This window comes from Gossypium hirsutum, chromosome D06 (assembly GCF_007990345.1).
Source record: "Gossypium hirsutum isolate 1008001.06 chromosome D06, Gossypium_hirsutum_v2.1, whole genome shotgun sequence".
NCBI classification, from domain to species: Eukaryota; Viridiplantae; Streptophyta; class Magnoliopsida; order Malvales; family Malvaceae; genus Gossypium; species Gossypium hirsutum.
In genome coordinates, this window is record NC_053442.1 from 18,793,179 (window position 1) to 18,865,267 (window position 72,089).

A 72,089-nucleotide genomic window follows, 5' to 3' on the forward strand; every position below is an offset into this window, starting at 1 on the left:
TTAAGTAGCGCGTAGAACTTCGCCGCTTCTTCATTCGGCTCTTCATGAGGTACACTACTTCCCGGTTTGGTAAAAGCATTTCTCCCAATAATACAATCATCCGAAGCCACAAAGTCCGCTGGAAACGACTGGATACCATGATTGTGCATATTAAATGCATCCCGCAACATACCTTCCATGTCATCCCCTCTATCAAACTTATGGTAAGCAGTACCAGAATAAGATACATCCATCCTTGAAGAGGAAGTACTAGGCGGGCATTCTCCATGAAATAACCATTATTTATAACCCCGAACAAACCCATCAACAATTAGATGCTCGTATACAACCTCACGATAATGCCAGTTTATGTTCACACAATTCTTACAGGGGCAAAGAATCATGTTCTCTTGGCTTGCATATTGAAATGCAAAATTTAGAAACGTTTGTACTCCATTTCAATAACCGTTGCTTGCCCTTGACAAATTCATCCAAGACCGGTCCATTTCTTAATTCTTGAAGTCTGATCTTGACAATAAATTGCACGGGTTTAGGATTTAAGAATAAGTATAATTAAGCTATGTAAGTTATGTAAGTTATGTATTAAGTTATTTATTATGAAAATTATGTAAGTTATGTATTATGAATATTATGTAAGTTGTGAATTATGTAAGTGCTGTATTATGATCAATTATGTAAGTTATGTATTCTGAAAATTATGTAAGCTGTGTACTATATAAGTTATGTAAGTTATGAAAATTATGTAAGTTATGTAAGTTTTTTATTATGAAAATGAACTAACTTATGTATTATGAAAATTATGTAAGTTCAATATTATGTAAGTTATGTATTACGAAAATTATGTAAGTTCAATATTATGTAAGTTATGTATTATGAAAATTATGTAAGTTGTGTATAGTATAAGTTATGTAAGTTATGTATTATGAAAATTATGTAAGTTGTGTATAGTATAAGTTATGTAGGTTATGAAAATTATGTAAGTTATTTTTTTATGAAAATTAAGTAAGTTATGTATTATGAAAATTATGTAAGTTCAATATTATGTAAGTTATGTACTATGAAAATTATGTAAGTTATGTATGTTGTGTATTATATGTAAGTTATGTATGTGTATAATGAAAGTTATGTAAGTTGTGTATAATGTAAGTTATGTAAGTTAAGTATAATTAAGCTATGTAAGTTATGTAAGATGTGATAGTCATGTAATTAAGTTATGTTTTTAAAATATAAACCAATATGGCATTTTTCTTAACAAAAAAACTGAACCTTGTTTAAATAATTTACATTGTTATCTTATATGATAGAAAATTTAATTCGAAAGTGTCAAAAATTAACTTTAGTTTTTATTCAAAAATAATAATATGTACATAGTAAAATTAAAAAATATAAAATTAATAAATTAATATTTTAGTTGAGTGGTAAATTAAAAATTTTACTAATGTAATTAGTTCAAGTTCAAATCCTACAATATTTTTATTTTTATTAATTTTTAAATTTAGAAAAACTAATATATATTTAAAATGGTATATATACAGAGGCGAAGTCAGAAATTTTTTTAGAAGATCACGAAATTAAATTGTGATTTTTTATAATAGTAAAAGTGCAATTTCACAATTTTAATAGTCAATATATTCATAATTTTAAAAGGATCAAATCAATTTTTTATCATTTTTAAGAGAAGTCAACGTGCAATTTTATATTTACTAATTTAAAAATTTTAAAATCTTAAAGAGCTTAAATAAAAAAAATCATTTTAGAGAGTTGAAACTCATCAGTCTCTTCAATGAATATAATTTATTTTAATTATAGAAAACGGTAACCTTCTTCTTTGTTAAATAAAGAGAGAAATTGATGCGGATTATAACAACTCAGATGTTTATATAAATACGCTGAAAATATAAATAAATAATATAATATCAATAATATTAAATACGCTGAAAATATAAATAAATAGTCCCAAAACCATAGAATTTATTATTGCAAAGCTGATGAGAAGTTTATGTTTTGTCTTGTTTAAGAACAAAACGAACAAGGATTAGGACAAATCAGAATTGTCCAACCCTCTTACATGCAGACCAACGCAGTATACAAAAAAACCAATTCAAAAAACTTGAAATAAAATAAAGCACGTTAAACTGAATACATATTTCTGCCACAATCCTTCTGAATAAATTTGTTAATCAGTAACAAATAGGAAACATTTGCTGGATTTTTGTTCAGTTTTTAACAAAACTGTTTTTGTTTAGTTTATGTTTAACTGTGCATCATTTTTTTGTTCAGTTTTCAAAGATTATAATTTAAATCTTAACAACATAGCTTAACATTCAAGTGCAGAATCACATATGCTTAACATTCAAAATGTTTAACATTCAAAACATAGCTTAACATTCAAAACTATGCTTAACATTCAAAATGTTTAACATAGCTTACCATAGTTTTCAAAGATTATAATTTTGTTCAGTTTATGTTTATGTTTAACCCAAGTGAAGACACTCATATGCTTAACATTCAAAATGTGCAATACGAGAAGACTGAAGAAACTGTGCCAATCAACACCATGCTTAAATCTGCAATACGACATAAATCTCTCAACTCCACAAACTCATATGCTTAACTGTTGTGCCAAAACAGAATACCAAGTAATGTGTTTTTAAAAATCAACAATCCTACCAACCCTAAACACAGAGAAGACCCTAAACTTCCCAAAACCCTAAAAATCATTGAACACCGTCAAGAAAGCAATGTGCGCATTCCCAATATAACAGAAATTAAAGCATTACAGTACCTTGATTGTGATGAACTGAAATGAAAGCCCCGAACAAACCCTAAACACAGTGAACACTCGCATTTCAATTCGTTCAACAGGTCATCAACAAATTACAAACAAGAAATTTAACAAAAACAAGAAAATGCAACCTTTAAATACAAAATATAATCAAAATGGTACCTTAAATAATGAATACCCAAAAAACAGAATCCGACTGCAAAATCACCTTCTTTTCTGTGTAGGTTATGCAACTTTGCAAGAAACCCAAAAAATAAACATTTTCCTTGCTGCTAAAACAACCAATCGACGAATCGGGGGCAAAACTTCTCGACGAACTGCTCTCTTGGAGTATTTCCCTCTGGCTGTTTAGGGATGATGAGAAATGGGGGACTTCGGGCTGGGGACGACGACTTAGAGACAGAAGCTGATTTTGGACAAAAATGGCGTCGTTATCATTTTAAATTTTGCGGCGTTTTTATAAAAAATGCCACTAAATTTTAACTCGGCACCGAAGCGGTGTCGTTTTCTTAAATTTTTAATATGCTCTTTGCGGCGTTTTACGAACAAGTGCTGCTACTGTTTAGATTTTCTGGCGTTTACTTCAAAACGCCGCTACCGATTAAATTTATATTAATATTATTTATGTTAAAAACGACAACGTATTACATTTTAACATTTGTGGAGCTAGAATAAAAACGCCACTAGATTTACAACGTTTGCGGCGTTTCGATAAAAACGGCAGTAAAATTTAACTCGTCAACAAAGCGGTGCCGTTTCGTTTAATTTTTAATACATTTTTTTGCGACGTTTATCAGAAAACGCCGCTAATTTTAGATTTTGTGGCGTTTTAAATCAAAACGCCGATAAGTATTAACTTTTTATTACTATTAAAACAGCCTCGTTTTATATTATAATATTTGTGGCGCTTACGCGAAAACGCCACTAGTTTCACAACTTCTGCGGCATTTTGACAAAAAACGCCACTAACCTTTAACTCGTCAACGAAACGGTGCCGTATTGCTTCATGTTTTATATATTTTTTGCTGCGTTTTCTGAACAAACGCCGCTAATATTTAGATTTTTTATATATTTTATACATTGTTCTAGACATTATTTTTAATTGATACATTAAAATTATGACATTATTAATAATATTATTTAAATATTTTATACAGATTTATTATTTTCAATTGTTAAAATTTTATAAATTTTATAAATCTTAGAGAGTGTATAATTTAAATATTATCAATATTCAAAATTATTAATTATTTATAGTATTCAAATAATGTATTATAATTTTAAAATTATATATACTCTATTTTTAAGTGAATATATAAATGATTAATATATATATATATATGTAAATAACACAATTAAGTAATTTGTTTCATCATATATAACATATAAATATGTCATTCGTCAATTAGTAAACTAATCATTTATGTCACTTAGAACCCTAGTATCATAATAATAATAATTAAAAAACAATACGTATTTTTCATTTTTTTGAATTTGGTACCAAAAAAGTCCTTAAACCCTAAAACTCATAACTATAAACCCGAAATCACCCAAACCTCAAAACCATGCATTGTAAACCTTAAATTATAAACTGCAAACCGTTAACCACAAGCATCAAGCCCTAAAACACTAATTAACCTCTTAACATGACTAAAGCGGCTTAAACCCCAAACCCTAAACCTTAAACCCTAAACTCCCAAACCTTAAACCCCAAACATTAAACCTATATCATAAACCCTAAACTCAAAACTCTAATATTCACAAAATAATAAACATTATATAATGATTAATCCTAAACTATATACGATAAACTTTTGAACTTATAATAATCACTGAACCTTAATCACCAAACTCTCAAACCCTAAACTAAAAACACTAAACCTACATCGTAAACCTTAAACCCTAAACTCTAATCCAAAAATAATAAACATTATATAATGAACCCTAATACCTTAAACCTAAACCATATATGATAAACTAAATATATAATAACCTACATTATATAATGCATCTATAGGTCAAGCCGAAACGATGCGTTTTGGTCAAAATTTCACTAAAAGTTGATATATAGTGGCGTTTTCTGGTAAGTGCCGCTAATCGAGCTATAGCTCAAAACGAAACACTGTGTTTCAGTTTAAAATTTTTAGGAATTTTTTAGTTAAGCGCCGCTAATTGTGGGAAATAGCGGCGTTTTCTACAACCGCTGCTATTGGCTCTATAACTCAAGACCAAACGCTGCGTTTTGGTTAAGATATTTTACGGCGCTTTTCACAAAGCACTGTTAATACTGTGATTTAGCGGCGTGTTTTCATAAGCGCCACTAATTCTAATATACCTCAAGACCAAACGCTGCGTTTTGGTTAAGATATTTTGCGGTGTTTTGTATAATGCGCCGCTAATACTGGCTTTAGCGGCGTTTTTCCATAAGCGCCACTAATTCTAATATACCTCAAGACCAAACGCTGCGTTTTGGTTAAGATATTTTGCAGCGCTTTTTATAATGCGCCGCTAATACTGTGCTTTAGCGGCGTTTTTGCATAAGCGCCACTAATTCTAATATACCTCAAGACCAAACGCTGCGTTTTGGTTAAGATATTTTGCAGCGCTTTTTATAATGCGCCGCTAATACTGTGCTTTAGCGACGTTTTTGCATAAGCGCCACTAATTCTAATATACCTCAAGACCAAACGCTGCGTTTTGATTAAGATATTTTACGGCGTTTTTTACAATGCACCGCTAATATTGTGCTTTAGCGGCGTTGTTGCATAAGCGCCACTAATTCTAATATACCTCAAGACCTAACGCTGCGTTTTGGTTAAGATATTTTGCGGCGCTTGCAAATAAACGCCGCTAATTGTGCTATATAATGGCGTTTTTATAGTGTGCCGCTACTGCCGCTATTTCTGAAGATTAAACGATGCGTTTTGTTAGCATTTTTACGGCGTTTTTGTTTAAAAACGCCACTAATGATGTTCTTTTACGGCGTTTGTTCAGAAAATGCCACTGAAGGTCTGACTTTTTGCGGCGTTTTATAGAGGGCGCCGCTAATGCTAGATATTTAGTGGCGTTTTATGCTTTGTGCCGTTAATACTCGATTTTTAGCGGTGTTTGTCATCCAAACACCACAAAAGATGCCGCTAAAAGCCTGTTTTGGTGTAGTGTATTGGAAATCCCACAACCAGATGCAAATATTGTAATAAACTGCATTTTGGAGAGTGCCGCATGAGAAGCGAAGCATGTTTTAAATGTGGTTCCTTTGACCACTATCTCAGAGATTGTCTGGAGAAAGTTGAAAGAGATATTGCTCAAAATTTAAAGCCGAACAATACAGCTATCAGAGGTAGACCACCTTGTAATCCCGACAATGTGAGTAGTAGTCGAGGTACAGTAAAAAATTCCACTGTAAAGTCTGAAGCACGAGCACCAGCAAGGACATATGCTATTTGTGCATGTGAAGATGCCTCTACACCATACGTTATTACTGGTACATTCTCTCTTATTGATACTGATATAACTGCTTTAATTGATACTGGTTTGACACATTCATACATTTGCATGAATTTAGTGTTTAATAAAAATTTATCTATCGAGTCCACTGAATTCGTGGCTAAAGTATCGAACCCCCTGGGCCAGTATGTGATAATAGATAAAATTTGTAAGAATTGTCCGTTAATGGTATGGGGTTACTGTTTCTCAGCTGATTTGATGTTATTACCATTTGTTGAATTTAATGTGATTTTGGGTATGGACTAGTTAATGCAGCATGACACTGTGGTAAATTGCAAACAAAAGTATATTGTGTTGAAATGTCAGAATGGTGAAATGCTTTGTATTGAATCTGAAAATTTGGATGGATGTGTAATGTGATATTAGCTATATCAATAGAGAAATATGTCAAAAAGGGTATGATGCTTATCTTGCCTATGTGATGGACACTAAAGTATTTGAATCCAAGATTAAATAAGCGCCAATGGTATGCGAATATCCTGATGTGTTTCCAGAAGAATTACCTGGATTATTGTTGTCAGAGATGTTAAATTTTTCGTAAATTTTGTTCCAAGGACAACACCGAAATCTATAGCACCATATCAACTGACCCCTACAGAATTAAAAAAATTAAAAGTACAGTTGCAAAAATTAACTGACAAGGGTTTTGCTCGACCTAGTTCATCACCTTGGGGTGCACCGGTTCTATTTGTTAAGAAAAAGGATGGATCCATAAGATTGTGTATTGATTACCTACAGCTCAACAAAGTCACAATCAAGGATAAGTATCCACTTCCTCGCATTGATGATTTATTTGATCAATTGAAAGGTGTCACAGTGTTTTCAAAGATTGACTCCGTTCTGGTTATTATCAGTTACGAGTAAAAGACTCAGATGTGCCAAAAATAGCCTTCAGAACTAGGTACAGGCATTATGAATTCCTTGTGATGTCGTTTGGCTTGACTAATGCACCTGCGGTATTTATGGATTTAACGAATAGAATTTTCAGACCATATCTGGATAGATTTGTGGTGGTATTTATTGACGAAATCCTAGTATATTCTCAAGATGAAACTGAGCATGCTGATCATTTAAGAATTATTCTGCAAACTCTGTGTGAGAAATAGTTGTATGCTAAATTCAGTAAATGTGAATTCTGGCTTCAGGAAGTTGGTTTTCTAGGACATATAGTGTCTGCTGAAGGCATTAAAGTGGATCCAAATAAAATATCAGCAATTGTTAATTGGAAACCACCAAGAAATGTATCTAAAGTCAAAAGTTTTCTGAGATTAGCCAGTTACTATCGAAGATTTGTAAAAGGATTTTCGATGATAGCTTCTCCGATGACACGGTTATTACAGAAAGATGTGAAATTTGAATGGTCTGATAAATGTCAACAAAGTTTTGAGCAGTTGAAAGCCTTGTTGATTGAAGCACTAGTTCTAGTTCAGCTTGAATTGGGTAAGGAATTTGTAATTTACAGTGATGCGTCATTGAATGGTTTAGGCTGTGTTTTGATGCAAAAAGGTAAAGTAATAGCCTGTTTCTACTTATAGTTCTAGTTTTAGTGCCGCATGAGAAGTGAAGCATGTTTTAGATGTGGTTCATTTGCTGGATAAGATAAAAGTAGCACTTTACCATCTAATTTTTGTTGTTTATTTTTTTATATGGTTAGAATGTGGCAGAAATGAAGGGATGGGAAAGAACGTTAATGGCTTCCATGAAAGCCAATTTCTTATTTTATGGAAAATCAAAGTTATAATATATAAAAGTTAATCAAACTATAACTCTTAAAATATGGTACCTGCAAAGCGAATGAGAATAATAATTAGATATGAACAATGGTTTAAGCTATGATTATGAAATGGATTAAAACTAAATTGTGGTTTTGTATGGTTTAGCTTTTAGGTTTACTTTTGGACACTAATTAGTTTTATTTCCCCCTGAAAATAAAGAAAACTTAAATTTTATATATGGAAAGTGGATGTGGAATTGAAATGTCTGTGTTTGTTTGATGAAGTTGCCAGTTTATGATGTTTATGATGTTTTGATGAAGTTGCAGATTGATTAGAACCAGATTAGATTTTTTTTAAAGCTTTAATTGGATCAGATTTTGAGGGAGCTTGCTCCTTTCCACTCGTGCGCACGACCATTTGCACTTCCTGCTACTCATTTTTAATTTTGTTGAGATAGCTTTTTAGTTTTTGTTGTTTATTTCTTCTATTTTTGGCTCTAAAATAGGCATACTGTTAGTTCATGCCATTGTTTTAGATGTTAATTTTCTGTACATTACAGATACTGTGGCCAGGGAAACATTAGATCAAGTTATGGCTAATGCAATTTCAAAATCTGGCTCTAATCGATCTGCAGTATACATTTCATGTCTTATTTTTGCAATCGATTTGCAGCATACTATTAATTCATGCCGTTGTTTTAGATGTCAATTTTCTATACATTACAGATACTGTGGCCAGGGAAACATTAGATCAAGTTATGGCTGATGCACTTTCAAAATCTGGTTGTAATCGAACTGCAACATACATTTCATGTCTTCTTTTTGCAATCGATCTACAGCATACTATTAGTTCATGCCATTGTTTTAGATGTCAATTTTCTATACATTACAGATGTTGTGGCCAGGGAAACATTAGATCAAGTTATGGCAGATGCACTTTCAAAATATGGTTCTAATCGATCTGCAGCATACATTTCATGTCTTCTTTTTGCAATGGCATTTTAAGGATGCCTTTTTTTCTTATTCCTAGAATGCTTATAAGTTATGACTCTTTTCGTGTACTAGAATACTGTGAGAAATATGTCAAGCCTGAAGATGTTGTAGGAGTAGAAGAAGTGAAGTCAAGTGACGAAAAACTGAGTGAAGATGAATATGCTGCCTCGGATGATGAGGAAATCACCGAAAAAATATATCTTTAGGCACATATTATGCCCTGCATACTCGCTACGAAAATTGTCTTATGTTGTACATGATGTTCAGAAGAAAACAGATTCGGGGAACATGGGGAAAAATTCCTACTTACCCATTTTTTCCATTACTTTCCATGGATGCTTGTGCAAATTAATCTACTATTTTTCAATAATTCAAATATTTATCCATTGCTGAAACTTTAAAAAGCAATTCTCCCATATCCTCTCACTCCTTATGTGCCTATTTCAATTATACTACCGTTTATTATGCTTTGTTAGTTTTCATTTACACATTGGTTGATCTAACTTTGGTGATGACTTGGTTGGCTGCCAATTGAATTTATATCTCCCATGTCTCCAACACTTTATGGTGAAATCCATTTTGCATGGCTTTTGATTTGGTCTACAAATTTTTGTTTGGTTAGGGTAGTCTCATAGAGAAGTTAAAACATGGGTTTGTTTGGTGTATAAATGTTTGATATTTTTCATATATGTAAAAATGAGAATAATTATTGCTTTTGGATCAATATTTGTAATTTTGGCAACTATAATCCATGAGATTATGTTATGATTTTTATTAATTCATATTTTAATAAAATTATATAAAAATGTTATTAAATTATATATTTTTATTTTTATTTAATTATATTTAGTAATAATTATATTAAAATATGATTAAATTATTTATCATTTTAATAATAATCTTAGTAAAATTTAATAACAATAATTATGTACTTAAAATAAATTTATTAAAGGTACTCTAGTCATTTCAGCTTTTTTTTCTTATACTATTACAGTATCATTCCATTCAACCAAACACAAAAATACCATTACAGTTCTATTCCATTCCATTCAACCAAACAATTGAATTACTGATTATAGTTCTATTCCATTACAACTCTATTCTATTACAGCGAACCAAACATGCCCTAAGATGTGTCCCTTTTCTAGACCCTTTTGTTTGGATTTTTTTTCTCTTATTAACACTATCGAGCTATATGGTTATTAGATAAACAATAAAAGAGTGAAAATGCTTTGACATGTCCCTTTATTATAGGGATCAGCTTAAATTAGTTGTTTTATTATTAAATAGATTAATTTAGTCTTTATACTATTAAAAACAACCAAATATGTCTAAATTTAATTAGAGTTAACTTTTTTTAAAAAAATATTATCATTTATTTTTTAATAGAATTAATTTTTTTCAAAGTTTTTATGGTTGAACTACAAATGAATTTTTTTTGTTTGGAGTTGAACTATAAATAACATATTTAAAAATAAATATTAAATCTGTTAAAATTTAGTTTTCTCCTATCTTTTTTACTACTAGTACAAGGATTAAATTGGTCCATTTAATAATGAAAAATCTTATAATAGAAGGACCTGACATATATTTTTACCCAAAAAAGATGTCAAGCTATTCCCACCGTCAATGCTTGGATAGTGCTTTAATAATTCTTGAAACAGCTGTAAATAAAAGTAGACCAAATATATGGTCTCACATGAAAATTTGGAGATGTTTAGGTATTTACTTCCTTCTTTACTTGGAAATATATGGTCTCACATGAAAATTAGACCAAATGGTCCAATGTCTGGGTTTAGTTAAATATAGGTGTGGTCCATCTTGGGATAAAAAGCAAAAACTCCATTTTCAGCTAAGATAATCTATATTCTATATATAACAAGATTGATTTTAGTATCTCAATACTATCTAAACTGACCAAATAACAACAAAATTAATAAAATCTTGAAATTAAAAAATTATTTGATGCAATATTAATTGGATTAATGAAAATTTACAACCACAGATGAGATACTATCGTGCGTCTTAAGAAACTAAAACAGAATATAATAAATATTGAACGCCGCTTGTAGAGTGACAAAACTTCACTTGCAACGGAGAGATTGATAACCCTTAAAAAATAATATACTTTTAAAAGTTACCAATTGCTTTAAAATAGTTACCAATTCTTCATTTAATTACAACTACTATTTATTAATTATTGAGTAGAGCGATAAGATATATTATATTCTTATAAATAAAACATAAATTTAAATCTCAGACACATTACAACTATGAAACCGGAACATTAATCATAAAATAAAAAAACATAACGCCACCACATGGGGCGAAAAGAAGTTGCTTAATATCAACACCTCAAAATAATCGAAGTAGACTAGCATGCCTACATGACCAATCGGCTAACCACGTAAAAGATTCAAATTGGTGAAGAATTGAAGCAGTGGACCAGTAGTTTTGGTCCACATCACATTGCGAATGGACCCAAAAGCCAGCCCATAAGGCATGCCAGAAGGCGACAACACCATGTGAAACTGTACCTCCTTTTTATTTATTTTCATCCATTTTCGCTGCTTCTCAAGTTGTTCTCCAGTCTGCAATACTAGTATTTAAGGCAAAATTCATAAAATCAAATCCTAATCATTTTTCTTTATGTTGACGCTTGGGGAATTTGTTCCTTCAAACAATTATAATAAATAGTTTGATTTTAATTTAAAAAAAAATTAATATGTCAGTATCTGTGGGGATACCAAAAGGGAGGGTGGAAGGGGAAGAAGGGACACTATCCATTGCCTCCTACCACCTTACCATTGGGTTTTTTTTTTCAAATTCTTACAATATTTTTTTCGTATATAAAATTTAAATTAGAAATATTGATTAGAAGTATCAAAATTCCTTATTACTTGATTCAATAAACTTTGAATAAGTTAAAAAAAGCACTAACATTATATTCAATAAAATGCTTGTAAATTTACATAGAGAAAATCAAATATCATCACAATCTTTCACCCTAAACAAGAATCCCTTATCAATACTTACATTACCTAACGGAGCCCAAGATTTCTTTCCGAATGAGAAGGTGAAGAATCAGATGAAAAGTCATTCAAAATAGAAACCATCCGATTCCCACCATTTCTCCTACCTTGACCTCTAATATCTTCAATCATCCCATGCACCACGCTCATCTTGGGCCTATCTTTAGGCAACGTGGCCACACAGAGCAACGCCACTTGCATTAAACCCGCCATCTCTCCTTCCATCACCTTATCCCCCAACATCTCAAAATCAAACACTTCCCACCCCCACTCTTCTTTCCCCACGCTTTGCACCCACCTCACCAAGCTCATCCCACTCTCCCCGCTCGCTGTTTTCCCCGACAATATCTCCAACAATATCACTCCAAAACTATACACGTCGCATTTTTGAGTATATTTTTTAAGGCCGGTGTCGTCACCGTTGTTGAGCATCAGCTCCGGGGCTTTGTAGTCGTCGTTGGGGGAAGATGGGGAATGTAGAACTTGGTGAAGACCGGGCTCGGAAATGCGGGCATTGCCTTGTTGGTCGACTAGGATGTTTGATGATGAAAGGTATCCATGGAAGATCTTGTCCTTTTTGTGGATAAATGCTAGTCCTTGTGCTGCCTCCGAAGCTATCTTTAACCTACTACTCCAACTCAATGGCGTCCTTCCCGGTCCTCTGTTTCCTGCCAATCACAAATTCAGACAAAAGGAGTAGACTAACATACTAAAACAATCCCTTATACATATACATTTTATTCTAATGACTATTTATTTATTATTTTTATTTCATGAAATTTCCTTTTAGAAAATTTTGAACACGCAAGTTAGAAACCATTCTCAAAATTTAATTTTAGTATTTCTTTTATTTTGATAAATTAAAATAGTTTTAATCACATATTAAATCTTTTAGGCATAATGGCTTATTTGCCCTTCAACATTACAAAAAAAAAACATTTTAGCTCTCTATTTAATTTTTCGCATGTTTTAGTCTTTAAACATGTTTTTTTTGTTAAATTACCCCAAAATAACCAAAAAAGACATAAATGTGAATTGCCGCATGGGCAACATGTCCACGTGTATGTCACATTAGCAAAGATATCATTAATTTTTTTATTCATTTTAAGTGATTTGACAAAAAACGTAAGTTCAACAACTAAATGAGACAAAAAAATAAATTGAGAGTTAAAATGACTTTTTTGTAAAGTTAGAGGGTCAAATAGGTCATTATACTAATATTTTATTACAAATAATTTTATGGTATATCAAATTAAAACAAAAAGATTAATATTATAGTAATATTTTAATAACTGAATTGATAATCGAATAAACTAGATAATTGATTCTTGATTCAACTAAATAAATTATCAATTTAACAATAATTAAAAAATTAGAAAAACCGATTACACCACCAATTTTTGATTTAATTGATTAATTTAATTAGATTCTAATTAGCTTATAATGGCAGCTAAATTTTTAATAAAGAAAAAATTAATAAATTTCACATTATTTTGTTCATTAGAAATAAAAATAAATTTAATATTTTAATAATATATCATCATTTAATTCACCTAACCTAAGGTGATATATTAACCAAAAACATAAAAAAGCAATAAATGCAATACTAACCATGCAAGAGAGAATGTAAGCTTCCATTTGATAAAAACTCGTAAACCAAAAGCAGCTCGTCCTTAGAATTATAATATGCTATGAGGCCCACAATATTAGCATGCCTCAGCCCACCCATTATTCTCAGCCACCCATCAACATCCCTCCTCCGTCTCCTCTGCCGTACCCTTTTCACAACCACCATATCGCCGCCGTCCGTCACCACCTTGTAAGTGGTCCCTACATTCCCTTTGCCCAACAACTCAGCCGAAGACTTCAACAAATCACCCACTTTTCTAAAGCCCTTGCAACCTTCGAACATCACCAGTTCCTCCGCCTCTATCTCCACCTCTCTGGAGCCGCTCCGCCGTTGCAATTTGGTGGTGGACCCACTTTTTGTTTCCATTGCTTCCGTTTGGGTTCCATCGGAGAAACACTTGTACTTGTAGCAGCACCACGTGATGGTCACCAGAGCAGCCATAACCGCCACCACGTCGACGGCGACGATCATCAGCACCACCCCATTGCTTAGCCTCTTGCTTTGGGGATGACGAATCCTTTTTTTTATGGTCGCGGGAAGGGCCGTCCGATTGAAACAATCGGACTGCAGAGGTTGGCCGCAGAGGTCCCTGTTCCCTTCGAAGGAAGAGACCGGGAAACGAGACATCCATGCCGGAATCTCGCCGGAGAGTTTGTTTTCCGAGACGTTGAAATCGGACATGGAAGAAAACGAGGCAATCGAGTTGAGGGGGCCAGTGAAGGAATTGGACTCGAGGCGAAGAGTCAACAAGAAAGGCAACTGAGTCAACTCGGTCATCGGGATTTCGCCATGGAAATTGTTGTGCGAAAGGTCAAGACGGTGGAGCCGCCGGAGAGTGGATATTCCGACAGGGAATGTTCCGGAGAAGAGGTTTTGACGGAGGTAAAGATGCCTTAAGTAACGCCACGAAGACAAGTTAACGGCAGAGGAAGAGAAAAAGCGGTTATTCTTAAGGCTGAGGAGTCTTAGGTAAGAAAGGTGATGCAGTGAATGAGTTGAACCAGAAAGGTTTAGGTTCTCAAGAACGAGTCGTGTAACTCGGTGAGTGGAAGGGTTACATGTGACGCCATACCAAGAATCAATGCAAGGATTAGATGAGTTAACCCATGAGGAAAGCGAGTTCGAAGGGTCGAAAACAGAGTCTTTGAAGGACAATAGAGCGTTAAAATCAACACTGCATTGACCCAAAGAGAAAAACAAGAAGTAAATCATGAGCAACATTTGTAAAGCTTTAGCCGTATCTGTTGCTCTGAATTTTTTCCCGAGAAAATGAGGAGGGAAAAAATCAAGGAGAGAATAAATAGGCGTTACAGAATGGGGAATTTGAGAGGCAAGTAGCCGTTGATATATGATGAGGAGAAGAAGAAGGTGACACGTGAGGAAGGAGCGTAGAACACGCGCGCGCTTGCAATAAAAACCAAACACGAGATTAGGTCAGGTTCGTGGTGATGAAATGAAGGGGCAGAGCATAGATGAAAAGGATTGCCCGGGTTCTACACGCGTAATCTATACTTATAGACCATATTTGTTTTTACATAAAAATATTAAGAATCCAACACTGTTGAAATATAATGGGAAGAAATCAAGGACCCAAAACATGAATTTAACCTAGTAAAATTCAAGCGCTCCAAAAACCAATTCCATAGTGGGGGATTAAGACTTGTTTGTAAATAATAGGAACTGCCAGAGGATTCCTGCAATTGCTGAAATAGACAACCTTATCCCCACTTTCTCTAAGCATCACCAGAGCCTCGGATAATATTTTCTTTTTAATCTAAGTTCTACTATGGAAGGTCCCTTTTTTTTCATTTTCTGGATTTCAGTTCAAGCGTGTATGCATAATTATATCAGACGTCAAAATATTTGTTGACTAAGGGCGAATTCTTTATTGTTTTTGAAAAATATTTTTGAAAAACTTTTGAAAAGTGTTGTAAAAAAGTACTTTAGAATATATAAACTATATTTTAAAAAAATATTTGAAATATAAATTTTAAATATTTTTAAATAATAAATATTAATTATTTATAAAATTTAATTAGAATATATAAACTATATTTTAAATATAACCATTAAATATTTCTAATTAGTATTTTAATTTTTTTATCTTTAATTAATGATTTTAACACTTTTGTAATTAAGCACCAAGAAAGAAAAAGAAAAGTACTATGTTATTGGAGGGATGAACAAGTAATTAAGCACCAAAAGTGCTTTTGAAAGAGAAAAAGCTAAAATTTTTAGCTTCTCATCTTCAGTAGTACTTTTGAAAAGCACTTCTGAAAAGCTAAAAATTTCAGCCAAAAGTAGCTTGTTCTGCAGAACTTTTCTTCCAAAAGTGCTTTTAGGGTCAGAAGTATTTTTTTTAAGCAATGAAGAACTAGCCCTTAGTCAACAAATAATAGGATGGGTTTGGACTTTGGATATCAATCAAAATATAATTATTAAAATAGTAATTATAGTTTTTTTGTAATTATAAATTTTTGGAATAATAATTTATTTGGTTTTTTTATATTATAAAAAAAGTCATTTTAGCTCTTTCTTTAATTTTTTTTAATCTTTATTATTTATTAAATTACCCCAAAATAGATGAAAATGTTAAGGTTTTGTGGCAATCCACATGGATTACATGTTAACAATCAATTAATTTATTAAAATTTTAAAAATTCAAATAATATAAAAATATTATTTTTTAAAAATTAAAATTATTAAAAAAATTAATTAATTGTTACATGGCATACGTGTGAACTGCCACGTGGATGTCACATCAGTAAAGTTATCATTTATTTTTTGGTGATTTGACAAATAATGCAAATTCAAGAACTAAAACAATCAAAAATTAAATAGAAGGCTAAAATGATTTTTGTGTAAAGTTGTAGAACCAAATAAGTTATTATGCCTAAATTTTTTTAAATCTTTAAATATGTTTGACTCGCATAATCTAATTACATTGTAACTCTTTTATCTCATGTTGGTATTATAAATTATAATTACACAACTACATATTGTTAAAATTATTAAAAAACAACATTATTTATTATAAAAATATATATAAATAAGCTTGAGAAGAAATTAGTTAAACAAGTAGAAAAACTTCAAAACAAATTATTGTATAAGATTATATGAGAATTAACAAGAAAAATAAGTATCACGTATATATTTATCTAAATACTCTAACATTTCATATTTGTTGAGTTATGCCTTCTCTAACATTAAACATATACTCATTGTCATCATAAGTTGGTTCTTGACCACATATAAATAATTAATAATAAATATTGTGTAATTTAATTAAAATTAATATAAATAATTTATAATAAATACTATATAATTTAATTAAACATTTAGTAGGCTAAAATGTACAAGAAGGTATCTTTTGTTAATAAAAAATTATAATTTTTGAATGAGATTTATAAAATAACATATAATTTATATTTGATAAAAAATAAAGTTAAAAAATTAGAATATTATTGTTGTTGTTTAAAAATAACTTCTTAAACTTAAATCATATAGAGTATGATTGGAAAGATATAACTAGATTTAAGTGTAATTATTTATAACTACACCTCAATTTAATATGACCCCCAATTATTATGATTACCCAAAACATACCACACATATGCAATTATAAATAATTACATTTAAATCTAGCTATTAAATATATTTTCATAAGCAAAACTTAGATGATTCTTCATTCAAAACAATAACCATGATACTGATAGAAAGGAATTATATCCAATGTTTGTGCATAGGGGTGAAACCAAAAAAAAGGTTTTTGGGCTATAAATTTTCTGACAATCAAAATATACTATTATTATATTACTTTATTATTTTATATTTTATATTTTTCTTAAAACTAGAAAACGTTGAAAATTTTTAACTCTAGAAATGAGGTTGAGATTTTGTCATATGTCATTAAGTTGTATCAAAAAAATTAAAAAACTAATAAAAATATGTGACAAAATCTCAACCCCACTTGTGGAGTTAAAATTTACACTACCAATATACCAAATAATTATCCAATTAGAAAGGAAAAATATTTCATATATTGGCGATGAAAATGTTTTAACTCCATAAACGGGTTGCGATTTTGCCACAATGTTCTATTTATTTATTTTAAATTTTTTTAAATACAACTTAAGGATACATGTCAAAATCTTAACCCCACTTGCGAAGTTTAAAATTTCCTCCACTAGTGTACCAAATAATTGTCTTTTCTAATTTTAGGGGGTTGGACACCTATCAACCCTATTGTCACTGTCTAGTGGTGTATAAGATTGTACATTTTTTTTTGGTAAATAAGATTGTACATTTTTTAATAAATTATGTGATGTTATGTGTTAATAAATTTAATTATTTTAAATTTTATAAATGAAGTATAAGTGTATGAACAATTTATTAATTTATAGATTTATACATTGATAAGGTATCAAATATCTTAATAAAAACCAATGCTAAAACTTTCATAAATGGTTGAACATCTCGAGTGTTTTGCGTTTGATTCGTAGAATCACATTTTAAAATATGAATGAAGAATATTGTCTTAAGAAGTTAATATGGTATTATCAACAATATGAGTTAGAAACATAAAGAAGAATCTCAATATCACTTATTTCTTAGTTAATTTTACATTATATTGGTAATTGTTATAAATTCATTGATAAATAAATGCCCTTATAATTTCTATTGTAACACCCTAAGCAAATCCCACATCGGCAAAGCATGGGAGAGACCTGGACTATATAAAGGGGTAGCAACACTTAAAGTGGTAAGAGGCCTTATAGGGGTGTATGAGCGCTCCCAATAACAAAGCCGTGAGGGCCATGTGTGCCCAAAGCGGACAATATCATATCGAGCTGGGTGTTGCTTGTAACAACCCGATAGTCAGGAGTGTCGAAAAGTGTATTTTCAAGACTCCGTTACCATAAATTGGTCTCATAAATATTTATTAAAAATATTTACGAAGCTTTATGTCTGTTTGATCGATAAGCTTTGGTAATGCTCTGAAACCTTATTCTGGCGACAGATATGGGTTAGGGGTGTTACATTGCTACCCCTTTATATAGCCCAGGTCTCTCCCATGCTTTGTTGATGTGGGATTTGCCTAGTGTGTTACCTCTATAACCTTCAAGAATTCATTTTCTTGTAACTCTTAAAAATTTATAGGTATCTTAATTATTTTTATTATATTTTTGTAATCTATGGTAATTGAGACCCTATAAATAGAGAGCGTGTATAAGCTTTTTATATCCAAGTAAAAGTATGTGGAAGCCTGCCTCGCATTTCGACCAAAACAGTGTGTGACATCGCAACGAATAAAAGCTCTTCGTCCCGAAGAACAGTTAACGCCACGACAAGAAGAAAGCTCTCATCCCAAAAATGTGATCCTCCTTTGTCTCGACAACCAAACACCACGTCACGATGTGGCGATGTGCTCCTCAAGTTTCTCGAGTTTTATTCTCTCAGTTAAACTCTGTTTTAGTTTTTCGCTTAAACTTGGATTAACCTAGCGATATTCTAGTCATATATGCTATGAATTTTAACCTATAAATAGGCCTTAGTTACTCTAGGTTTTAGATAATAGAAATATTTATATTGGGAGAATTTTGTTCTTTGTTTTAAAGGGTTTTTTTTTCTTTCGGGTTTTTGTTTTGATTCTCTCATTCTCTTGTACTCTTTTATTATTTTAGTGAAATCTCCTTTTACCTGTGGTTTTTTATCCTTTTTTGAGGAGTTTTCCATGTTAAGTTTGTGCGTTGATCTTTTCAATCTCTTAGTTATTTTTTTTGTTCGTTGCATACACGGTTAATTCCTTACAAACTAATATCAGAGCTAGTTCGATTTTTGCATTTAACCTATTCAAATATGGCAACATCAATGTTTGATATTGATAATTTTGACGGTATTGAAATTTTTCAGTCTGTGGTAAGTTTGTATGTCTTGTTATAGAGAAGAAACCTGCAGACATGGATCAGTCAGAATGGGATAGGATAGATAAAAAAGCTTTATCCACAATTTAATTATGTCTAGCAAATAATGTGTTACAAGAATTTTTGAAGGAAAAAACAACATATACATTATGGAAGAAACTTAAAGCCTTGTATATGAAAAAATTCTTAGCCAACAGGTAAATGTTAAAACAACGTTTCTACACATTCAGAATGGCCGAAAGTGAGTCTATTAGAGCTCATATTAGTGAGATTGTTACCCTTCTAAATGACCTAAAGAATCTCGAAGTAGAGATTAGAGATGAGGATCAAAATATGTTATAGTTGTCATTTACCCTCTTCTTATAAAACTTTCAGGTAAACTCTAATTTATGGGAGAGGTCATCTCTCATTTGAGGACATGAAGGGGAATCTTGTAACACCTTATACCCGACCCAATCGCCAAGTTCAGATACCAAATGTCACATTAACCTGACTAACTTAATGACATTTCTATTCTAATTTAAAATTCATACCTCGATAACTTAAACTTCAAATCCCTCACTACTGTTAATACTCACGTCACGCTAGTTTTTAATTTCGTACAATAAGACACTTCTAAAAATCTAGGAGTTATTTACAATATTACATTTTGACCCTCTACAGATTCAATCAACTTCATCCTTGAGGCTTGGCCTCTAAGGGTTCCCCTCTATATACATGAGTCAGCTTCCATGCCCAACTCCTAACTCTGACGAAGATTGGCTCAGTCTCTCTACTTTAATTCCAAGTCTTTATACACCCTGCATTCGAGTAGTAATTTCTGTAAGTTCAAAGGAACTTAGTCTGATTTATTCATTCAACTTTATAAAAGATTACTTTAAATTCTAAGCAAAGATATTTTGTGCATAGAGTTAAACTTGGGTTTTGTGAGGAAAACCTGTGAACTTAATTGGCGTAGCCAATGCCTCCATTACTCTGAGCCGAGTGTTAACAGTATAATTCTCAACCTGATTACAACCATGTTCTCATCAAAGTCTTACCCTGCTATTCATTAATTCCACTTTCATTGTACCCTTCCTGATATGCTTTAACACTGTCCCCTGTTCTCCAATGCAATCAGGCGATGACTATTTATGGTTATACAAATAATCACCTTGATTATGGTTCTTTAATCTAAAATTTTATCCTGAATAAGGGTTCTTCCTGATACCATCTTTTCTTTAGTGGGCTCATGGCCTCAATGAAATCCCCATAGTACTTGTTCTTTCAGTCAATTCATTTTTGATACTTCTATAGACTAGTAGTTCCTAACGAACTATCTCTTACTTAGGTATCTCTCAACAACTTCCACCTTTGGTAGACCTACAAGATTTTACCAGTGCCTCATGGCCTTGATAGACATCTGCCTCTTACTATTTTCTAGCATACTTCATTTATCATTTAGCCTTGAGTTAACATTTCCTCCCATGAATACCCTTGTTGTCTACTAATTCTTCCATCAACCTCTTTGCCGATTTCCAAATTAAGACTGTATTTTATTATAGCCTATTTTGTACCTAGTTAAACAATGCAGAATCTGCGACCTTTTTTGTGGACTCTTCTTGATCACGTTTTCCATATTATATAAGAAATTTTTCCTTCTTTTTTCATATCCTTGGGTTAATACGCTTCCTAAGCTCCAATCACCATTATCTTTGGCGAATCCCTTAGTTGTCCCATTAGCCTATGTCTCTAGACACGCTAAGTCCATTATGTCTTTTGACTTGTCGCACAAGACACAATGTGATCTCTCATTTATACCTTGGCAGATCTCTTGGCCTACCGATCTACGAACTCCATATGTTGCCATAGTCGGGCTATGGTCTTACACATGTAACCCTGTGTTAACTGTCCCGACGAACTATCCCGTGTTTACTGCTACAGTGGACTCCATTGACTGTCATAGTCGAGCCATGGTCTTACACCTTAATCCTTATTTTTAAAGTCCTGTAAAACTCTGTTGGATGCCATAGCCGAGCTATGGTCTTACACCTGAATCCACTTGTTTAATGTCTTGGTGGACTCTATTGGATGCCATAGTCGAGTTATGGTCTTAAACCTTAATCCCTATGTTTAATATCTTGATGGACTCAATTGGTTGCCATAACCGAACTATGGTCTTGCAAACCTCTTTTGATGTGTCACCCCGAAGGATCTTACTATCGTCGCGGTGTCGTTCCATAATGTGGGTAGATTGTCGTCACAGTATTGCTTTAGCAAGCCAATCGATAACATTCCACTTTGCATCCCAACTCTCTTGAGTCTCTATTTGGTTCGTCCATTCCTCCAATATGCCAATTAAACTTATTTTCATCTACCCCGTCAAATTAAATAACTCCATACTCTACATACAAGATACTCATTCATTTCATGCAATCAAGGTACTTAATACATAACATAAAGCACACCACATATTCAACACCACGTACTACCCATTTAACATTCAATTATTATACATACAAACACTTACATACTTGTAGAGGATTATCCATTAACAACATGCTCATTTACCCATTTGCACACAACGATAGACTTAAATAACCCAGAATAGTTACAACATAAATCATTTAACCGCTCAATCTCATCAACTATCCAAGACAAAGTACAAAAACTCACATTTCCTTAATCCTTGTCAGCTTAGCTTGTCCAAATGCTAGAGCCTCTTTAATCCTAACAACTAAGCATGGAAACCATTTATTGATTAAATCGCAATTATTCAACTTTAAAACCCAGAAGTCAATTTATAGAAACTTCTTAGGAGCCATTTTTCTTATTTTTTCTCAAATTTTCGAGTATAGAGAGTTAATAAGCTTACCAATTTAAGATCTCTCTTTACTTTTAGACTCCAATTCTCATAAATTTTGCTCCATGTAGAGCTCTCCTAAGTTTTCTTCTTCCCTAGAGCAACCGTAGAAAACAAAACAAGTAGAAAAGAATTTTACAAATTAGATTAAACATGATTTTTCTTCTTTGCCCGAATGTCCTCTTTCACCTATATATATATCTCCTCTACACGATCTCTCAAAACCTTTTAGCCAATCATCAAAAATCATTATATTTATCACTATGGAATCAATCGATTCCATCCTAACCAAACCATACTTGGGACTCAACTATTTACTCGACAGTTCATAATTTTCCCAAATTTCTTGGTAGAGTTTTCCAACTTAGAATATGTTCAATTAAGTCCCAAATTTCCTCTATATTTAGGTCTTTAAAGATATTCTGATGTGACAACTCTCCCAACCTTAAAGAAAATTGTATCCTCAAAATTTCCTCTCGCACCTACCCTTAGAAGTGAACTCCAAACATTTCACTTAATCCTCTTCATAACCTAGAGAAGGACACCTTAATTCTTCTCGAATGATTTAGTGCTGATCTTTCATTTACAACTTATTTCTGAAACTGTTCTGCTCAAACGGCGGGTCTGATCACGTTCATATAAGGCAGTTGCCTACACCAAGATAACCTCGCGTCTATCTTGACGGATCCTTGTCATATACCTTGAACCAGTCTTTCACTTACCACAAAGCTAGCGAACGATTTTTGAATTAACATAAGTAACATGATAGGTACTCGATAAACGACCAGCTCTAGCGGAAATTCCTATTTGTTGGTTATCGAGGGGTTTAGGAAAACCCTCACCGCCTTCAATAGGTGGCAATACGAATTCGAGAATTTGAATCGTTTGCTTCAAATCAACCAAACTTTCCTAGGTATATTCTAGTGTATCTACCAATTAAAAGTAATTGCTCGAAGGACTTCTGCTAGGTTAGTACATTTTAGCACTCGCCAGGGATGCGAGCTAATAATTAAGAGTTGGGCTTCAAATCTCCATCTTAACAAAAATAAGGTCATTCAGATGAGGAGCAATCTGAGAGGTGGATTTGGGTTCCCAACACAATGGTCTATTCATTCCGAATCTATTCTTACCCATAGACAACCATTAGATAATGAGGCCACGAAAGAGCAATTTGATTGCTTAAAGTTAAGCCACTCCCTCATGTTGGAGAGTCTTATCACTGTCAGAAACATGTTTGTTTCTGCTTGGAGAATCATAACCTAAATGGTTATAGGCCCACGGACAATACTACTAGGGCTAATCCTTAAGTCATACACCCTTCTGACACGATGTGACCTTACAACGCCTCTGATGACTTGACCATTGTTTTAATGGAGAGGAAGGAAGAACCCCTACACTTCTTCTACACCTATAGTAGACAACGTGTACACTAATGGTCTACTTCACCAGTAGCAACCACTGGTGAGTTCTTTAATAATTGTTTGGCTCCTCGTATGACTAACTTTAACTCTTCTTTTGTCGGTTCTGCCCAATCTTCCACCCCATCTCAAACTTCAAGTAGTATGGACGTGGACACTATCATAGAGAGTGTAAGAACATTGGTACACCCCATGACGCAGTAGAAAAATTAAATCCGACAATCACATCTAGGGATCCATGTGCGAGGAATGAATCGGGGTGAGAAGGGTATAACGATTACCTTTAATCGTCTAGAAAACTAAAGATAACTATTGTGAAATTGATTACGCAATTGTATGTCGACTCCAAATGCTATGAAAAGTGTTGGCCTCTACGTAATCCACCTAGTGTGACAACGAACAACAAGAACTCTCTTAAACTTTTCAAAGAGAATTCACTATTTAATACTTGCTAGACTTTATTATGTTTTATTTTAGGTATATTAGGCTTTCTTAAAAACCCTATATATCCTAATTCGGGAATAGTTGATATTTTAATATAAATCAAAATTCATTATAATAATTAACCGAATATAACAATTATAACTACCATAATTAAAATAATATTTGGCTGAAAAATTACAATTACAATAATTATAATAATATTTGATCGTAAATTATAATTACAATTATTATAACAAGGATTTAGGTAATTTGTGTTAAATTTTATACGAATCAAATTTATATATATTAATTTAATCATGTTCTCATTATGTGTACAACATATTTGTACATATAATTCATTCGATATTTAACTACCCAATTAAATTAATTCAATAATCAACTTAATTCATGTAATAGCTAAAAACTATACTAACTATGTTTGGATTCCGTTCGTTTCAACCATAGAGTGTGACACTGTAGGTTCTTGTAACGTTAGCAGTAATATTAGAACGATTCTAATATTACAAACAGTGAGTGGCATCTAGCAATGCATCATTGCTACCTGAGTTACAAGAAGTCATGATTCGACCCAACCTCTCTGTGATTAACCCTTTATGTATTCAATCATTTTTTCCTTTATATCTGGAATGGACACAAGTAATGAAATAGTCACACTTGCACAGTCTATCTAATGTTTCTTGATATCCTAAGTAGACTATGATAAACAAATAAGTATGATATCTCATTTAAACTATTCGAGCATGGCAATGCATTTCTAGTCTTACTTAAGTGGCCTAAGATATTGCTCCTACTATGTAGTAAGGACAAATCCTATATTGATCAACCATATCCGACTACATAGATTGTGGTATATCCAACATCAACCTTTATAGAACAACCAATTACGGTGGACGTTTGACTACATCAAAATACACGACTTACGATGTTAGGATAATGATGATCTCAAGTTTGAAGATCGTATACATAGTAATCACTATGAGTAATATTGTGACTATTACATAATAATCCAAGAAACATACTCATAGCGGGTCTGTACAATATGTTGTTCTCTAACACACATACTCATGTATTGATTTTGACATCCCATGTCAATGACAACACTTTGTCATCAATAAACTACATGTTAATCTTAATGCATTATTGTTGTCCAAGCTCACAATAATACTCGACTAATGACCTTTTAAAAATAATCATATTATTCTAAGGACATTATTATAAAGTAGTTTATTTATATACATATAAAAGAAACTAAAATAATAATGGCATTGTCTTATACTAATAAACGAGGTAAAACAAGTATGTTATTACAATCATCTCATGATTGGTCCTTGGGCATATTCTAACAAAGAGGGCACAGAAGGTCGTTGATGCAGCTGATTCAAGGGTTCAGGTGGGTAGTAGTAGTCATAGAGGCTAAGGGTTGAAGGATGTTCTTAAAGTATCGAGGAGAGCAGTGGCAGCACAAGTATGGAGCATCACGAGTCAAAACCATTGAAATAATTGTACCCTTTAAAAAAACTTCCTAGTTTGGTGGGTACCGATTTGCCAGAGCAGTGTCTCGATAGTTTGAAAACATATAGTAGGTTGCAAGCGAATTAAAAATAGTACCATGCTACTTAAGTAGATAAAAGAAACGAGTAAATAGCCTTTGGCGACAGTTTCATAAAATATATCCACAAGCTTGAAAAAAATTTTCTTTATCGAATTTTCACTTTAGTAGTAATTTAAAAAGTTAATTTTTAGTCTAGGGTTGCCATAAACCAAGATTAACAATAAGCTAGAAAGGCTGCAAATAAACATTCATAATTACAAAATATTATCTTCCAAAATACAGTTTGATGATTTTGATTAGTGGCAACTACCATTCGTCCTAATGCTTCAGCAAATACATGTCACATTAAGATAAAAGAAGGCTCAAAAATGAGTTGTTAATCTGGATGATTCTCTGCTACTACAACGTCAACCTAAGAACTTGAAAATAGAAGAAGATGACTAGGTAAGTCCAAAAGAACTTAGTGAGTTCCCGGGAAATAAAATTTCATAATAAAGACTATCAGACATGAAGAGACTAAGACTTAAACTAACAAAATAGTAGGCCATAATTGGCGAGTTCTACTCTCTCTAAAATCCAAAGTATCTGCTGGTGGATACTCCCTTCATTAAACTCAACCTACTGGTAGACTCTATTAGTATTTAGAACTCGTGAATGACGGATGATCTACCGTAATTCGGTGTAGCAAATTAAACTAGTTTTCGCACTTGAAAAACTTGAATACAAATATTTTTATTATATTTTAATTAAGTTTTCTTAGTTTCATTTACATTCAATAAAAAAGGTAATTTGAGTCTTTTATTAACTTTAGGGGGCGAATGAGGCCTAAGGGTGAGTTAATATACTTTGTGAGTGTACAGGAGACCATTAGAAGGAGTATCAACTGAATACTAGTCATTATGTTACAACACGGGGAGTTTGATGTCATAACATATGTAGTGGAGAGTAAGAATTCCTATATTGCCTTCAGTGTAGCAACATAACCAAGGGATGATGTCGCGATACAACCCTAAAGCTACCCTGAGTACGGGCATCTTGCCTTCAATGTCGCGACATCAATCTTTTACAAGAAATACTTACAAGCCAATGGTGTATTGGTCTCCACAATCAAATATTAAACACGAGAGCGTTAGCTGACCTAGGTTTGAAGACGACAAAAATCCTAACTCTATAAATAAACTTATTTAACACTTGATATGGACAAGTTTTTATACTATATAATTTTCTTTATAGTTTTTGTTTTTTGTTTTTCTCTTTTTTTAGACTTTAGGTTATTTTTAGTTTTGCATTTGTTGGGAGATCTAATTTGTGGAACTCGATCAACTCTGTGTGGATTTCGTGCTTCAATTAAATACAATTCATGCTTCTCTTAAACCTTCGTCTCTTGATTTGCTATTAATGTTCATCTTTTATATCAGGTTTATTATGTTTTTGAGATCCATGAGAAACTAATCCTTTTGTGGGGATTAACAAGTGGAGGTATGATTAATTATTTGTTGTGCACGGTTTCCTTAAGCGAGTCAGCTGTTTGGGAAGGGAAGAAGTTAAACGTTACGCTTGACGACCTTAGGAAGTCATTTAGGTGAGAATTAACCCAAAATTGGTATGACCTATCTATGAACACCTTAACCCCAAATCGGTCTGGACTGTGAGGTTGAGAGATAAGTAATTCTTACTGACTTGTTATTCTAGTAGAAGATCGAGAGATCCTACTAGGGTAACGACTAGTTGATTGAACAAGGAACCTGAAACAACAGTTAGTCATGATTACCGAAGTGAACTAGTCACCCATGCTCAGATCTGATTATGTTTCCATAGTAAATTTCCCAAAGTTTTTCCATTTACATAATTTTATTTCGTTAGTTATTAAAAACTCTTTCTTTATGTTTAGTCGTAATATAATTTATTTAAAGTACTAATGAGCTCTATTTGTGCTTAGGTTAGGACTAATTTAGTGCTCACCTCCCTTAGGTACGATCCTCGAAGTATTCTCCTATTTTGTTGTAACTATTTTATAACCTGACCCGTATACTTGCAGACACTGCCTATTTAACATATTTTGAGCAGGATTTCTACTCTAGACGTTGGTACGTTTGGAGGCGGTTAATGGACACGGGGTACAATTGCTCTGCGTGTATACCATTTCTGTGGACTACCCTTTTACAACCACCAGGCATACCGTTTACATTCCATGCAATGTGCACTCTTTGTTTTACATAAATGTACCCTGTTTCTCACATACTTTCTTCTTTGTGCTACTTTCTAATCCTAGTTTCGAAGAACCATTTTGCTTTTATTTTCATATCATTCATCAGAGCCATTATCCAATCATTAACTCCGTACCCCCATCATTCCAACTTTAATTCCGACACATAAATGTTCCTCCGCAATGTTAGGTTTTCACCAATCACGGTTTGCACCAAAGTGCCATATCGGAGGCAAAACATAAACGCATCATCCATCCATTTCCACCTTACACCTATCTGGATATAGAGATTGTGCACCAAGGAAAGAGTATTTATACCATGAACATTCCAGACTTTTGTGTCTGTTTAACTGTTTGTACTCTTGTATGCATCGACTCCTTAAACACATTTTCTTAGAGACGAGCTTCTAAACCAAAGGTCAAAGCCACTTACCTGGTTGTACCATGATAAAATCTATAATAAATAACGCAGATATTAGACTTAAAGTATGAAGGAACTCACCAAAAACTTTCCTCAGAGCTTTATTTACTCTATGAGTTCCTTCTTTTTAGCACTGGACCTCCTTCTGTTTCTTTGGCTAAAACAATAAAATGACTTTTTAAACACAAAGAACAACAAAAAATTTATATAATAACATGAATCTATAAACATGCAAACAGTTTGTAGATAAAAGTTTCCTTTCTATCCAGTATCTAAATGAAAACCCTACTGGACTGCTCTTACAACAACTTCTTTCTATCTAGTAAAACTTAAAGAAAGGTTTAAGAGTTTACTAGTAGACAACTTAATTCAAAAGCTCTTATAAGCTTAACAGACAACACCTTCATTAACGACGAAGAACTCTTCAGGTTTTCTTCGATGATAACAAAGACTAGTAGAGAAGATGAAACAAAAATCTTCTTTCCACTACCAAGCTATCCTATTTATAGATAACTTACATCCAAATCCCACTTAGGATTAACTCTAATCAGTAATCATTCTCACACACTTCCACTAATCAATCACATCCTAAAAGGCTCTCCAAGTATCCTATTTATTGACATGTTACCTCCACTAGGATGTTGGATGACTTAAACATGTCCCATTAATTACTACACTTACATTAGTAGCGACAGAAAAACACGAGTAGTGGACTTATTAGCGGGAAATTTTGCCTGATAAGGTTCTCGCCACAACAAGGAACTCACCAATTCAGGAAGTAAGCCTCAGCGGGTTTGGCAAAGTTCAGCGAACACTTCGCTACAACACTTCCATCCTTAACCTGCCTAAGTCTCACGACTTAGGCAGTCTTCGCCAGTACAGCCTTCCAAACAGTACCAACTCGCCAAAAGAGGGTGTGACAACTCCCTCACCCTTATAAAAATTTTATCCTCAAAATTTTGTACATACGGAAAGATGAGGATGTTCTCTCATTGAGCTTTCTTTCTCCCACGTAGCCTCTTCAACTTTGTGGTTCTGCCACAGTACTTTAATAAAGGGAATTTCCTTATTTTTTAGCATCTTGATCTTTCTGTTTAAGATACAGACGAGCTCTTCTTCGTAAGACAAATTTGGCTCTACCTCCAATGCCTTTGATTGAACCACATAGTCTGGATCTGAGCGATACCTTCGAAACATTGACACATAAAATACATCATGGATCTTGGACAGTTCTGGTGGAAGAGCTAATCGATATGCTATTGGCTCTATGCATTCTAAAATTTCAAAAGGTCTAATAAATCTTGGACTAAGCTTCACCTTTAACCCAAAGCAACTAATTTTCTTCCAAGGTGAAACCTTAAGAAAAACATTGTCGTTCACTTCATAAGATACATCCTTCATTTTCTTATCCACATACGCTTTCTAGTGATCTTGAGCGATCTTTAGATGATTCTTAATGGCCAATACCTTCTCTTCTGCTTTGCAAACTATGTCTAGGCCAACTAGTTTCTTCTCACTAAGCTTTAACCAAAAAATTGGTGATTGACACTTCCTCCCATTCAACACTTCAAAAGGTGACATTCCCAAACTAGATTGATAATTGTTGTTGTAAGCATACTCCGCTAAAGGCAGGTATTTCTCCCAATTCATCCCGAAGTCGATCATACAACTACTAAGCATATCTTCTAATACTTGGATCACCCTTTTTGATTGTTCATTAGTTTGAGGATAGAAGGCTGTGTTAAACCAAAGCTTGGTTCCAAGAGATGTCTGCAACTGCTTCCAGAACCTTGATGTGAATCTTAGATCATGACCAAACACAATTGATGAAAAAATACCGTGCAGGCGAACTAACTTTCCAATGTACAGTTTCGCTATCTTTTTCAAAGAGTAGTTCCTACACACTACCACAAAGTGAGTTGACTTGGTTAGCCTATCCACGATCACTCATACTCAATTCTTATTTGATTTAGAGAGGAAACTGTTAGAGTATGCCTAAAGATCAATCATGAGATGGTTATAATAACATACTTGATTTATCATGTTTATTAATATAAGGCGTTACCATTATTATTTCAGTTTCTTTTCTGTGTGTATAAATAAACTATTTTATAATAATGTCCTGAGAATAATATGATTATTCTTAAAATATCCTTAGTCAAGTATTATTGTTGGATAGGACAACGATAATGCATTAAGACTAACATACAGTTGATTGATGATAAAGAGTTGTCATTGATATGGAATGTTGTATCGATACATGAATATGTGTGTTAGAGAACAACATATTGGACTGACCCATTATGAGTATGTTTCTTGGATTATTATGTACTTGTCACGACATTACTCATAGTGATTAATATGTATATGATCCTCAGACTTGAGATCATCATAATCCCAACATCGTGAGTAGTATATCTTGATACAGTCAAACGTACACCGTAACTAGTTGTTCTATAAAAGCTAATGTTGGATATACCACAATCGATGTAGAGGGATATGGTTGGTCGATATAGAATAAGTCCCTCCTACATAATAGGAGTAATATCTTAGGCCACTTGATTAAGTGAGACTAGAAATGCATGGCCATGCTCAAATAAGTTGATATGAGATGTCATACTTATTTGTATATCATAGTCTGCTTAAGATATCAAGGAACATGGAATGGACAATACAAGTGTGACTATTCCATGACTTGTGTCCAATCCAGAGATAAAGAACTTAAGGATTATTGCATAAAAGGTTAATCATAAAAAGGTTATGTCGAATCATGATCTCTTGTGACTTAGGTAGCAATGATGCATTGCTAGATGCCACTCATTGTTTGTAACATTGGAATTGTTCTAGTATTACTGCTAACATTACAGGAACCTACAGGGTCACACACTATAGTTGAAATGAACGGAATAAGCCATAGTTGGTATTGTTTTGGGGGGTCGCTTGAATTAAATTAATTATAAAATTAATTTAATTTGGTAATCAAATTTGCAACACATTATGTACAATGTTGTTGTACGCATAATGAGGACATGAATTTGGTTAGCATATGAATTCAAATAAATATATGGTTTATCGTAATTATATTATAATTAATGTAATTATAATTTTTGGTTTAAAATATTATTATATTTATTTAATTCCTAAAAACCCTCAAAATAAAAGATTTATAAGGATCCTGTTTTTCCTTTGCTTGGATCTAGCAGCCGTCAAAGAAAAATCACTTTCAAAACTGTTTTGGGGATTTCTTCCGTACGTAGTCAACTGGGTGGATTACGTAGTGGCTGGGATCATGATAGATTGTGGCTTGGTTCGACAGCAGATCAGACTACTCGTTGTTGCCTACTCTGAATAAACATTAGGTAATTTCACAACCTTTTCACCCCGATTCGTTCCTCACACATGGATTCCTGGTTGGGATCGCCGAATTATTATTTTTCTGCTGCGCCATAGGGGTGCCGGCGATCCAACAGTGGTATCAGAGCCACTTGTGTGATACGGACTCGGGTTTAAATACTTGGTTGACGCAATTGTATGAGATGCATGCTTCAATTTTATTAAATTTTTGACTGTTTGAATCGTTTAAGAGTAACCTGATAACCGCTCCTTTTGACAATGAATTAAATGTTAATCATTGTGTTATGGCCTATTCGGTTTTATGTTATTACTGTTAAATGTTAATAGATCTATAATGGTGCGACAGTGGTGTTGATAGTTTCTAGTAAGAGTTAACTGGTTAGTGGAACAAGGGTTGTTTCGGCATGAAACCTCAGGGATTAAAATCCCGAAAACGCGATTCTGTTGATAAAAGTTATCAAATCGTGAGGTTTTATTTGAATGGGGTATGCGGTTCATATGTTTTATAATAAATAAAACTTGGTGGGCCATAAAAGTTGAAAGGATGTATGTGGGCCAATAAATACACAGGCTAGAGGAGGATTTATGTATGCTATTTTTGACATGCACGGTGTTTGAAATGCATAGTTATAGCCCGGCAGCCCATTTGATAAAAGGTTGTCATTTTATAAATACGGCCTGAGTGTCGTGCCTTACTACTATTCTCTTGTATTTCTCTTCTCATCTTACTCCCTCGTATGTAAAACGAGTTTCTACATATTGTAATTAGCAAGAGTTGTTGTGGGCTAGCCGAGAAGGAAGATGGGCCAACTAGTGTGGACTAATAGCTTGAAAACTGGCTTACACCTTTAGGTTTCCTTTTGGTTCTCCTATTGGCTTGGGTTGCGCCATCTTAGTTTATGGGCTATAACTATTGCATTTATTTATTGCTTTATTCATGTATGAGATGATATGGATGTCAAAAGTATGCCAAATTTTAAACATTTTAAAATTTGATAATAATGAACCACATTAATTGATTAGATCAATTAAATGGCTAAATGGACTAAAGTAAACCATAATTGGTGAGATGGAACGATCTTAATAAAATCCCTCTATTAAAATATTAAGTCAACATAGCCTTCCAATTTTGCCCTCATTAAGGCCTCGTTCAATACTGTGTAGGTTCTGCTAAAGCGAAGTATTAGTATTTATCTTGGTTAAACGCGAAGAATAAACAAGTGATATTTGCTGGTTAAAATTGGTTAATGACTTAACTAGGTTATTCTAATAGGATTAGAAACCTAGAGGCAAGTAATTTGGATAAATCATAAGATGATTAGAACAAGAGTTGTTCACCAAACTTTAGGAGTTACATATGACGTAATTAGCAAGTGTTGCTTACCTAGATAACCATAATCTTGATAGTAAATCCAAAGCTGAATTAAGAGGAGGTGAAATATGGATCCTTAACCCACTTGAAATGTTTTTCGAGAAAGTCTTTCCGAAACTAACGTATGAGGGTATTAGTTTTGTAGTAAAATAGTGGGAACATCATTTAATTAAGTCCTTTTAATGATTGACATAAATTTGATAAATTTTCACACGCATAATTTCATTGTTGTAGATATATTATGGCTGCAAACACAAATACACTATCATTGCGATCGGTCCTTGAGAAGGACAAGTTGAATGGTTTAAATTTTCTTGACTAGTTCTGTAACTTGAGGATTGTCCTTAAACAAGAACGAAAATTATATGTCATTGAACAATCAGTTCCTAACGAACCACCCACTAATGCCTCGAGGGTTGATAGAGATGCTTACAAGAAGCATCTCGATGACATGGTAGACGTTGGATGTCTTATGCTTGCCACTATGAATCCTGAGCTTCAGAAGCAACATGAGGACATGGTTGCTTATGAAATGATTGAGCACCTGAAAGAACTTTATCAGGGGAAAGCACGACAAGAGAGGTTCGATAACTCTAAGGCCCTATTCCAATGTTATTCCAATGTAAGCTGGCTGAAGGAAGCCCATTAGGACCTCATGTCCTTAAGATGATTGGCTACATTGAAAGCCTGTCTAAGCTTGAGTTTCTATTGAGCCAAGAGTTGGCCACTGATGTTATTCTGCAATCGTTGCCGGATAGCTACAGCCAGTTTGTCCTCAATTTCAATATGAATGAAATTGATAAGACTCTGCCACTGTTTCTCAGTATGTTACGAACTGCTGAAGGCAACATGAAAAAGGTTAGACCCAAGCCTATAATGATGGTCCGTAATAACAAGGGCAAGGGAAAGGCCAAAATTTAGACAAAGCCCAAGGGCAAAGGTAGGCCCAAGCCTGGAAAAGTAAAGGCTGCATTGAAACCTAAAGGAGTGGTGGCTAAGGAAGGAAACCGTTTTCATTGTGGTGTGACTGGACATTGGAAGCGGAACTGCCCTATCTATCTTGAGGAAGTCAAGAAGGCTAAAATAAGCGGAACGTCTGCTTCAGGTATTTATGTTATTGATATTAATTTATCAACTACTACTTCATGGGTATTAGATACTGGTTGTGGTTCTCACATTTGTACTTCTGTACAGGGACTGCAAAGGAGTAGGACTTTGGCTAGAGGAGATGTGGACCTACGAGTTGGAAATGGAGTAAAAGTTGCTGCATTAGCTGTAGGAACATATAATTTATCTTTGCCTAGTAGACTTGGTTTATGTTTAGAGGATTGTTATTATGTGCCCAGTTTGACTAAAAACATTATTTCAATTTCTTGTTTAGACAAAATTGGTTTTGAGTTAATTATTAAGAATAATTGTTGTTCCTTTTATCTCAATAATGTTTTCTATGGTTCAGCACAATTGATTAATGGCCTCTATATTTTAGATCAAACAAATCTCATTTATAACATAAATACTAAAAGATCAAAAATAAATGACTCAAATCAAAATTATCTATGGCATTGTCGTTTGGGCCACATAAGTGAGGAACGCATATCCAAGCTCCATAAAGATGGTCTCTTGAATTCATTTGTTTTTGAACAATTTGAAGTATGTGAATCTTGCTTATTGGGAAAAATGACTAAATCTCCTTTTACTGGTAAAAGTGAACGAGCTAATGATTTATTGGGCCTAATACATTCTGATGTATGTGAGCCAATAAATATACAGGTTAAAGGAGGATTTCACTACTTCATCACTTTCACTAATCATTTCAGTAGATATGGGTATGTCTATCTCATGCGCCATAAGTCTGAATCCCTTGAAAAGTTCAAGGAATTCAAAAATGAAGTATGAAATCAACTAGGAAAAACAATCAAGACACTTCGATCTGATCGAGGTGGGGAGTATATGAGCTTAGAGTTTGATGATCTTTTGAAGCAATATGGGATTGTCTCACAACTTACTCCTCCTGGTACTCCTCAATGGAATGGAGTTTCTAAGAGAAGAAATCGAACTTTGTTAGACATGGTTCGATCCATGATGAGTCATGTTGATCTGCCGACTTCTTTTTAGGGACATGCACTTGAGACAGCTGCTTTCACACTAAATCGTGTTCCATCTAAATCGGTTCAAAAGACACCATATAATATGTGGACTGGGAAACGTCCTAGTATGTCTTTTATGAAAATTTGGGGTTGCGAAGCTGATGTTAAACATCAGACGTCTACTAAGCTTGAACCCAAATCTGAAAATGTGTTTTTGTAGGGTATCCAAAAGAAACCAAAGGATATTATTTCTTTGATCCCACTGAGAACAAAATACTTGTTGCTCGGACTGGTGTCTTCCTAGAGAGAGAATTTGTTTCTAGAAAAGGAAGTGGGAAAAAGATTGAACTTGATGAAGTTCGAGAATCGCAAAATACCACTGAACTAGAGATAGAACAACAGCAAGTTCTATAAGGGATTGAGGAACAAGTAATTGCTGTAGAAACACAACCACTGCGTAGATCTTTAAGAGAACCCCAAGCACCTGAGAGATATGGATTTCTCATTACAACACATGGTGACGTTCTACTTATAGATCAAGATGAGCCTAGAACTTATCAAGAAGCGGTGATGAGCCTAGACTCTGAGAAATGTCTTGAAGCCATGAGATTTGTGATGGATTCCATGTATGAAAACCAAGTATGGACTTTGGTTGACCCACCCGAAGGGGTTAAGCCCATAGGGTGCAAGTGGGTTTTCAAAAAGAAAACCGACATGGATGGTAATGTACAAACATATAAGGGGCGATTAGTCGCTAAAGGTTTTCGCCAAGTTCATGGTGTTGACTATGATGAAACCTTTTCTCCTGTAGCTATGTTTAAATCCATCAGGATCTTGCCTGCTATAGCTGCATTTCATGACTATGAAATCTGGCAGATGGATGTCAAAACAGCTTTCCTTAACGGGAAACTTGAAGAGGATGTGTACATGACACAGCCTGAAGGTTTTGTTAATCCAAAGGATGTTGGAAAGGTATGTAAGCTACAAAGATCCATTTATGGATTAAAGTAAGCTTTTCAAAGTTGGAATCTTCGTTTTAATGATGCAATCAAAGAGTTTGGTTTTTTTCAAAAATGAAGATGAGCCATGTGTTTACAAGAAAGTTAGTGGGAGCACTATAACATTCTTGGTACTGTATGTGGATGACATACTTATCATAGGAAATGACATACCTACCTTGCAGTCTATTAAGTCTTGGTTAGGAAGTTTTTTTTCCATAAAGGACTTAGGCGAAGCCATTTACATCTTAGGAGTAAAGATCTATAGAGATAGATCAAGACGACTACTAGGTCGAAGCCAAAGTACATACATAGATAAAGTACTGAAAAGGTTCAGTATGGAAGAACCTAAGAGAGGATTCCTACCTATGAGACATGTTATTTCACTCTCAAAGGAAATGTGTCCTTCAACTCCACAAGAGAGAGAACGCATGAGTAAAATTCCATATGCTTCCGCTATTGGATCTATCATGTATGCCATGTTATGTACCCATCCAGATGTCTCATATACCTTAAGTATGACGAGCAGATACCAAGTAGATCCCGGTGAAGGTCACTGGACCACAGTCAAGAATATCCTTAAGTACTTGAGAAGAACAAAGGATACTTTCCTAATATATGGAGGTGAGGAAGAGTTAAGTGTAAAAGGTTATACTGATGTCAGCTTCCAAACCGATAAGGACGATTCTCGATCACAATCAGGTTTTGTGTTTTGCCTTAATGGTGGTGCTGTGAGGTAGAAAAGTTCAAAGTAAAGTACAGTAGTTGATTCTACAAGAGAGGCCAAGTATATTGCAGCTAGTGAGGCAGCAAAAGAAGTATTTTGGATCAAAAAGTTTATTACTGAACTAGGGGTTGTGCCTAGCATATCAGATGCTAAAGAACTCCGATGTGATAACAATGGAGCCATTGCACAAGCTAAAGAACCAAGACCTCACTAGCGATCCAAACATATACTTAGGCGATACCATCTTATTCGAGAGATTATCGATCGAGGGGATGTAGAGATATGCAGAGTACCTACAGATGATAACATTGCTGATCCCTTGACCAAGCCTCTGACACAGCAGAAGCATGATCATCACACTAAGTCACTTGGTATTAGATATATAAGTGATTGGTCTTAGTGTTAGTGGGAGATTGTTAGAGTATGCCCAAAGATCAATCATGAAATGGTTGTAATAACATACTTGATTTATCATGTTTATTAATATAAAGCGTTACCATTATTATTTCAGTTTCTTTTCTGTGTGTATAAATAAACTATTTTATAATAATGTCCTGAGAATAATATGATTATTCTTAAGAGATCCTTAGTCAAGTATGATTGTTGGATAGGACAACGATAATGCATTAAGACTAGCATGCAGTTGATTGATGATAAAGAGTTGACATTGATATGGAATGTCAGAATCGATACATGAATATGTGTGTTAGAGAACAACATATTGGACTGACCCATTATGAGTATGTTTCTTGGATTATTATGTAATTGTCATGACATTACTCATAGTGATTAATATGTATATGATCCTCAGACTTGAGACCATCATAATCCCAACATCGTGAGTAGTATATCTTGATACAGTCAAACGTACACCGTAACTGGTTGTTCTATAAAGACTGATGTTGGATATACCACAATCGATGTAGAGGGATATGGTTGGTCGATATAGAATAAGTCCCTCCTACATAATGGGAGTAATATCTTAGGCCACTTGATTAAGTGAGACTAGAAATGTATGGCCATGCTCAAATAAGTTGATATGAGATGTCATACTTATTTGTATATCGTAGTCTGCTTAAGATATCAAGGAACATGGAATGGACTATGCAAGTGTGACTATTCCATGACACATCCAATCCAGAGATAAAGGACTTAAGGATTATTGCATAAAAGGTTAATCATAAAAAGGTTATGTCGAATCATGATCTCTTGTGACTTAGGTAGCAATGATGCATTGCTAGATGCCACTCATTGTTTGTAACATTGGAATCGTTCTAGTATTACTGCTAACGTTACAGGAACCTACAGGGTCACACCCTATAGTTGAAATGAACGGAATAAGCCATAGCTGGTATTGTTTTTGGGGGTCGCTTGAATTAAATTAATTATAGAATTAATTTAATTCGGTAATCAAATTTCCAACATATTATGTACAATGTTGTTGTACGCATAATGAGGAGATGAATTTGGTTAGCATATGAATTCAAATAAATATATGGTTTATCGAAATTATATTATAATTAATGTAATTATAAGTTTTGGTTTAAAATATTATTATATTTATTTAATTCCTAAAAACCCTAAAAATAAAAGATTTATAAGGATCCCATTTTTCCTTTGCTTGGGTCTAGCAACCGTCAAAGAAAAATCACGTTCAAAACTGTTTTGGGGATTTCTTCCGTTCGTAGTCAACTGGGTGGATTATGTAGAGGCTGGGATCACGATAGATTGTGGCTTAATTCGACAGTAGATCAGACTACTCGTTGTTGAGGTGTTGTTGTCTACTCAGTAAACTGATCAATTCAAAATTGTTGTTTGTTTTAAAGGTTATTTAACTTGTAAGAGTTTCAAAAAATAGCTTTCCGAAAATTATACTGACTTTGCTAGTTTTTATACTAAGATTTTATATTTTTATTTTATGTTGCCAATCTTATTATTAGTTGAGAATAAGTGAAATTTCTTTTTTTCCGGTCTATGATCTATACAAGTTTTAGCATTTCTAAATTTTTATTCAAATAATTTGCATGTTATAATTTTTATTCTTTTAGAATGTCCATCAAACTAACATCTGTTGAGGGTAGTGTTACACCTCCTACTTGGACAGATTCTGGAAATTTGGTAGGTGAAGCTTCAAACCAAACAAAGGGGACTGTCGGGAAAATAAAAGTCATCCCTCCAAGGTCAAAATTTTGGTCTCACTTCACTAAGATTATTAATAGTGATGGTGCAAGTAATGCTAAATGTAATTATTGTGAAAAGGAATTTTGTGGTGATGGGAAAAAATGGTACGATGTCACTGAAATATCATATCAATTAATGTAAGAAAAATCCTAATAATATTGTTGAAACTAGTCAAGGACAACTATTTTTACCTAGTAAGAGAGTTGAAGGGGGGAAGGGTATCTTTTAACTTGGATATTTGATCAAGAAGCATGAAGGAAAGGGTTAGTACAAATGATTGTGATTAATGAATTACCTTTCAAGTTTGTTGAAAGTGAAGGCTTTAGGAAATTTATGTTTGTGGCATGTCCTAGGTTTCATATTCCTTTACGAATTACTATGACTAGAGACGTTTATCAATTGTATTTAGATGAAAGCGATAAGACAAAAACAACTTTTAGGAAGTTCTTGTTCTAGAGTTTGCTTAACTACTGACACATGGACTTCTTTACAAAAAGTTAATTATTTGTGCATCACTGCTCACTTTATTAATAAAGATTAGATATTGAATAAAAAGATTTTAAATTTTTGTCCAATTTCTAGTCATAAGGGTGAGTCATTGGGATGGTGATTGAGAAATACCTGTTGAATTGGGGGATTGATAAGTTGTTTACTGTCACTGTTGATAATGCAAGTTCAAATGATGTTGCAATTGGTTATTTGAGAAAGAAATTTAGCCCTTGAAGGGTTTTAGTTCAAAATGGTAACTATCTTCACATGAGATGCATGACACGCATTGTGAATTTGATTGTTGTTGAAAGCTTAAAGGAAATGAATAAGTCTGTTGAAATGTTAAAGGGGCTATTAGATATGTGAGGCAATCTCCAACTAGATTACAAATATTTAATGAGTGTGTTGTGGTGGAAAAGATTGAGTGCAAGATGATGTTGTGTCTTGATGTTTGTACTAGGTGGAACTCAACCTACTTAATGTTAGACACTGCTTAGAATTTTAAGAAAGCTTTTGAGAGATTTGAGGAGCAAGATACAAACTTTAAGGCTGAACTTAAAAGGGGGGAGGGTTGGCTTAGTGCGGATGATTGGGCTAGTGTTAAAAACTTGAGGGATTTCTTGGAACACTTTTATGAAGTTACTTTGTGTGTTTTCATCAGTTCATATATCACATCCAATAAATTTTTTTGATGAGCTTTCTGAAATTAATATCCATTTACAAGATGCTCAGTCAAATATTGATGTTGAATTTAGTGTTTTGGCCATGAATATGAAAGAAAAGTATGATAAGTATTGGCATGATATTAATAAGATGAATTTGCTTGTGCTTGTTGCTTGTTGAAAGACAAATTGAAATATCTTGATTTTGCACTTAGTGAAATGTCTAATGTTGAAAAAACTTATTAAATGATGCAAAAGTTGAAGAAAGATTTGTATGAATTGTTTGATGAGTATAAGCCTCCACTTCATAATGCTTGTAGCTAATTAAGTGTAGCAGCACTTGTTTCTCTCAGTGAACCACAACAAAAAATGAAAAGACGAATGCAAGCTTTGTATAAAAAGCGTGAGTTAGAAAATGGTGGTGAAGACAAAACGTCTTGGATAAATATCTAGCTAAGGCTAATGAGATTTTTTTTTTTGAAAATTTTAATATTTTAGTGTGGTGGAAAATGAATGGCCCTAAATTTCCCACCTTTTCAAAGTTGGTCAGAGATGTGTTAGCTATATCAATTTCTACGGTTGTAAAGGACGTGTGCTAGATCAATTTAGGAGTTCTTTAAATCCTAAAATTGTACAAGCTATTGTGTGTACTCAATATTGGATTCGAAAATTATCATCACAAGAAGACATCAAGAAGATTGAAAAACAAATCCAAGAACTGACAAGATTGAAAATTATATTTTTTTTAATTTAATAGTTTCAATATTTTTACCACATCATTCCTACATTAACTTATTTAATTATTTCAATTTAGACTCTTTTTAGAATGTATCAGAGCCTACCCTTAATTAATGAACTTTCGTGAGTTGAAGGGTATGTTTGTTATCTTATTCTTGTTAACTTACAATCGATTCATTTTTTTATATTATTTGATTTTTTAAATGCATATATTTATATTATATGCTCATTTTTTGCACATATTTTGTAGGTATAATGCACATGAAAATATTTTGGGGAGAAGAAATAGATGCAAATGTAGAATATTAAAGACTATTACATTTTAATTATGTGTTAACTTTCAATACTTATGCAGTGTTTTTAATGTATTATTTGTTGTTTTCACCTCCACTTAAAATTTTTTGAACTATTAAAAAAATCAAATGAACATTAACAATGTATATTTTTGATATGTTTTATACTTATTTTAACCAAAAGATAAAAACATATAAATTCTGGTTAATTTGGTGATTCGACTGAATTAACCAAAATAGTTCAGTTCGGTTAATGTGTTTGAAGAAAAATCGGTTCGATTAACGGTTAAAGATATTTGGAGTTCATTTAATTCAGTTAATGCTTATTCAGTTTAGTTAATAACCGAAACGACCGTTTGAACACCCCTACCAACAACGACCTGAGTGCGAAGCACGATATTTGATTTCAATTTCGATCGATACTCCTGAAGGTTCTTGATTGTATCAGCTTGGTATTTTTCTAAGGTAGCTCACTGTTTTTCTTGTAAACTCCCTATTTCATCATTGTGTCTCTTTTCAAGCGCATCTACCTCTTCCTTGTGAGAACCTTCCATGTCCTTTGTTTTCCCCTCTAGTATGCACTTCTCTTCTTGCATTTTCTTCTCTCTTTCTACCCAACTAATAGTAGCACCCTCCAAAATTCTATTTCTTTCTTCTAGTTCCTTATACATATCGTGAGATCCACTCATTACTTGCTCACCCTTTTTTATTTCTTCCAAAAAATCCTTCCATTGGAGCTCCTCATCAGCACAAGCTTGCCGCAACCCTCATGTAATAACTTCACTCTCGGCAATGATCATTTGCAAAGACCCTAGCAGTTTATCTATAGAGGGTCGACCCACACAAATAGAGGAATGAGAAGGGTAAACACTCTCCTTCACTTCCCTAGGAATGTGCTCTTCCCAATGCCTCATTACATCACTCAAAGAGAAAGGGTATTCCCCACGCTAAGATTATCATGCTAGGGAAATAACGTATTAACCTCACTAGTAGATGACCTCATTTTTAGTAACCCATCAAGGGTCTTACACTGTGCAGTACGAATTGTCCCAAAGCTTGATCCTTCAAAGAGTGGCCCTTGTGGAACACCTCACGTTATAACAGGGGGAGGTGCTAATTGCATGGTGTTTTCGGCTACAGGTGTCGCGCGATCCTTACCCTTCTTTCGGCGAACTTCCCCTAAAGTTTCCCTAATATTGTCATCACTGGTACCCTCAATGCTTATAGATTTTTCAACAACTTTCTGCTTATTGTTAGCAGTACCACTATCCTCCTCAATTGGATTCTTTCTAGTTCGTAAGTCCTGCACGAGAGTGTAATACCCCTTACCGGGTCTGGTCGCCGGATCCAAGTAATGAGATGTTACTAACAATTACCAAACAATTTCATATAATTTATTAATGAAAATCTCATATAAATATTAAATTAACACAAATGAGCATGTATAAATACATTATTCAACCTATCTCAGGTAAATATTGAGTATACAAAAGCTTAAAAACAATTTGGGAATGAATAGGGATAAATTTGAATTAAAAACAAAAAGTCGGGAAAAATTTGGAACGGCTGTGTCCTAAGATCGTGTGGAAAAGTTAAGGCCATGTGGGTGGGTCATATTGTCATGTGAGCAAACCGTGTAACAACCTAATACCGTGTGAAATTAGGGTCACACGGCCGTGTGGGTAGACTGTGTGACATAGTTCAACTCGTGTGACTCCAAAACATGGCCGTGTGGCCAGACCGTATAACTCTCTAAGACCATGTGCAGCAAAAATTACCAAAATTCACAAGGCATATGGTCGTGTCTCCAGGCCGTGTGTACTTGTAATTACCTTTCAAAACAAGTTTTCTAACATGCTTCACTTAGGCTACAAATCTTCCATTTTAAACTACAGTCAACCATTCCAAAAGCAATCAAAACAAGCTAATTTCATCATTTATAATCACCATCCTAAATGCCTCACCAATATACCACAATTGGCACCTCAATTAACAATTCAAAGTTAACCAAATGAATATATACAAATGCACCAATATGCCTTCAAGGCACCTCAACAATTTCCATCATTCTAACATAATCAAAAGAGCATATAAATACCACTTCAATAGTCACTAAATGATATACTCATCTTCAACTTCTAAAGCACCAATTAACCATTCAATCAATCTACAACATTAAGCATTAACCTACCAAAACCTCCGTAAACATAACCTAAAAGTATATCATCCATCATTCACATCCAAGCATCAATCAAAACACAATGCATACCATGATATTATCTCATCCATTTGAACATTAGACATAAAACAAAACAACCTAACAAGTCATCAACAACAAACCATTAACATCACATGCATACATATATATACATAGCCTTCAAAATGCCAACCAACATAATGACTTATAAATATAAAAAAAATTCCTAGGTACATGCTAAGACCAAAAGAACAATTCACCAACACTTGAGTTCGGGATTGCCTCTGGATGTTGAGTTGATGATTGATTCTTTAAGTACCTAACTTGCGCATGGAAAACAAAATCATATGTTGATATAACTCAATGGTATTTCTATAATATGAACATTTAAAACATAATATAAGTCATAATGATGCATAAACTTAATAAAGATAATATGCAATATATAAACTCAATAGGCTAATTCACATAGTCATTAATCCCAGTATGCTCATTTTACCAGTATTAAGACATAGCAATCACATTTCATAAGTCATTTGCAAATTAAACTAATGTAATGGCACATTTCATCTCAATTTCTCATTTCAAGTGTTCATTGAACAAATACAATCAATATTCATAGTTCAATCTATTATTTCATATTACATTTCACATTTCATTTCATTCCATAACATTTATTATTTCAGTAGCATCGCTATTTCAATAGCATTTCCATTTCAATATCATTATCTTGATTTCACCATTTATTTCCCTATTAACACGACTTAAACTTGAATGGATACAAGGATCCAACCAACACACCAGTTTAGCACCCAGTGCCTCATCCAATAAATCTGAAACAATTAGTTATGCCTAGTGTTATAAATAAGTTTGACACCCAGTGTCTTATTGGTTAAACAGAAGCAAATTGGCACCCAATGACTTGTAGTCGAAGTAACCCTGAACTCTCCCTATCCTATGACATGCCAACTATATTCGACTCTGCTCGGACAGTTAATAGGGTATTTAATTCATTCTTCTATATCATTCAATAACTCAATTCACATCAATTTAATCATGAACTCATTCATTCAAACATATGGAAACATCAAATATCTCATTTTGTAGTCAATTTCCATATTTATATGAATATACGCATGTTTTTCACATATAATCAATTTAGCCCCTATAATCATCAATCAATTCAAATCATCTCAATTAAACAAGGAACCTCACCTTACATTCTTACCATGCATAACCAAATCAAAATGCATCAATTACAAGTTAGTTCGGATTATAAAAACACAAACCGTAAACTCTAAGCTATTCGTTGACAAATTTGTCTTTTCCTTTCTTTTTCGAGGAATACAGGTCGACGTTAGCCACAGATTAGAAAAACATAATAAATTATCAATAAAACGTCAATTTCACATTCAATTTCTAATTTATGCAACTTTTACATTTTATTCAATTTAGTCCCTAAAATCGAGACTAACATAACTTTCACATTTAGCCTCAAAATTTTATACTATTTTCATTCTAGGTCTAATTTAACTTTATTTTTCACATTTCTACCACTAAATTTAAAATTTGTTTATTTTAGACCCTATTGCACAAATTTAACAATTGACTTTACAATCTAGTCCTTAGTCAATTCTAAACTTAAAATTTATCAAAATAACACCTCAAACTCCAAATATTCAACAATGGTAACATTCTAAATCTTTAACAGTTCTAAAAATTATGACATGGGTCAGCTAATTTGGAGTACCGAGATTCCAAAAACATAAAAATTACAAGAAAATGAGTAAATTGAACTAACCAATTTAAGGTTTGAAACTTTGAAAACCTAGTCGTGCCTCATCTCCCTTTCTATTTTGCTTCGAAATATTTTGGATGAAAAGGAAATAATGTTTCTCTTTCAATCCACTAATATCATCTTTTAAATTTCTTTTAATTTTATTTATTTTTATTTTATTATTATTTCTTTAATTTAACTAAAATTTATAATATAAAATATATATAACACTAAGTTTTAACCAGTCACATATATATTATTATATAATGGTTTATTTACTTTATAAGTCTTATATATTAAATTCTAATTGTAATCTCTTAATAATTCTTACTTTAATCACTTACGCGATTTAGTCCCTATACTCTAATTAAACACTATTTCGATGAAATTACCTATTCGAAATTCAATTCACTTCTAATGAAGCTTCGTAAATATTTAATAAAGATATTTACGAGTTTGGTTCACAGAAACGGAGTCTCAAAACTATACATTCTGATACCACTAACTTTCAGGTCATTACAAAGAGACCTAATATCCATAATTTGCCTAAGTTTTTTCCACGAGCTACCACAACGTTGTGAATCTGAGTCCGCAGCACAAACAACAACAACACCTGCATTATCAATAAGGTTACCGACAACATCACTTTTCATTGCATGGGAGCTTACAGCACCTTCCTGATCACCGGTAGAAAAGGAAGAACACTTGCAAGGTAGCAACTTACAATATGAATACAAAAAAATTTACGAACTCCGCTTTTTTCCCTAACAAAATCAGCCCCAATTTGTCAATAGCGCCATGGGGCCAAGCAAGCTCTGCAGACAACACAAGATCGGGGTTCACACCACTCGTAATGTTAACCACCCGAAAACCATTAGGAATTGACTCCAAAAGACAGTACCAAAATATATTTCGTACAGTTAGGAAGTGTTCTAATCTCAGCACGTGACCCTTACATAACTTTGCATATTGGGTAGCGGGGATCTCAAAATCAAAGGGTTGCCGCTGCGTGCAAATGTTTGTACTCGGAAGAGACCATGTAATCTGGAAACTAAAATCATCTTCAAACTTCTATTTTAGTTTTATAGATTTGCACTGATTAATCCGAAGATTTGACGACCAATTTCGAATAATTGAATCAAACCCTTCCTAAGGAAAAAATAAGTCATCCCCCGCGAATTCTCTCGATTTGAAACTTTCAACTAGTAAATACTTTGAAAAACACACAATAGGGGAGGTTCATCTCGAATACAATAATTAATAAAATAAGCAACAAGTATCCACCAAGAAAAACTCGTGAGCTATCCTGGTGAAATTTGATACTCTTGCCGCATGGTATAGAAAAACGGATGAAGGGGGAGGTGGAAGCCCGCCTCTAGTAAATGCAAAGGAAACAAAAAGCTTTCTTCAATATCGTTTAATCTTCTCTCACCTTTTTTAATATCAAAATCGAAGGTGAAATTTGACAACTTAATTCTGCAAATAAAAAGATGCCAAATCATCTCCACCTTAGTCATCGTACACCAATGTATGTTCTCCTCTATGAGAACACAAGCATTGCGCTGCCTCTTGCAACCACCACCTTCAACGTCCACCCTAAATCAACAACCCTGGTTGCCACGGCTCGTTCGACCACCCCACCCTATTATAACTCTAGCCATATTAAACAAGCAAATGCAAAACAAGATGAGTAATAGTCGATTAGCTTACCTATTAGGAGATAATTCCCTCGTTCTGCCAAACATACACGATGCCCAGATCGAATAGTTCCAAAAAATTGACAAGGAAGAGAACAACAACAAACTGGGATAGGAAGAAAATATTTGGAAAGAAAAATTAAAACAAAACAAGATATGGAAACAAAATATTTATGAAAAGTAATTTAAGGATTCAAGCAAAATAAGGAAATGAAATATTTATGAAAAGTAATTTAGAGATTCAGGCAAAAAAATTCTCCCTAAAAAGGGAAAAAAATCAATTAAATTTTAGGAAAACAAATAAAAGAATAAAATCCTCAAATAGAATTTAAGGAGAAGCAATCTAGGGTTTAAAAAATTATTTTACCTTAAGGAAACGAACCGTCTGAAACTTACTCAATAAGTCTCTACTAAAAAAATGCCTGATAAGCCCCCATTTATACGATCTACATGTGTAAGTTGGTCTCAGAAGGGCCATTTTATAACCCTTCTTTGACAAAGTGTGGGACATATTGTTATAGAGTACTTTAGAAATTGAAAATCGACCCAGTCACATGAAACAAAAGGCCTGATCCAATTTGCGAGTAGCCAGGGCCTCGCGAAGTGCCAACACCTCCTTGACTTACAAAGTGCCAAGGTGGTCCCTCGTCACCTCGCTAAGTGCCAACACCACCTTGGCACTTCGCCTTGAATCCCTCATCACCTCGTGAGGTCATAAACTGCCTACCGTTAACACCATGCGAAGCGTGACCTTTTCACTACCTTACGGGAGGAGACGTGTTTCAGGGCACATGTCTAACCTAAGGGGGTGAACGTGTTTTGGGCATGGCACCTAGTGATCCCCTAGTATGTCACACAGAGAATCCGTGCCTTATATATATGAGAAGGATGCTCCTAAGAAAGGAGAGACAAAAGAGAACCTCAACACGATTATTTTTAAAGCTATATCTATTTATTTATTACAAGTGAATTTTGTTTTATATTATTATTAGTATTAATATTAATATTAGATACATAGTTATTGAAAAATTTTAATTCCATAAGTAGGATTCAAATATCAATAAGAAAACTTAATTTTTATTTTTTATTGCACATTAAAGAAGTAAATGTGACTTTCTAAACTCTATTTGTTAAGTTTAAACTTAATATTATCTACAAACAGTGGTTCAAATAACTTTCTTTCATCATCATCATCATTTATCTATTATAATACATTTTGTTGATTACATTGCCATAATTTTTAATTATTTATTGTATGTGAATTTTTGTATTTTAATTATATATTACTTGTTAAAATTTAACATTTTGTATAATATTGTTTTTGTTGTCTTAAATTTTCTTCCTATATTATTATATTTTATTTTAAGCAATAGTTTAATAATTTTTTTCGTCTTTATTTATAATTAAGACAATTTAAGAGGCGAATGGAAAGGAAGGGAGGGCCTTGCTCCCTTGCTTAAATGATCCAATTGCACTTCTAGCCCTACTTAAGCTTAAATAATTTAATTTTATTCTCTTTTTCCTCTTTGTTAAATGAAAATTTTACATTTTTGACACTTCTAGAGAATTAATAATTCAATTTAAACTATTTTAATATAACTTTCTTAGCTTTGCCTCCCGAAAAAACTCAGTAAATGTGATTGTAAGTATCTTATATTTCCTAAAAGAACAAAATCTTACATTTCAAATAAATGAACCAAAGCAATATAATATACTCATGAACATGCTAAATAATTTTAATTTTTGTAATCTTATTACTAGAGATAATCTTACATCACCATTCAAATGTTTATTATGTAAACTACACTTATAGTCACCCAACCCAACTATTAGTATTTTTGTTGTCACCGAACTATGAAAAGTTACGGAACGATCATCCAACAATTCAATTTTATATTTGCTGGTCACCAACTGGCTAATTGTGTTAACTTTTGAAATTGACATAATAACCACTTTAACCCTCAATATTTATACATTGTGTCAATTTAGTCTTAATTCTAAAAAAATTAACCCTAAAAATTTACACATTGTGTAATTTGGTCTCTCTCTTTTTTCTTTGTAGTTTGCTTTTCTTTGTGACCCTTTCACCTAAAAAATTAAAAAAAATCTAAATTTGATTGAAAATATACAAAAATAGAAACACCCAAAAATAAAATATAATGATTTTCAACTTTTCTTGTTCTTTTAAAATTAACCCTCAATATCACAAAGAAAATTAAAAGTAAAAAAAAAGAGATCAAATTGCACAATGTATAAATGTCGAGAGTTAAAATATTTTTAGAACCAAGACTATATTGACATAATTTATAAATGTTGAGGGTTAAAGTTGCTATTACAACAATTTTAAGAGTTCCCACCATTAACCATATAGTAACAAAAAAAGAAAATTAAATAGTTGAGTATCTGTTTTGTAATTTTTCATAATTGAGTTATCAAAAATAAAATTTAATAATAGTTATGTAACTAATAGTATAGCTTACCTAAATTTATTTTAATTAAGTTAAATAATTTTTTTAAACATCATTTAAAAAAAATGAATCTCCGTTTTTTTATAAATTAAATGCCTAAATTATTTGTAATCCTCAAATCACTGAAGTTTATAATCATTCCAACATACCTTCTTCCAAGGTTTTTACAATAGAATAGAAAATTGATACGGTTAAATGTAAGGAAAAACTGAGAGCAGTACACCATGCATGAGCAAAGGAGGTAAAATCTGTGGTGGATAGTTAAATTTTTTGTTAACTGGAAATCAGTTAGTTTGATTTGTTGAGTAGGAGGGAATGGGCCAATTGTAGATTCGCCGAATCCGACAAATTATTAAGGTACTACGATACGAGTTGCCAGGCCATGTCTGCTACTGACACAAGCTGTAAGAGCCCAACCTCAGATTTGGGAGACACATCATTTGGTCCACCTCCTTTCAGATTTTTAAGATCATTATTAAATTTATATTAATAGTTTGACATCAGTAATAAATATTTTTTTTGCTATAAAATAAAAAGATAGGAAGTAAAAAATAAAGAAAATAGGAGAGTATTGATCAATAGGTTTAATTTATGATGCTTCTCAACAGTCTATATTTATAGATATAAGAAGTATAAATGAAATAGAACTCTACTTCTAATGACTATTAAAATCTAAAGTTTATCCAAATTTATTCTGATCTTAATAAACATCCACTTAATAATAAAGTATTCATAACACTCCCCTTATTTTTCCATCGATAGATAATGTGTCTCGTTAAAACCTTACTAAGATAAAAACCTCGTCGGAAAAAAATCTTAGTGAAGGAAAAAGAGTACACATATCTATAATACGCATAACATGCTACCTCATTAAAAACCTTATTAGGAAAACCCAATGGGACAAAACATCAGTTAAGAAAAAAGAGTACAATGCGTATTTACTCCCCCTCATGAAAACATCACATAATGTCTCATATTCTACGTATTCAGTCTTGAATACTAGTTTTTCAAATGGCTATTTAAATGTATTGCTAAATATTTATATCACCATTCTTTTGGAAGTCATGAGTGAGAGAAAATTTTAGGGAAATATATTTTGATCTCTTCAGAAGTTTCAACAATAATCATATCAAACTTTAATCATGATTTTTCTATAAGAATATAAATAGGTATTTTGGATCATTTTATAATCCTCCTTCGACTACTATTCACTAAGTCAAATTTACCACATATGTTCAAATTATTTCAATTCATATAAATGAACAATTTCCCGAGAATTTCAATATGCTTCTAGCATTCTAAATCCTTCAAGGATTTTAATATAAACTTTACTATATAGTTATTCATAAAAGGTTGTAACAACAACCATTAGATGCAATTAGTAAATGCATTTGTATCAGTAAACTTCTAGTTTACTTTAACATGCATTTCAATTGTACTAATAATGCCAATATAAATTGTGACAAATTGATAATTTTACTGTCATTCCTTTTACTTTGTATCCACATACAAGTACTATTGTGACATTTATTACTGGAAATGTATAAATCAATGTGAAGTCTATAATGCCACTAAGTCATCAAAATAAATATAATTTCTAAACAATTATATGCAATATTCGCTTAAGGGAATATGCCAAAATCTTCAAATGACTAAAAAATGATTATAAAATTTATTATATTTATTGTACACATTCACTTCAATGAATGTGTAAAAAGTAATTCAAACAATAACGTAAGCATATATCATATTTCTTACCAATAAGATTATATAGATACCATCTATTTCAAGGAGTGATAAATTAGTATAAACCATTAAGCATTTTGTACTAAGAATAGACATTTGCCAACATTTTGAATCATCCATCTTTTTTTTTTATCTATTTGTCAATAATAATAAGTTAAATTTTCATAATTGTTATGAATTGCTACATTCACTTTAACAAATGGAGCAAAACTGGTGGAACAAATAACTCGTTATTTTGTTTAGCTATAATGAGATATGAGATCAATTTAAAATACTTTTAAAGCCTTTTTAACAAGAGTTTTGCACAATCAATTAACTACCAAGAATAATTGGCTAGATCATGTATAGAAACAAGCCTAAATTAAATATATCAATAAAAGTCACATCTCAAACATAAAAATAAAACATAATGAAAAACTAGAAATTTTTTTCTTTCATAACCATCATCATAAACATGCATGAAATTTAATTCAAAATCCAACCATTCATGCTAATAGAACTTTTCATTTATAATTGCTCATGTCATTTCTCTAAATAATTAACACATGGAATAATATAAAACGCATAAACTACTACCTTTAACAATTCTTTGAACTAAATCAAATCCGTATAACCATAAAATTCATTGGTTTATTAACACAAATTTGTATACTAGATATGTTTTAATCAAATATATTATTTAATTATAAAATCTACTATAGCAACATAAATAAATTAGTTAAAATTCATTTTCATGAACAATTGAGATACTTAAAATCATATGTAACCCATGTAATCAAAACTTAAAAAGAAGACCATCTCAAATGTTTCAACCATATATCAAGTTGATTTAATATTTAAAGATGTACTTTTTTTTCTGCATTGAGTCTTCAACTCTAGTAGTAGACTTTGAATCTGATCAAAATTTATTAATAGCAAACTTTGAGAGTGGATCTTAATTTATAGGTGCACAATAGGAGAGCAAAGAGAGAGCATTTTATTAATAAATATGAATTATTTACAATGCTTCTCCAAGTTTATATTTATAGACATAAAAAGTATAAATGAAATAACTATTAGAATTTAAAGTATATCAAAAACTTATCCTGATAATAATGAACATCCATTTAATAATAAAATGTTCATAATAATTTTAATATTTATGAAATATTTGAATCCACATTATTTACTATCATTCGCATACAAATTTTACAGGAAGGTTTTTCACTCTTTTTTTTTTTAAAAAAAAGGGAGAAGAAGAGGTAATCCTAACTGTCAAGGATAAGAATAGCTTCATTGGTCAGTTTTATAGACCAATTAATAAATAATGGGCGTCTTAGAATCAAGTATAAAATTCACCGGTATTAACTTTAATTTAATATGTAATTTAATACATGAATCTTGATTTGGTATTAATTATACACATAAAATTTCAATTTTGATTCAAGCATACACATTCAAAGAAATAAATACATCAATTTATTTTTATATTGATAAATATAATTATATGTGTATATAATATATAAATATAAAATGATGTTATATCAATAATTATGTTAATAATTTGTGAGAATTGAATCAAATAAAAATTTTATGTATAATTTAAAGATTTATCTCATTTTAAGCTATTATATATTAGAAAAGTAGGTATAAAAAAACATTTCTACACATAAACTCTTAGGCTTCCTTATGAAAAAAAAAATTGTATTGAATAGAGAGAAACCACTCCCTTCACGATGATGTCCCTTTTCTGTAATTTAATAAACTATATACATGCAAACCTTATATTATTCCTAAAGGAAAAGGTTTACTATTAACAAATCATGACATGAAGCTTGGAATATGAAAACAATCATATAAATAAAATACTAAAATTGTCATCTTTATCTTTTGGGTTACTTTTTTTGATTGGAAGAAGCATTTTTTTCTCTTAAAAATATTTTTATCACTTGGAAGAACCTATCTTATTTTGACTGCGGTTATCCGTTACCCTCAATGCCATTCCCCACTTTTCAGTCATTTGCTTCTAGGGGTGGCTGCTGATTACTATTATGGAATTACAAAAATTATTAAAACCAGCCATCAAACTTCAAACAACAATGCTGGAAATCTGATTGATAGAATTGGTATATAACGTTACATTTTTTAAATGAAAAAAAAAATCCAATTTCACACTCAAATTTCAACACCAAAACCATAATAAAAAATTCATCAAAATGGAAAACCTTTATCCCTCGTCTCAAAACGTCCATTTCCAGATCTTGATACGGAGATCAACCTTACATTTGGCGCCGGAGACATTGGCCGCCGCCGGCGACTTACCTTTCGGGACAACCCCTTTAATCCCATCGCACGTAACTCTAATCCCAACTTTCTTGCTCTTCAACCCACCCATTTTCGCTGTCACTTTAGTATCCATCTCAACTTTCAACGACACTCCATTCCCTTTCTTCAGTTCCGGTCTCAAGTTGTTCACCGTCTCCGCGTCCAAATCCGAAGACGACGCCACCGTAACCCCCCTGAAAGTCGACTCGTCCTTGCCGTCACTGACGAATGCCGGCAACGTTCCGTTCCCTATCAGAACGTCGCCATTGCTGGTCACACATGAAATGACGAATGGGTCGTACGAGAAGGAGAGATGAGAGTTGGGGTTTTTGGAAGAAAGGGTTAAGTTGAAAAGGGTTGAAAGATGGGAAGAGGAGGAGTCGGCGGCGGTTTTGAGCTTCAAGCGGTGGATACGGAGGGAAGCGAGGGTGAATGAAGGGCGGTGAGGGCGGTAAAAGACGTAAAGGACGGTGCCAGTTATGGCTACTAAAAGGGCGAGCACGAGGACTATGAGGATGATCCAGAAACAGCAGCAGCAACAGTAGTTGCGCCGTGGACGGTAGTTGCGACGTCTGTTATGGGGCTGTGGACGGTAGGGTAGGCGGGCGGTGGGGTTAATGAGGTGGGATTTGGTAGTTCCGCCGTTGGTTGTGGTGGAGGTAGTAGTAGTAGTAGTAGTAGGAGCTGCTGCTCCGCCAGGGGCAGCGGTGGCGGTGGGTTTGGAGGAAGGGAATACTTTGTCCGCCATTGTCAAAAACTGAGAAATGGAGGATGTTTCGAAGGAAAAGTTGGGAAATGGTGAAATTTGTAAAGGGAGAAAGAGTGAATTCGAGGAGAAGAATTGAACATTGAAGTGAAAGACTGGTACTTTCCACCTTTGGATGGTGCCACCTCACCATATTTGAATTTATTTATTTTTTAAATTATTGTGTTTAAAAATTTGGCCACTCACATATTTGTATTTTAATATAAGCATTTAATCGAATTTTTTAAAATTATTTTGGCCAATCAATTTTGATAATTTTATATTTTAATTTTATAATATAATTGATTTTTAGATTAATTATTTTGATTAAAATGCAAACATATTTTTTATGATAAAGAGTAATGTCAAATAGTTCATTTCCTCACATATTTTTTTTAATAGTATCAACATTTTAATAAAAATAATAATTAATGGAATTAAATTATTGAGTTAATTAATAATATTATAAAATAATTATATTTAAAAATTTTTAAAAAAAAGAACCAGCTTTTCAAACTTGAATGTCAAGTCAAGGTTTTTCTTTCATTTTGGTTAATGTCCGAAGGAACATCTTACACGTTGGTTAGGGTCTTTTTTATTTTAGATCTCTTGGCTTTTGAGATGTGATGATGCGTAAACTATCAGAAAAAATTATTAGGTTCACTTTTTTTTTTTCAGAGTTTTAGATTTATTAATTATTTTGTCTAGGTACGTTGAGACAAAAATTTTGCTCATTGCTTTTTAATGTATTGGTCACTTTTAATGGCGGAGTAAAATTCATTTCTTTCGAAAAAGTTTTAAAAAAATTAAATTTCGAATTAACTTAATTAAGTTTTAGATTTTTTTTGAGTTAACTCGAATTAATTCGAGTTCAAGTTTGAATTTTACAATTTAAATAATTTGAAAATGAACAAATTGGTCTCTCTCAACAACAATTAAAATAAAGTTTAAAATAATTTTAAAAAATTTAATATAATTTTCAAAATTCAAAATATTTATAAAAGATTCAAAATTTATACTTTTTAAAAGATTATAATTAAAAAAACTATAGAATATATAAAGAAAGTTAAAATTTTTAAAAAAAATTTTAAAATAATAATTTTGGGGCTTAATCTTAACTAAGTTAATTAATTATTCAATTCTATTATACTTAAATAAGTTAATAATTTTGTGTTGATGGAGCTTGTTCTTTACCCATCTACAACGAATGTTTGTTATTTTTTCTCTAAATTGTATGGTTCTATTTATTGAATGAATTAATGAATTTATCTTTCAAAAAAAAATTATTCAATTCTATTATACTAAAGCATATTTTTTCTTATTTTTCTTTAAAAAAAATTTCAAATATATATGGTTTCAAATGTATGTGCTCTAACATAGAATTAGTTATATTGTAAAATTATTTTAATTTTTCATGTTTAATTTTTTAATCTAACTCGAATAATTTCGTTCGATTCGTCAACTTGAATTTCATTTCAATCGACTTGATCTAAAAAAATTTCATATCGAGTTAGGATGATAAAATAAGACTTGTCAACTCGATTAAAAATTCATAATGTTATAAATTATACTTATCAATGATAATTAAATTTATATTTCTATTTAACCAGCTTGAAATATTGGTTACGATATTTTTTTTTGTGTAAAACTAGAATGAGAAAATGTAATTTACCAATTCCTTTTTGTTTATCAATTCCTTTTTGTTTAAGTTTCAAATGAAATTATTGGGTAAAATACAGAAAAATGTCATTTTTTATAATAATAAAAATTATCAAATTAGGCCGATTTTTCAAAAAAATTGTGGGATTAAGAATAAAAAAAAGTTGAAAGCGTTTTCCATAATGACTGCCTCACTCAATGGTTACTTAAATAGCCTTTTAACACCCCCTCCCCCAGGACTAATTTTTCAAGTCAATCTCAACTCATCTCTCTCACATTCTCAAATATCTCTCAATTCCCCCTTAATTTCTCACTCAATTTTTATTCCTCTCTCAACTCTTTTTTATTATTATTAAAATTGTATTAAGGTTTTTTTTAAATTAATTTTTGTATTACAATTGATTTCGTATTTATTGAAATTAGTAATGGAAAAAATCTCTAATTCGTTTAGATGACAAGCATATTTCGGTCTATCAATTGCAAATGGTAAGAATTTTTTTATTATATTTAATCTAATTTAATTTAAATATTTTCTTTGTTATACTGAAATTTAATATTTTGTATTTTTTTATATAGTTGGAAGATCGGATTTTGGAGACGTATATTCAGAATCTACTCGTTCCTCCATCGTCTTTAATCGAAACCATACTTGAGAGATGCGAGAGTTTTGCACATGGTCTAATTGGCTCGCGCACTCGCGCACAAAAACAACAATTTAAAAAACAATTTATGAGTTTGGTTGTAGTGCAGACATACAAATCAATTGTAATATTTATAGTGTCCGATGGAACACCTGAGTATTCCAAGGGGTCGAACCCAAAGGAGATGGTGATTGAGTAATAAATAGCATACACTCTAGATTCTAAGCAGCTATTGGTACGATTTTATAGTACAACAAATCATGCCAAGAAAATTTTGTAAGAAAATTAAATACGCTACTCTAGGGACCAAATTGTAAAGAGCGTAAAAGTACAAAATTAACCAAAAATAGGCTGAAGTTCAAATCAAAGCCACTAACTTAGTGTCGTGTTGGTAGAGGTATTCATGGGTCGGGCTCAACTAAAAATTTATGCCCATTTACTGGGCCCGAGCCTAGCCTGAAAAATGGGCCTAAAATTTTACCCAAGCCAGACCTGGATAAAAATGCTAAAACCCGGGCCTGACCCAGCCTACCCGTATTAATTTTTTATATATTTTTTAAATATATATAATACATCAAAAATAGTAAAAACATCAAAATAAATATTTCCCAACAAATTGAAAATAAATTTTAAAAAATATGTATGCTTAAATAGCACTAAGATAGATGCAATTTAACAAGTAAATGCCTTTAAAATAATAACAAAATTAACAATAAAATAAGTTTTATATAATATTCAAACAATAACAACACAATAGTAGCAATATAATAGTAAAATGGTAGCAAAATAAAGAGAAAACAACAAGAAAATAACATTAAAAAACAAAAAAGAGCAGATTTTTTTGTCCTTTAGTGAATTTGGGCCAAGCCGGGCCAGGCCCGAGCAAAAAATGTCTTACCCGAGGCCCCACTCATTTTTTAAGCAGGCCTTATTTTTTTGTCCAACCCATTTTTCGAGTTTATATATTTGCCCAAACCCTCCCACATTTCGGGTGGGCCTTCGGGCCAGGCCGGGTGGCTCGACCCATGAACAGGTCTACTTGTTGGGGTCTAGTATTCTGGGTTACCACCAAATCCCAACTGTTAGACGTTTTGCCTGCCACGGTTGAAATCTAGGGCTAAAACCGATGAGTGTTTTCTTGTTGATGATTCTGAAATATTATAATGAGAACTTTCTAACAAAGCAGTGAACCCCCGCACAACTGTGTTGTTGGACTCTAAACTTGTTCTTCCGTTCCGGCCTCTTGAACTAGAACATATGTTGACCTTCGACCGCTTTCATCTGTGTTTGCAAACTCCGCATATAACTCGAGTATGAATGATCCACTAGCAATATGCGTTTGCACCATGCCTCCATCCCCCTTACGCCTCTGATACCGAAAACGTCATATTTGACAGGGTCAACCAAAACATAAAATCAATATTTCAATGATGATACTCTCATTTGGTTGAATTTGACGATTTTTCGCCTAATTCTTGCACGCAACTTCGGCAATTGTATGTTAGGGTTGAAAGCCAACCATGCTGTGTTCTCAGATAAAAAAAACCCATTGCCTCATGGACTTCACCGTACTAATAAACAACATTATTTTGTCCACTCATTTTCAATGAAATAACCTGTTTCACATGTTTGAAACAAAAACATTATGCAGAAAAATAGAGTTGTAATTATATATGAGCAACAAAAATTGAACATTTATGCAATTACGTGTTTGCTTCAAATTATGCCTTACAAAATGCCTTGCGAACTTCCCCTTCTTGCAATTTTGTTTGCTTGGAATTGCTTTATAACACTCAATGCTGAAAGCCATCCTTTTATATAGCCGGGGTGATTTAGAAAATTTTCCCGAGTGAGTGGCAGAGGGAAAATGCACCCTACGTGGAGCATTTTCTCACTTCCACTTTCAATGCCTACAATTTCCACCTCACCCATTAGATATCCTGAGATTCTCGGGATAATATTTTCAAAAAAATTCTGATCGACCTCAACCTACCATAAGCTATGAGTGATCAAAACTGAGTTGCATTTGAAAAAATCGAAAAAAATTACAAACTAAGAGTTAATCGAATCGAGTGGTTTGAGTTTCGATTTTGAATCAAATTAAAATTTACAATTCGAATATGAATGCTGTAAATACCCTTTTGATACCTATCATTTTTGAAAATTACATCGAATTGTGCTCTAAATAATTTCAAAATTTTAAAAATAATATTAACTTTATAACTTAAAAAATAATAAAAAGTTTAATTATTAAATTTGTAATAATATATGAGGAAGAAATAAATTATAAATTATTAAAGTGTAAAAGTGCAATTATACTCGCATGTAATTTCATAAAAAAATTGAGACTAGAAATTTTTTAGGGAGGGCCAAAATGAAGTTGTATATTTTTATTATAATAAAAATGCAATTTCACTATTTTAACAAATTGTAGAGAATTAAATCAAATTTTTATCATTTTAGAGGTGAAGGTGCTAATTTAAAATTTTATAAATCATTAAAGAGGGAAAGGAAAAAAAATCATTTTACTAGCTCCGCCATGGACAAACCTATCATTTTTGTTTTATACAATATCTGTTAAGAGAAAACAGATAGAGAGAAGTTTAATAGGAGTAGGCAAACCATCCCTTTTGCATTAACTTAAAACCGAAGTAAAACCAAAGTAAAGTTACTAGGTATTTTGGCAGTAGAATTTTTAAGACATAACGGGCTCTTTTAATAAAATTTGTTTTATAATATTATTTAAAAGCATTTGGCAGCTTTTTAATTTTTTTGGATTTCAGTAAATTTTAGTTCTGGGGAATGGGGATATGACAACATAATCTCAAGGTTTTTCTTTCAGGAGGAATAAACAAAATTCCTAAAAAATTATAACTGAAAAACCCAAAGAAAATCTGAAAATAGTGCGTATTGAGTTGTGGTTGTTGAGCCGAGAGTTAGAAGTAGGTAAAGCATGATCATCTATTCATCATATTTCATGCTTCCCTTTTTCCTACCAAATTACAAGCATTTGTTATGATGTCATTTTTCTTATTGAATAAAACCGTAAAACCAATGTCTGAATTTGGTAATACGATATACGTTGATATGGATGGTGAGACTTGATCTCCCAAGTTATTTCCCCTTACCTAAGCTACCACCCAAGGGCTTCCCTTTTACCAGTCTTAAATTGATAAAAGAGAAATAGAGTATGCAAGCCTGTATATGGACACACTTTGGTGATTATAATAAAGCAAACGTGCATTTAGAAGCATCTTGATTTGAAGTTCACTAAGCTCCATTCAAAATCAACTTCCAACATACCTGGAAAAAGAGGAGGATGAAACCGGGAAATCTTGTACCAATATTTTGAGCATGAATTTCCAAGAAAAAGAAGAAGAGAGAGTAACAATTCATGGCTCATATCTCAATTAGACATCTGCTACATGAAGCTCTCACTAGCATGTCCATTAAGTTCTCGACAGGCCATTACCATTGTCACAGTCACCAAATCAGTGTAATTCATGGCACATTATAAGACTTGTATGGTAAAACTATGAAAAATGGGCCAAAAAGGGAGACACCATGCTAGCAAAATGTATATTATAGTATGGTCACGAATCATGATTTCACGCCCAGAAACCAACTCAGTCTAAAGTGCAAATCTGAAAAGGTGGATGGTTAATGGATTCTACTTGCCTTTGTTCTTTGCGGATCCAGAGTAATGCGGAAAGCATGGGAGAAGAACTTTCATCAAGTTCTTCATCAGAACTAAATGGTAAGCATATCATTTGTTGTCAGCTCCCATGGTTCTTCGTATAAAAATTTCTCAATCACAGTGAATGCTGCCCTAGGAATGCCTTCATCCTCTTTGGATTCTTCATCAGGGACATTCTTTGATTTCACCTAATCTGTCATGACTTCCACTACCAAGTAAGAGAAAACAATAACTTTTTCTGCAAGTTATCAGCAACAAAATGTAATTCGTATAAAGATCAAATAATTTACAAGGACATCTTGAACTCGATCCACGCATTGCAGTTAAAAAAAAAATAAAGATGTCTTAACTGCATAGCAGTGTGAAGATTAAACAATCGACTTGAGTAATTCAAAAAAAAAAAAAGATGGGATTCCCAATGCAAAGAAATATATAGAACCAAAATGAAACATATAGAGCCCTTGCAAACACTCGAACATTGTAATAACACTTCCAAATGCCTTAATGAAAGAATCATTTCAGTCATTACATTTGGATTATCGGAAAACTTCATTCATATGAAATGCTAAAAAGCATCTAAGAATTTCCATTCTGAACCTTAAAATTCGAATACCTCGGGAATCTGCAGCTCCTATGCATGAGCATAACTGTAACCAGAACAGGGGCAATTGCAGAACACAGGTGCTCCAAGGAGTGTCCACTGATAATATAATTATTTGCACAGTATATCTTCATGTCAGCTAGAGCTTCCATTTTGGCCAGGATGAAAACTCCTGTACCAGATTGTTATCGTATTTTTAAGCAAACCAACATTCTTGAGAGCAAGGAAAGAAAATACAATATACTGCCAATGCTTTTCGAAAACACAGAGAACGAGAGAGTATCAAATGACATAAAGATTAAAGATGACAATCCAAAGGAAGCATATTCCATACAGCTCCTAGCATGCTAATTGTAGTAAATCCACAAATTTCCAACCCTTTTTCCACATGATTATTTGCTTGAAGTGGGATTTCCATGTGAGGCGGGAAGAGGAAGACAAATGACATACCTACCGTCCAAAGCCAGTATCTAGAGTGGGTATATTTAGGTGGGAACAAAAATGTCATGATTGGAATAGCAATGCACGGAATTAACTGGAATATCATGCACAACCAAAGATCATTAAATGTTCTGCAAACAATAATCAAGTCTTATTCAGCCAAAACAAATCGAAATCTGAATGACAAGCTTTGACCAATTCAGTGAACAGATGAAAAGATCATCTCAAGAAAGAATCAAACCTTGCATAACTTGTGCTTAGAACAGCAAGAACTACTAGTGAAAAAAGGCAACTTAATCCAATTCTTTCTCCGAGTCTCTCGAGTATAAAAGTAGAGAAAAGTGAGGAATAAGCAATCATCATCTGCGCATATGTGAATTAATTTGATGTTATGGAGCATTTGACAGAAATAAGGTAGTAAAATTCCAAAGGGGCTATGATTGTGGATGAAATAGAATGGAAACTCATCTGCAATTTCTGATTCTTTCTATGTAAAAACACAATAAAAATACCAAATTAGAAACAAAGCAAGTGAGATTTCAACTATTTGGTATTCAGCAATGAAGCGCAAATTCGAAGGGTAGACAAAAATAAAATATTGAAGTTCATGGTTTCAACTACGGCAAATAGCTGTGTTAAGAACAACATTTGAATGATGGAAACAACCATCAAGAACCGAAAGCTAGAGGAACAAAGAAAAAAAATATAAAGAAGTAAAGTTGCAAGGCTAACCGGCAAGGTGTCCAGCAGTACTCGATTGTCATCAGGCCTGAGATGATAATAAGCAGAACCAAAAGCCACACTTGCAGTTCCTCCATAGAAAAGCAGCCAGCCCCACAGCTCTCCTGGCAATCTGCCACCAATCCACCGTCCATAAACACCAGTTAATCAGCAAATGGTCACAAATTTATCCTTTACAAATTACAACTTAAAGACATCTAAGTTTTTTAAAAAAAGGGGGCAAAAAACACCTTATATTGAAAAAGCTTCCTCCTCCAAGGCAAAGAACAAACCCAAGAACACCCACAATCAGAAATGGGAAATTGGTGATCACATTCAACGTGTTAGGAACTCCTATAAGCAAAACAAAGAATGAGAAAACATAAAATTTTGCAAATTTTCCCTTTTAATGTACAATTTTCTCTTCTTCTTTTTTCCACATCCCATCCCATCCCATCCCATCCCATACCTTCACTTCACTTCACTTGTTTCTTAGAAAACACAATGTAAAAGAAAGAGTTACCTACGAAGTTGCGCATGTCAGCATAGAGATGGTTCCTGTAAGAAAGTGGGACCTTTGGAGTAACCAACATGATGAAAAGCCAACAAAGCAATGCAACTCCCCATATTCGACTTCTTCCTCTTCCTACCTGTTGATTCACCGTCCAAACCATTGTTTCCTCTCTTTTTTTTTTCTTTGAAAGAAAAACTGTCAACTTTTCCTTCTCTGTTTCCACTGTCGTATGTTTGGGTTTTTATTTCTTGTGATCTGCTCTATACTTCTGGGGAATATTTTTCTTTGGCTTTATGTTCGATTTTGCATTTGTTTTCATTCGAATTTGACGATGTTTCATATGTGTGTCCCCTCCCTTTATCTTCTCCCAACATGGGCTATATAGGCCCTTTTTCTTTCAGAGGCAGTACATAGACCTGTAAATAGGATCCAAAAAGAGAAAAATAAAATTCCTTTCCTTTTGTGAAGGCCCAATCTTGAATTATGGTAAATTTCTCTAAGTTGGCACATGAAGGCATGGCTTTAAGCCTCTTGCCTTTCATTTATTCACATATTAATCTCTCTTCCTTACCCTTTTATACAAAAATAACTTCTTTTTATATCTCATTGACTCAATACTTGCACAAATTCTCCTTTTCTTTTTGAAATTCATTGAAAACTTCCTTTATATCAACTCAAGTAGCACAGGTGGAAACAAGCATTACAAATTTGGGGAAATTTTTATACGATTCAAACCCTAAATTTGATGTTTACAGACTTAAAATCCATATGAAATCTTAACACTGCATTAGTATTTTATTCAGAACACGGTTATATTATTCATAAACTTATAACCTTGATACAAACAATCAACAATACAATCTGGTGATAAATCTAATTAACATTCAAAACATTATCCAAGTTAAAAGCCTGCAGGCTTAAATCAATATTCATTTTCATTCTTATATTATATTTTTGAGTGGCTGTTTAATACATAAGCGATAAAATAAAAATTTTAACTTCTCAACCCGCGTGCAGATTTTGCTACATGTCATATTCACTTATTTATTACTTTTTTAAATACAATTTAAGGACACATTCTTTCAAAAAAAAACCTTAAAAACACATGATAATACCTCAACCCCACTTGTGGAGTTAAATTTTTTTTATCTCCGTTAGTATACCAAATAATTATTTGTATATTTTCAATTGTAGATGTCTATATATAATTATGGTTTCAATTCCTCTATTATGATTAAATTTTATTATTAACCCTTATACTTTATTTGACATAAATGTCATTAATTAGTCTAAATAGTTATTAATTATTCTACTTAAATTGTTAGTGTTGATATTTTTTTTCTTAAAAACATTGTTAGGACCAAGGCTGTCCAAGACTGATGTTTCGACTATTGTTCAAACACCTATTCAGACAAGACTTTGGGACATCCTAAGTGATATGAGGTGTTGACGTTTTTGACTTAGGCCTTCTAATAAGATTTTACCATAAGCAAATGGATCCCAGGATTTATTTGTTTTGTCTCAACCTTGTGGATCGAAATTGATGGCTTAAAGAAGAGTTGATCAACTTGCCTTATTGGATAAAGCTTATCTTATCTTTTAGCTTTGGTGATTTATGTGTTGATTTTACTTGTTTTATCAGGCTTTATCTTGGGATAAGTTTTGGAGTTTATTTATTTAGGATCATTATGCTACTAAGGATGCATTTACCTCTACAAAATATTATCAGAAAGGCTACCTCATTTGGCCATGAATAGACAACTTATTCACATGAATGGATGTATCTTTTGGAAGTGTTTGTAACATCCTGATTTTAAGTGGTGTCAGAAAATGTGGTTTCAGAACTTCATTTCTATAAATCGAGTCTATGAGGATGAAATATAAAGATTAACGAAGTTGTTATGACAAAAAATTGAAGATTAGTTAATTAAAGCTCAATGACTGAATTATAAAAGTCCAATCACTATCAAGTTTTAATTTAAAAAATGCTTGATTACCTAATTAAAAATAATCTAAACGGTCAAAATGGTTGTTAAACCATTGTTGTTCATATTAATTGTGGAATATGATAATGATTTACACTTAGCATGATTGATAATTAAATTAAATATATATATGCTTTAATAATTAATTAATCATAGTTAGTTAAACTAATTAAACTACTAATTATACTATTTATGCTTAACTAAGTGGAAAGAAAGATGAAAAACATTCCACCGTCCACAAAAAGAGGGAAAGAAAGAAACAAAATTTCATGGTTTTGAGGAAACATTCGACTATTCAATTCACAAGGTAACCAAGCTAAATCTTTGAAATTTTTATAGATTTTTGATCATGGGAGCTTGAATTAGCTAGCCCATGTATAAATTTGTTCAATTTTTTAGTTGTTAGCAAGTTGTCATTAAAGAAGAATTGATGAATTAGGTTTGAATTTGAAGAAATTGATAGTTAATGAGCTTAAATTGTGATAAGGACTAAATTAGAAACTAAGTTAAACTTGTTAGATAACTTTGTAACACTAGGGACTAGATTGAATACATTAAAAATTGCAAGGTCAATTTTGTGCCCAAACAAGCTTATATTTGTTTTTTATTTAAGGGCATAATGGTCAATGTTAGGTTAAGTGTTAGTAGGGTATAAATACAACTTTATATATAAATACAACTTTATAAACCCTTGTTTTGAGATATTTGGTGGCTGAAAAGTTTCTTTAGGGTTTATAGCTTTTAGGTTAGGTTTTATTTCTCTTTCTCTTTTCTTTTTCTTTTAATTTTTAGGTTAGGTTTTCTCTTTTCATTTTAGAGTAAAGTTTACTCTTGTAGTTTTCTGTCTTCTATCTTGTAAAATATTTTGTAAATGAAGATGAATGAAGCTTTTAGGTGCAATTGGTTTCGCATCTAAATGAACATTTCTTACTTTATCTTTATATTGTGCATAATAACTATTTGATGAAATGTCTATTTGGATGTTAAGCTTTATCATGTGCTAAATTTGTTGATGATTGGTTGATTGGCTATTTGTTAGTTTAAGTTAATGTTTATGCTTGATTAATTGGTTGTTCGATTATATCGAAATGCTTAATACGATAGAATTGATGCATCTAGCAAAAAATCTAGATAAACGAGACCGAGAAAAGAGTTTAGCCTTAGATAGTTCGATACGATTATATCGAATAGTGAGACCGAGAGGAGATCTATATGCCTAGGTAAGACTGAGAGGAGAACTTAGGTGGTATCTTTTAGTCAAGGATGAGACCGAGAAGAGATTCCTAGCCAAAAGTGACAATCAATATAATATGTATAGGTTTATTAACTTAGTTAGCAATTAACAAATCAACTGACCATCGTTTTATCATTTACATTGTCTAAGGCAATAGGGAAGAAAATTAAATTAGTTAGTTTAATTGATAGTTTAATTTTAGTTTATAAACAATCGAAGAAGAATTTGAGAGAGTATTGTTGCTTAGTAGAATATGAAATTTCTAATGGAAAGGGCTTAATTTATAGGCACTTAGTGCTTTGGTGTTCTTAGGATACCCTAGTTGCAGTAGAAGTAGGAAATAGTTACATGCATAAATGGTGTTGTGAAGAGAAAAGTAAGTTGATTTCGTAATTATGGTATAATTACCCTTTGACTACTTCTACTTTTTACTTTTGGCCCTAAACAAAGATAACAACTCACCAAGTCCACTGGCAAACCCTAATTTGCCAATCCCTTTGGCGATCCTTGCTTCGTCAAACCCATTGGCGACCATAATTTGCTAAATCCACTGGCGAACACCAGCTCACTAGACTTGCTGGTGTACATCGCCTCTTCGAACCTACTGGTGTATACCATCTCGTTAAACCTATTGGCATATACTAGGTTGCCAAGCCTTCTGGCAAACTCCAGTTCGCCAAACCTACTGGTAGTCACAGTTCGTCAGGCTCGAACTTCTAGGCTTGGTATGTTACACATACTTAGGTTGTTGTGCGATGTTAAACATGTTTCTTATTATTCTTCGATATTGGTAAAGTTGAAAATGTTGGAAATGACATAAATTGAAAAATATTCTCATAGAAAAGAAGGTAGCTAATATTAGTCTATTTATGATTGGGCTAAACCTATCTGCTATTGATATTGTGACTTGGATTATTGATTAAAGTTGTGGAGCACACCTATGTAATGACATTAGGTTGTTAGCAACAGTAGACTTTTAGAAAGGAACGAAGCAATTCTTCGAATGCAAACAGCGCAAAACTTGTTGCTAAGTCTATTAAGACTTGCATATTATCTTTTCCTATAGGTTTAAAGATGGAGCTAAAAGAATGTTTTTATGTCCAAGGTTGCTAAGAAACATCATTTCAGTTTCATACATAGTTGAGAATAATGGTTTCAAGTTTAAGGTGAAGGGAAATAGTTGCTCATTTATTTGGAATGAAATACATTACAGATAAACTTCATTACATAATGGGTCCTATGTATTGGATATGCAAAAACATATGCTCGACATAATAACTAATAAAGCTAAAAGAGATGATCTATCGAAGACCTACATCTGGCATTGTAGGTTTGTTCATGTTAAGGAGACTCATATAGCTAAGTTACATAAATAAGGTTATCTAGATCCACTTGATTATAAATTATTTGGAACATGTGAATATTATCTCATTGGTAAAATGGCTAAGACAACCTTTATTGTAAAAGGTGAAAGGGTTGGGGTTTTATTAAGCCTAATGCATTCAGATGTATTTCGCCCAATGAGCACAACAACTAGAAATAGGTATTCCCACTTTATAACATTTATTGATGATCATTCTTGATATGGTTATGTATACCTTATGAGGTATAAGTTTGAAGCTTTTGAGATGTTTAAAAAATTTAGGGCTGAAGTAGAGAAACAAACTTGTAAGAATTTTCTAGCATTTCAAGTGGGTTGAAGAGGATAATATCTTAGCCAAGAATTTTTAATTCATCTGATAGAAAATGGAATCATATCACAATGGACTCCACCTAGAATTCCACAGCACAATAGAGTGTGTAAGATGGGAAACCACACCTTGTTGGGCATGGTTCATTCCATGATGTCTAGGGTAAGCCTTATAATATCCTTTTGGGGATATGCCTTAGAAACTACAACCTATCTTCTAAATAGGGTTCAAACCAAATCGATAGATAAAAAACCATATGAGATATGATATGGCAAGAGACCAAATTTATCCTATTATAAAATATGGGGATGCACTACTTATGTAAAGCGTGTAGACTTTAATAAGCTTGCAACTAGATCGAATAAATGTATGTTTGTAGGATACCTACAGGAAACTATTGGATATTACTTCTATAACCTTACTGAAAAAAAGTTTATACTAGAAAAGGTCTGTGGGACTAAATTAAAACTTGAAGAAGTTCAAGAAACACAAACTAACATTCCACTAGAACCTAAACGTGAGGCATGTGATGTCCAACAAAAATTTTAAGAGGCACTACCACTATGAATGTCAAACAAGATACGTAAAAAACCGGAGAGATATGGATTCCTTTTATATAGGAACAAATTGTCTTTAGATTCTGAACCTACTACATATAAGGAAGTAATGTGTGACATTGATTTCAAAAAATGGCTTAAAGCTATGAAATCTTAGATGAAGCCCATGAAGATCAACCAAGTATAGACATTGGTTGATCTACTTGAAAGGATAAAACTCATTGGGTGTAAATGGGTCTTTAAGAGAAAGATTGACATGAATGGCAATGTGAAAACGTATAAGGCCAAACTGGTGGCAAGAGATTATAATCAAGTTGAAGGCATTGATTATGAGGAAACCTTTTTGTTAGTCATTATGTTTAAATAGAATTAGATTATGCTTACTATTGCAAAATTCTATGATTATGAGATTTGGTATATGAACGTAAATACTACTTTCTTTAATGGGAATTTGTAAGAACATGTATATATGATACAACCTGAAAGCTTTAAGTCCACTACAGATCCTAATCAAGTATACAAGCTACGAAAATCCATTTATGGATTAAAGCAAGCATCTTAGCGTTGGAATATTAGATTTGATAAAATAATTAGAGATTTTAATTTCATTAAAAATCTTGATGACTTATGTGTCTACAAGAAGAAAATTGGTGATGCAATTATTTTTCTATTATTATATGTCAATGACATAATAATGATGGGAAATGACATACCTATGATACAAGTAAATAAGATCTAGCTTTCCAAGTAGTTCTCCATGAAGGATTTGGGAGAAGTAGCCTATGTTCTAGGAATTATGATCTATAGGTATATCTCTCTCACTCTATTTACATAGACAATATGCTAAAAAGGTTTAGCATGGATTCTTCCAAAGAGAGGAAGTTTGCTTGTGGTGTATAGTATACATCTCTCAAAAGAAATAAGTCCTAAAACTTGAAAGATAGAACAAGAATGGATAAGGGTTCATATTCTTTCACAACGGGATCTATCATGTATGCCATGTTATACATAACATAATATGTATCTTATGCTCTCAGTATCATGGGTCGATACCAAAGTAATCTTGGTGATGGTCATTAGACTATTGTGAAAAATATCCTAAAGTACTTACGAAGAACTAAGGACTTTTTATTGGTCTATGGAGGGATTAAACTCCAAGTTAGGGGTTATAGAGGTGTTGCATTCCAATCAAATAAGGATGGCAACAAGTTATACTATGGATTCATGTTTACATTAAATGGCACTATAGTCAGTTGGAAAACTTCTGTACAAGCAACGACAATTGACTCAACAACTAAGGTTGAATACATCGTTGCATGTGAGGCTGCAAAGAAGGTTGTTTGGAATAAAAACTTCTTCATTGAACTAGATGTGGTTCCGAGCATGATTAATCTAACACCCTTGTATTGTGATAACAATGGAGACATAACACAAGCTAAGGAACTAAAGTTTCATCACAAATCCAAACATTATTACAACGAAATCAATTGATCTGAGACACCATTGAGAGACGTGATATAAGTATGGAGAAGATAACCATGGATTATAATCTAGCTTATCCATTCACTAAGTTTCTGACATAGCAGAAACACAATTTTCAAATGGAAGCTCTAAGTCTTAGACATCGACGACTTGATTTAGTGTTAGTGGAAGATTATTAGTGTAAGCCCTACAAGCCAATCACGATTTGCTCCTAAAAACTAAATAATATTTAATTGTATTGATATTATTATAGTTTATAATAATAAATTGAGATATTTCTTTATCTATGAGTTAAGTATATGATATTTAACATTGTGTAGATAAAACACATGAAACACATTAGGTTATGTAAGAGAATTATAAGATTTATAATTATGAGATCTCTATGCATTAAATTCGTGATTCCTAAATTGTTCCTAGCCGTTGTAGTATCAAGATAGGGCATTAATAACGCTTAAAGGTTAGCACATGTTAAGCCTTCATGCATAGGATGCATGCAACTGATTTCATAAGTTGAAGTATAGGATACTTGAGGATAATATATGGGTGCTTGTTATGAGAACAATACACTGAACATGACTCACTATGAGAGTTCCATTTGGTATTTCAGTGAAGTGTCTATGGAAATATTCTCATGTATTGGTAGACTTGTGACATTGACTCACCTTGTATATTGAGTGTCATACTTTGATTCATCACAAAATGGGTCTGTATGGCGAATGCTTAAGGTGGGATGTGTGGGAGCATGAAATAAGGCATATAAAGGTGGCGAAGTTTCTAAAGAGGACCCATCACCCAAGTGATATGAGGGGACATATCCTAGATGCTCTTGACTTGTATTAACCGCAAGTTCTTAGCCAAGGCAATTAGTTAAAGTTAATACAAGGAGTTGCATGACTAACATGGATAAGTAGAGGTAGACACCGTGCCATGACTTTTATCTTACCTGGGATATATGATGAAATTAGTGAATTACACATCGATACTAAACATTGAAAGGCTTTTTATCGAAAACATATTTTTGACTATTCCAATATTGGGGTCATAATAGGTTGCTAGATCTCACTTATGATCTACGAATATAGTTATTTATTAATTGAAAAATATATATTTTTTGCCAACATAATTGGAAGCCTAATGGGTCAACACGAAATAGAATTTGGAAATTAAAATGAGAAATGACTAAATTAAATAGTTCAATAAAGTTCAAGGTCTAAAGTGCAACTAATCAAAAGTTGATTAAAAACCCCTAGCCTATGTATTCTAACTTAGCCACATATCTCATTGTTGTTGTCCTCTTTTTGGTCTCTCTTTTTCTCATGGAAAAATAAAAAGAAAATAAAACAGAAACTATTTTTTGGAATTTTTGCTTCTAGTTTTCTTTTCTGTATTGAGATTGAGACTGAAAAGGGTATGGATCCATGTGATCAGATAGCTAGCATTATCTTGACAAAGTGGATCTGGACCTTACGAAGGTTTTCTAACTTCCTAGTGTGGATTACCGTTAGCGGTCAGATCTTTGAATGATTGTAGGTTTTCGAAAATAGAGCCCGGTGTTCGTATGAAAATGGAGAAAGAATTGAACGAGAATCACAACCACCCTGGTTAAAGGTATAAATTTTTTTACTGTATTTCGTGTATGATGACATGAAAAAATCATTCAAACTAATTTTTGGTGGAATTCCATTCGTTGTATGTTTTCATTTTCTGTTGCGTTTATTTTTATGCTTGTTTTTATTTTATTTTTTAGACTATAATCAGATTCCAACAAATGGATTTCAAGATGTATTTTATTTCAACTCAAACCTTGTAGATCGAAACTGGAGGCTTATGGAGGAGAAGATCGACTTGTCTTATTGGATTAGGCTTATCTTTATCCTTTAGCTTTGATTATTTGTGTTGATTTTACTTGATTTATCAAGCTTTATCTTGGATAAGTTTTGGAGTTTATTTATCCAAGATTATTATGCTACTAAGGATGTATTTATCTCTACAAAATCTAATAGGGAATGCTGCCTCATTTCACCTGTAAATAGGTTTTTTTGTGCCAAAATAAATAGGTAGTTATTTGCATGAATTGATGTATCTTTTGGGAATGCTTGTGCTACATTTGCCTTGTATCTTTTGCATTTCATAGGCTTTATTGGAGAGTTTTTGTATTGTGAGGTTTTTGAGGTGAGTGGTTTGTGACAAGTTGGGGTTATTTATTGAGGCTACATTTACTTATTTGTGTAAGGTTGATTGGGCTTTAGACAATAGATTACTATATTATTGTTGAATAAAATTCTTCACTGAGTGAAGCTCTGCAGAGTAGAATTGGTGAATCCAAACTACGGTAACAAATCTCGTGTTTATTTCTCTCATTATCTTATTTGTTTGTTGCTTGTGTTCTGTTCGAGCATGTGTTTAAACATCTGTCCAAACTTCTGTTCAAACACCTACCTAAACATCTGTACGAACATTAAATTGAACAGAGAGCAAGCGAAATTCTTACAAACACCTCTTAAGATTTTTTGTTGTGTTGAAATAGGTGTTTTAAGAAAAATCAATTACTTTTTTACTAG

General features: G+C 32.6%; 3 protein-coding genes and 1 long non-coding RNA gene across 5 annotated transcripts; all 4 read right to left on the minus strand.

The window, feature by feature from the left end:
• Nucleotides 1–11,919: 11,919 nt before the first annotated feature.
• Nucleotides 11,920–15,265, minus strand: LOC107962855 (probable leucine-rich repeat receptor-like protein kinase At1g68400). Its single transcript, XM_016899404.2, has 2 exons — nt 13,643–15,265; nt 11,920–12,699 (listed from the first exon to the last, which is right to left on the minus strand). Exons 1-2 carry the CDS (start codon nt 14,880–14,882, stop codon nt 12,041–12,043), a joined length of 1,899 nt encoding a protein of 632 aa, XP_016754893.2. The 5' UTR covers nt 14,883–15,265; the 3' UTR covers nt 11,920–12,040.
• A 30,468-nt stretch (nt 15,266–45,733) lies between these two features.
• LOC107900329 (uncharacterized) lies at nt 45,734–47,497 on the minus strand. The gene is made up of 3 exons (XR_001684893.2): nt 47,408–47,497; nt 47,054–47,146; nt 45,734–46,985 (listed from the first exon to the last, which is right to left on the minus strand). It is a non-coding gene; the product is annotated as an uncharacterized lncRNA (long non-coding RNA).
• Nucleotides 47,498–53,472: 5,975 nt separating this feature from the next.
• LOC107900035 (NDR1/HIN1-like protein 13) lies at nt 53,473–54,306 on the minus strand. Its single transcript, XM_016825762.2, has one exon. The coding sequence runs from the start codon at nt 54,304–54,306 to the stop codon at nt 53,473–53,475; it is 834 nt and encodes a 277-aa protein (XP_016681251.2).
• A 5,678-nt stretch (nt 54,307–59,984) lies between these two features.
• On the minus strand, nt 59,985–62,904 carry LOC107901484 (uncharacterized). Of its 2 annotated transcripts, none has more exons than XM_016827513.2 (7): nt 62,586–62,904; nt 62,314–62,416; nt 62,075–62,195; nt 61,584–61,705; nt 61,352–61,473; nt 60,914–61,073; nt 59,985–60,493 (listed from the first exon to the last, which is right to left on the minus strand). In XM_016827513.2, the coding sequence occupies exons 1-7, from the start codon at nt 62,734–62,736 to the stop codon at nt 60,466–60,468; spliced, it is 807 nt and encodes a 268-aa protein (XP_016683002.1). In that variant the 5' UTR covers nt 62,737–62,904; the 3' UTR covers nt 59,985–60,465. The 2 variants fall into 2 exon arrangements, with proteins under 2 accessions (XP_016683002.1, XP_016683001.1); XM_016827512.2 differs by having other exon boundaries at nt 59,985–60,508.
• Nucleotides 62,905–72,089: the final 9,185 nt, after the last annotated feature.

Coding starts and splice junctions, on each gene's coding strand:
- LOC107962855 (XM_016899404.2), bottom strand. CDS start 14,882: ATGTTGCTCATGATTTACTTCTTGTTTTTCTCTTTGGGTCAATGCAGT. Junction 12,700..13,642: donor CTTACATTCTCTCTTGCATG/GTTAGTATTGCA, acceptor TGTGATTGGCAG/GAAACAGAGGACCGGGAAGG.
- LOC107900035 (XM_016825762.2), bottom strand. CDS start 54,306: ATGGCGGACAAAGTATTCCCTTCCTCCAAACCCACCGCCACCGCTGCC.
- LOC107901484 (XM_016827512.2), bottom strand. CDS start 62,736: ATGGTTTGGACGGTGAATCAACAGGTAGGAAGAGGAAGAAGTCGAATA. Junction 62,417..62,585: donor TGACATGCGCAACTTCGTAG/GTAACTCTTTCT, acceptor TTTTGCTTATAG/GAGTTCCTAACACGTTGAAT. Junction 60,509..60,913: donor AGGAGCTGCAGATTCCCGAG/GTATTCGAATTT, acceptor CTTACTTGGTAG/TGGAAGTCATGACAGATTAG.